Below are 72,089 nucleotides of genomic sequence, written 5' to 3' on the forward strand. Positions count from 1 at the left end.
CTTCACTGGTCTCCGCCGAAGTCTATGGCGTCGATGAGTCCATTTATTTCACTGTCTATGGGATTGGCTCGCTTTTGGAGCCATTCAAGGAACTGCAGTTTTTGGCACTTTGTGTTGCCTTCATTTTTCAGCACCGGAGGTTGTTGCTTGGATTCGATAAGCCATTCCGATTTGGCTCCTTTATCTGTGTTGCATACAGGCTCATTAGAATACACCACCGCCATCTCAGTGTCTCCACCCACAGCTTGAGAACTACCTTTACAAAGGTGTACCATATTTTTTCTCGCAATTTTATCAGAGCAGACTGGGCTTTTTGGGGAGGGGGGCTTAAAGAGACAGGTGCTAAAATAAAGCGTTTCAGACAGAAGGTGAATACAGATATATTCAGACAGACAGTAGGACAAAAATAATGTTTTTTTTTTAACATTAAATCATGTAAACATGTTCGAGTAAAAATGTGCATAATATGTCTCCTTTAAATTAATAATAATCAAATGGAAATGTTCTAGGTGTTCCATCATTTTATAGCCTACACATTTCCCTGTAATTCAGCTCAACATGTTTACACTCTTTTGGAAACTTTGGGATGTTCACTAGGATTTAAAAATAAGTTTTGCTGCTTGTTAGGCGTTAGGGGGCTGTGGGCTTGTGGTTGTCAACAATGAACATAAATGTTGGGGTGTTGGGCATGTATAGGCTAAACCTCAAATGAGAGAAAATGTCTGTTCTTTGTAAACTGTGAGGCAGACTTTCCTACAACTATGTTTAAAGGGGAAAAGCAAATGTGGGTTATACTGCTTTTGAGCTCAATGTTCCACTAAGATTGAAGAGAAAGATAATACGGATAAGAAAAATATTCTGAGATCACAGAAGTCTGTCTGTATCTATATATATATATATATATATATATATATATATATATATATATATATATATATATATATATATATATATATATATGAGAGAGAGAGAGAGAGAGAGAGAGAGAGAGTATATATTATCATCATCAAGGATTATGTATAGAGGAGGAGGCTTGTTTTCAGCATTAATGCCATGTACCACCCCCATCTTCCCCTTCGCCCCATGCCCCGCCGCCCTCTCCTGCCTTTGTTCTCATCACAACAAGCCCCGAGCAGATGGTGCTCTGCTTTGCTTGGCCGCCAGTGACAGGCAGGCGCTCTCAGCCAATAGCCTGCTAGGGAATCAGCTGACTGGTCTGGACAGCGCCAGGTGTTTGTTTTTTAGTTTTTTTTTTAAATAATTTTCCTTCTCCATCCGTAGGAGGAGCAGGCGGCGGCAGCAGCAGCAGCAGCGGCACAGCGGAGGAATATCAGGGCGACGAACCGGACGGTAGGCAGCAGGTTGGAGATCTCTGTGCAGACCGCACCATGGCTCTTTCCGAGGCGCCCTGTGACTGATCGGATACACAAGCGACACATCGTTGTAAACATCCGCCTGCTGAACCCCTTAGGATACAGGAATATGTGTTCTTAACGCTATTTGATAAGACCGTTCACTTGGCATTATAACATTGATCTTATAGCCTATTCATTGTTGCGTATTGACGCGTGTTCTGGATAAAGGACCTGTGCGCTTGGAAACATCGGACTGGAATGCCAACAAGGTGAGACCCCTCAGGAAAGGAAAGACAGGGTTTCCACTGCTGTAGTCCGTTTCTTTATAAGCTGCATTTTGGGAGGAAACAATATGTGTTTAGTGATGCGGTTGGCAGCCACATAATCTAAACCCTCAATCAAACGTTATAGTCGTAGACTATTGTTGTTTTTGTGTGTGAAACTATGCATACTTTGTGAATATGTTTTAATTCGCAACATGTTTCCCTGCAAGGGCGATGCAGTGAGTTTATTTAGGATGCAGACACACTCAAGGGCATGATCTTTTTTTTTCTTTTTCTTTTTTTCTTTTTTAAATATAAATGCAGTCCGGTTTTACTTCAGGCTTGAAATCAGTTTAGAATACACATTAGAACATTGTACCTTACAGCGTATTTGATCAAATGTATCAACCCGTTACAATGCGTCAAATGATAGCACAGAAAACAAACTTTGATCTCGTTGCGGTACTTGCCGTGCCAGCAGGAGCTGCTTTCGGCGTGCCTAACGTTGTGTAGCCTACGTGTGATTTGCATATTAATGTTAAAGTATGTCGGCAGATGTCTCGATTCCTCGTTCTAAGCGGTGAGTCCGCTGAGTCTTGAGACAGACAAGGCCTTCTGTAAAAGATGCCGTGGTGAGAATGGGGTTGCATTGGCAGGGGGTCTATTGTGGTTCACCAACGCTGCAGCTGTTGCGCTTTTGTGATGGAGACGGCTGACTATCATCATTTAACTTTAGGCAGAGGGACAAACTGTAGGAAGGTTATGGCTGATAAAGGGATTTATTTTTTGCTTGTCCTACTCAGTTTCTGCCCCATATGACTCTATTAATGACCTCTTTTAACAACAAACTGCTGTTACAGCCCTCTTTTCTCTGTGGACCTCTGGGGCAAATAAAAGACTTTGCAGTACAATAAACAACTAAAGTAAACAGCTCAGTCTCCTTGTGAGCAGTTGTGCTCATTATATTTGAGTATAGAGGTTTTGAGCCAAAGTGCTGTTGTCTATCCTGTACATGTCACATTGAACAAAAGCTGTTTCATTTTTGCTAACTTTGTCTTGGTTGGTGCTGCACTATATATATTAAAAAAATATATATATATATATATATATATATATATATTATTCCTTAAAATTAAATGAACAGGATCACCTGATTGATTTGTTTTTTTCTCTCCCCTGAATGGGGCATCCTGCCACACACACACACACACACACACACACACACACACACACACACACACACACACACACACACACCATGCTGCATAAGCACACACGTAAGATGTTCTTTTAAACTTGATCATGACGATATAGTGTGACAATAGGGCGTTTGTGTTCCAGGCAGGGGTGTGTGTGTGTGTGTGTGTGTGTGTGTGTGTGTGTGTGAGTGTGTGGCAGCAGGGGGGGGGTTGTTTGGAGACAGCAGGGCTCATGGGAAGGGGTAGAGGGCTTCTCCCCCTTACCAACATTTAGGTCCCAGGGGTATAAGGCATGGTGAGGATGGGGGTGGTTGGGTTATTGAGCTCAGGCCTCCACCATTATTCCTATAAGAAGGGCTGAGGAATTAACCCTTTGTTCTCTGTGGACTACAGGTCTCAGAGGCAACAGACACAGCTCAGCTCACCCTGCTCTCCCTGACATCAATGTGTGTTCTGCAGCAAGTACAGCAGTTATGACATTTTTCATGGCACGGATGTGTTGAAGTTTCAGAGACAGACATTCGGAGACACACCTGTGCTGCCCCCTTGGCTCTGGGGAACAGAGGTGTGTGTGGTTGGACAACAGGAGCCCATTGTGGGTGGCCCTTTGTGGTCCTTTTCACCCATTCAGGTCACGTGCCTGGCAGAAAAGACTGGATCAGGCCCAGCTGCCTGCCTCTAACCCTTAAGGACTTTAGCCTCACAAACACATTACTATGCAATAAAAGCAATTGTGACCATCACATTAATAATACTATAAGATCAGCAGGTTAGTTTACGAGCTTAGGCTACAGGTTTGTTAGTTTGAACCTGAAAGGCTAACAAGGCAGACTGGCAAAAATATAGGTTGGATGGAGGCTGCATTTATGGAAAGCAAAATCTGGTCTGACTTCACTGTAAGAGGAGGTGGCTTTAGATCAGATGGTAGGTAGTTGTTGGTGGTTCAATCCCTATATATTATAATTATTTTAATGTAAAATCACAATGCTTAAAAAAAATATCTGCCCTACCCTTTTCCGTTAATCTTGCTCAGTTAACCTTTTTTCGGGTAGAGAAACTCATTTTATGGCTCTCTCTATTCAAACTTAATAGGCTAATGATGAACATTATGACGAATAAATTAAATTTTGTTGTTACTTTGTGCTTTAAAAGACCTGTTTTTAGGATTTTTGGAGCGATAGCAGGTTCCACTCCTGTTCAGATACATTTACACTGCAGTTTGCTCTTCTTCCCATAATACCTTACTAGCAGCTGTTCCACTAAAAGACATTGTTGTATGACTCAGAGAGAGGCTGAGGATTTCCACCCAAGTGTCCCTTGACACTTACGCTTCCTGGTTGAAGGTAAACCAGTTTGAAAGGTGCAGCAATCAAGCAGCTCTAAAATCAATACCACGAGCGTTGCTGATGACGAAGATGTCTCCAACCAGGGGAGACCTAACATGAATCGTCTAATGTGAAGCCAGCCAGCATGTACGCAGGCACACTCACACTTACTCTTACCTCTTTACACGGTCATAATATTTGTCATAATGTGTGTTGCTTAACACATTTTTGTGTATGTCAGGGGAAGCAATCCACACAGTTATACTGTACACACAAATGCGCCATTGTTTCCTCTCTATTGTGCTCTGGATGGGCGAACACAGTTCTACAGGAAACCGCCTGCTACAAGCATTGTTAAAAAAAAAAAACACTCCTGCTTATTTGAGACTCCTGCTAGGAAGCGGAGGGTCTTATTAGGGCTGCACGATATGAGGAAAATATGCGATAACGTTGTTGAATATCGCGATAACAATGTTAATTCCAATGTACTCAGTTCTGCATTTGTGCTGCTGTCAATATTCTACTGAAATACAACAAATTGCTTGTTGAATTTAAAACAAATTAAAGGAAATAGTTTCCAACATTCTTCCATTGAACAAATTGAATATAAAAAGCACCACTTAAAAAAAAATTGACAGTTACGATTAATGTGCAGTTTTCTGCTGATATTTTCTTTCAACTAACACACAAAAAAATCTCCTGAGTGTCTATTGCGTTATGTTGCAGCCTTTTGCAATGCGTATATTGCAATGACGATAGAATAAACCATTTATTGCGCAGTCCTAGGTATTATATTAAATTCTTAGAGTGTTAGAGGCAGGTGTAAGCACGAGCGAAAGGATCACGACAACCCATTTTGAGCACATTGAAGTCCTGAATCCCTCATCATCCTAGGAAAAAGATGTGGTTCACATGACTACATAATCTCCAAGGGAGGTGTAACTGTTGATGTGTCTGCTGCTTGGACACGTGTTTCCCAATAGGCTGGAAAATGTGTTTATCTCTATTTATGCTGGTGTTGAAGATGAGACGGGTAATACAAAAAAGAGACATTTGAGCTTTCACTTCATATATTAGGTGTTTTTTCTCTTCATTTGTCTTCTTGTGACAGCACCAGTCTGTTCTATATAATACCCCCCCTTGTTGAGTCTCCTTGTCACTCAGGTTCTGTCATCTAATTCAGGAGTGTTTTTATTCAGTTACCGACAAGCTGTGTTTATAGGCTCCCTGGGGTTTGTTCATCTCACTTGCACCACCTCTAATTTGTTTTCCCTCATTTCTGTTTTTATCTTTCTCTATGTGTGTGCGGTTGATTTTAGTCAACTAAAGCTCAAAAGCAAACCTGGGCCAGTGGGGTTATATGTGTGTTTCTCCCAAGAGAGCCCTAATGCAAGACTCTTGTTATCCAGTTGAAATCACATTTTCATTTTCTCATGTCACTCTCAATTCTCATCACATTCAAGGAAGGATTTTCTTGATTTCTAGATGAGCTTGAGGGTCCCCAGACTGACTTGGACAGATATTTGAAAACTGAGCCTTGGGCTTAATCAGTCACCTTATCTAAGAAAGGGCTTTCACATCTTCCGTCACTCATCGTCAGCAACCTGAATTCTTTAAAGTTTGATACATAGATGAAAATGATTACTTTCCTCTCATCCGTACACGTCACGGACATCTTTTCTACAGTTCAGAAGACAAATGTTAAAAAATGTTCAATCCCTCTCATTCTGTTTAAAAACTGAAATTCTGAGAACTTGGCTGACCTGGATGAGTGTAGTGACTGTCATCATACATACATTTGGCATGTCAGTTCATTACAACCTTATAGGCAAAATGGGGCTCAACTACAGTAGTGCTGGCAGATTTTTACAGAGCTGTTTGGATATTTTTAGGTCTTTCAGAAGTGACATCTTTGAACTTACACCAGGATGCCAATTAACAAGTTAGATCACTGTGACAGTTTCTCTACTGACATGACAAGGATCTACTTTCATGGCATGCAGTTAATGATCTTCTTTTTATGATCATATTAAATTTAAGGTTGATACTTTACTGTTGAAAGATCCAGCAATGTGAAAAATGGCCAGGGCTAACACCTGCAAGGCCTCACTGAACAGATACAGAACATGGATAATTATCAAACAACAAAGAAAGGATCTTACCTAAGAACTCTGTCTCAACTTTGGCAGCCTGCACCTGCAGCAGACCACAGCCTCCGGCCTAATCCGATGCAGAGGCCTTCAACGTGAACTCTGTTTCCATTGAACTTTGCTTGTAACTTCAGCAGTTTGGACCTGGGACACTGTTATCGGCCGTTGCTAGGGCTGAAACGATTCCTTGAGTAACTTGTGTAGTTTGTTAACTAAAAATCATCAACAAATTCTTTGCATCGACGATCAGCTTCGTTACACAGCCCACTGTGTTTTGCATGGATGATTACTACAGTCACACAACGCGCTCACGGGCTATGTACAAGTGACATGATGAAGGTGGCGCGGATAGCAAAATGAAGAAAGAGAGAGAAAATAAGCGAGGGGCAAAGAGATGAGACAGGCCACAAAAAAGTAGTAGGACACGGTGGTCTGAAATAAGAGGTATAACCAAGCTGGTTATCTCCAGTCATACTTAGGTTCCTTAAGCAGGCCTTAACCTAATGTTTGTAATGTAGATTAGAGGAATCTGTCTGATACCTAGGTCATAGGGCATTAAGGTTAGGATTAGGGTTAGGTGCCTTGAAGTCGACGGTCGCAGTGCTGTCTTGAAGTCGACGGTGGGGGCTTAAAACTCGCCTCGTGAGACCGTCCTGATCTCGCAAGCTCCAGTTATCCTCTCGCAGATCAGTCTGGCATCTTGAGATAGAGAAAATTTGGAGCCGTTCACCAAACGACCGACCAATCAGCGTTGGTTTTGAGGTGGGTTTAGGTGTGACGCAACAAGAAGCGACTGTTCAGTCTAAACAACATGGCAGCTTCCCCGGATGAGATGAGCGTAGCTATCGCGCAAGTTTTATTCAAATTAGAAAGTATTCCTTCATTGAAAGAAGAGCAAAAAACGGCACTGGAGGCTTTTCTCGGAGGAAAAGATGTTTTTGCTCTTCTCCCGACTGGTTTCGGCAAGACTTTGATCTGACTGGTTGATTCGGCCCGTCTATCACCAACATAGGTGGTGATAGACAGATGGTTCATCCAATCAGCTAACCAGTATTTTCGCCCCTTCCCAAAAGTTCTCCAACGGAAAGTTCCCAGATGGATATGCCGAGCAAATGCGAAGCAATCCATCTGGCGGAGTGAGGTTAGCTTAAAACACCATTGAGCCACCAAATGGCCTATTAGTCTGACACCACCCCCATTTAAATTTTATATTTCACAAATATTGTTTTCCATCAGATCTTTTATAGATCTCGACATTTCCATCAGCCTTCATTTCTGTTAGAAACCCGCCCTTTGACACCATGAAAAGTACTGCTTTACCATGAGATGAACTTAATACACTTTATCCAACCACAGGTGATACAACATTAAAGGGGTACTGCCAAGATCAGCAGTAATACATTTGTCTGTCATTTCTGTGAGGACTACTGCGACTAACATAAGACCACCTTTGGTAATCTGTGCTCCTTCTGCTCCATTAACGTTGTACTGGTAACCTGCATCAATGCACTAACCCACTGATGACGATCACCAGCAGAACCTAGCACGCTTAACGCATTTGATACATTTGAAACTTGTGATATATAGGACATTCTCATGTGAATATGTATCAATATTACCGGTAGATTAGGGTAGATAGAGGATGTAGGTACGCGTGAGGGAATAAAATAAATAATAATAAAAATGAAAAAAAAAAATGGGATCAACTCAAAGACTAAGTGGCTGAAAAGTATACAAAATAGAAAATAGCTGGGTTTGTTTGTTTGTTTGTTTGTTTATTTAGGATCCTCATTAGCTCCTGCATTGCAGCTGCTATTCTTCCTGAGGTCCTTACAACTCACTTGTAACTGTGACAATGCAATAATACATACACATAACATCATAAACAAATTAAAAATAAAAAAGTTTTAAAACGAAAACTAAACATACACTATAATTTCTTGACAAAATACACTCACATAAGACTAGACAGACACATAGCTCCACCAGTGCAGTTATCGAACATTCCTTACTTTTAGGTTGAACAACTTTTTTAATTTTTTTTTATTATAAACAGGTACATCCACATACTATTGTACTATAACATGGCTTTCATCCTCTCACCTTGTCACCTTGTCTAAAGAATGATACATTTACATAATCAGATTACTGATCCATTTCTGTGGGGTTAGTGTTAAAACACCTGTCCCACTTGTGAGTTCTGGGTCTTTGATCAATAAAAGCTGTACTACAGTAACACCCCACGTAACAAAGCAGTTTATGTCTGAAGTTGTTGGTATTTATTACACAGGTTCAAAGGTGGCCGTGGTTACAACCTCTGGGTTTTTCCGTTTCCTGCCTTCCTGCCTTTGGTGTTGTGTTGAGTGTTCTTCCCCCTGCTGTGTGTTTTATGCTTTCCTGTGGCTTTGGGACTCTGATCACAATGGACCTGTGAAGCCTGTGTCAGGATGTCATAGACAGCTTTTAGTTGTTGTTGAAAACCAACAGGATGTTGACAGATTTTTTTTCAGTCTTTTAAGTGCTCATAGTTACATCACAACAGCATTTTTTTTTTCAGCTAACCTACTTTTCACTTTGACAAGTGTGTCATATTTTTTGTGTTCAGAAACTTTTTAATCTTACATTGCATAAAGGGGAACACAGACAAAGCTGTTAGCATTTATTGAATGGGGAGAATCTAAGATTAACCCCATTTGTGGAGAATACTGTGGATGAGGAAGAATGTGTGAGCAGAAAATTATGCATTTATATACCTGGGCCCAGTAATCTTGATAGCTTGCTTTTTGCTTTTGCCTCTCCAACACTAATTTTATGTCATAGAGATGCAAGATTCAGATGCTAACAATTTAACAATGGGTCAAAGGTGCACCATTGCATTTATTCACAGTTGTAATCCTTTGCAATTAAAACATGTTGCAGTATATTGATGTAAATCTGTCAAGTATTTACTTTCCGAATCTGCCTTTTTGTTTGATTTTAGTCAGCTAAGCAAATGGTAAATTATTATCAATGAAAAAGTGTATGTTTTGTGCATGGTGTTTTGAAAGATTTCCCCATTTTTCTGGGGGTTTTTGTGCTGTTTGTTGACCAATGTCAATACTGTAACAAAATGAAATTATTTTTATATTATATTTTTATGGGACAGAATATTTAGTCATTGACAAAATTACAAACAATAATTATTTTCATAATGAGATTACCGATGAATTAACACACCTCTTTGCTGTATGTGTCTCAGATTCCACTGATACATTGCTTTTAATTTAAGTGCTAAGTGACTTGTTTCTCTCCTCTGGGTTTGAATATATTACACTGCCTCAATCCCCTCTTCAGTATTTCCATCCATTAATCCTGACTGGTGCAGCAATCATCACAATATACATTGCTTCATTTTAAAGACATGATACTCCCTCTTCTGATCCCTCTTTCACCCATGCTCCGCCCTGTCCCAAAGGGAAGAGAAGTGTTCTTGTTTCCCTGGTGCTGTTGCCAGGCAGTTTGCATTCAGATGAATTAGTCAGCTCTCTTGTTTGAAAGCCTCTTAAGTGCTGTCTTCTTAAGCTGGTGTTGACCATAAAGCTGTGGGGTGGAGAAGGCCGTGGTACTGTGGTGGTGCCCGAATGGCTGTGCACTGGATGGTGTGCCACCTTTGGTAAATAGATCTAACTAAGTATTGGGATCTCTGTTGCTGTTGGCTTGTTAAAGACGTGCTGGCAACCTAATCCTGTTAATAAACAATGGTGAGGGATGAAACTGTTGCATAGAAAATATACAGTATTTGCATGTGAACAGAATTTTTGAGTGAGTGAGACACATATTTCATGTAAATGAGATAAAAGGTATATAAAATGGCTATATAAAAGGTTTAATCCATCATTAACCAGACTAAGAGTGAAGCCCCAAATATCAATGTGTTTGTCACAGTGGTGCTTTAAGATAAATGCTAATCTCACCGACAATGCTAACATGTTCAGCAGGTATGGTTACCATGTTCACCATCCTAGTTTAGCATATTAGCATGCCAGCATTTTTATTAGCGATTTAGCACTAAACACTAAAAAGTTAAATAATTTTCAAAGCTTTTACAATTGAGGTAAATATGAATATCTGTAGCAAATTGAATGACATCCATCAAGTGGTTGTTCAGACATTTTACTCAAAACCACAAAATGTAGCATTAGTCAGTCATAAGTCAGGAGGCTTCATCGTCGTAGAGAGTAAAAGCTGTAAACTTACGCCAAACCTAACAATGTAAATTTAAATCCAAGTCAGAATTTCATCAGATCAAAATGTTTAAAAATGATCACTACATGCACATGCATACCATAGGCACTATGATGGCAGGTGTGGTTAGCTATCCAACCCACCCAGGGTGATAAACCTCTCAAAACAATTAACAATTTTAAGTACACAATTTAAACCCTCTCAAAAACACATCAATCCCAAAGCGTGGGAGTGCATAGACAACAATAGTATACCAAAACTTATCCCAAATATATCAAAACAGTTGTAAGTTAAATGACAGGAAACAGCCATGGATGTCTTGACAATATGTCATGGCAATCCATTCAATAGTTGTTGAGATATTTCAGTCTGGACCAAAGTGGTGGACTGACTGACTGACCTACATTGCCATCCCTACATAAAACATTATATGCCGTAATGCCCATGTATTTAGACAGCACGAGCTTTAAAATGTAGCACTGGCATCGAGTAGAGGCTGTCTATTGATTGCCAGAATTTATGCTTTATCTTCCAAGTCATTGGCGTAAGTGTTACTGCCATATGGGCAAGCAGATGCCCATTGTACCTCACTGGAGCTCACATTCGCTGGACCAAGCGATGAAGCTAGATCAGAGTCTCACACACAACCCTCTCATGTAGTCTTAGAGTTAAAGAATACTCCTCAAAGTTTACAATTTTCCTTCTGTACCTAATCATCCCAGAAAAAAATCTTAGGTCTGCTGAAAACTTTTTTTTCTTCATGTTTGCCCTAAATTCAGAATGCTGAAGATGTTGCATTAAAAATTAAGAAGCAAATCTTTTTTTGCTTTCTTTGAGGCATGGCACATACTAATATCTCATAGTGTTTAATGATGTTCGGAGAAACTAATGATCGAGTCCTTATGGGCCTGTTGGATAGATGAAAGCCCTCAATGGAATTTGATCTGTTTTCAAAGTACTTCAGAGCAGTGTTTTGTGCAGGCATTGTAATGAGCTGAACTTGCATTTTCTCAAAACTGTTGATGTTGCACATAACTCGGTTTCACAAGGATAGTGGGGGAGCAGTTGTTGTTCTAAGTCAGTCTGTTGTCTTAAGTAATTGCTTCATTTTCAAGAAAATGAGAGATTATGTGATAATCCAGTAATTGTTACAAAAAGACTAGTCTGCAGTCATGCTAGTTGCTCTGTGCCTGAGATATTTCACTCAAAACCACAAATGTCAACCTCAAGCTCACAAGAGAAAAAGTAGTGGGATCCCCAAAGTCATGAGGATTTATCCTCTCATGAATGTCTGTACAAAATGTAATGTCAATCCATCCAATACTTGGTAATTATGCAATATATACCCTTTAAACATGGGGTTGAAACTGTTGTCTGTATAATGACACATATGTTTTATTTTTATTTTCCAGATTACTCTGGGGCTCCAAGATCTTGATGTAAAATTCTACCCTCTGCTTCAACTCTTGACCATTTCACTGGACTGGAAGACCTACAGTAATCAGCGGAAAGTCTGGTTGATGACTGTAACACACTCTCTCCCCAAATCATCTGCCCCTCCTCCTGTCCTACACCAGCATGGCTAGACGGAGGTTAAACGGCTTACCTCTAGGCCAGGTATATGCTGGCCTGATGCTTGTATCGATAGGACTATCCTTCGTCCAGAGCAATGAGTGCCCTCAGCTGTGTGTATGTGAGATCCGGCCATGGTTTACCCCTCAGTCCACCTACAGAGAAGCCATCACTGTGGACTGCAATGACCTTCGCTTAACACGCATCCCGGGAAACCTCTCCAGTGACACTCAGGTTCTCCTCCTACAGAGCAACTACATTGCCAAGACCGATGATGAGCTGGAGCAGCTCTTCAACCTGACTGAGCTGGACTTGTCCCAGAACAACTTCAGTAGCATTCGAGATGTTGGCCTTACCAATATGTCCCAGCTCACCACACTTCATCTGGAGGAGAATCAGATCATGGAAATGCCAGATTACTGTCTGCAGGACCTCAGCAACCTGCAGGAGCTCTACATCAACCACAATCAGCTCAACACCATCTCTGCCAATGCCTTCTTTGGTCTCCACGACCTGCTCAGGCTTCACCTAAACTCCAACAAGCTCAAGACCATCAACAGCCATTGGTTTGAATCTACGCCCAACCTAGAGATCCTCATGATTGGGGAGAACCCCGTTGTTGGAATAATGGACTTTAATTTCAAGCCACTGGGCAACCTTAGAAGCCTGGTTTTGGCTGGGATGGATTTGACAGACATCCCTGGAAATGCCTTTGTGGGACTTGACAATCTTGAGAGCCTCTCTTTCTATGACAATAAGCTGGTCCGAGTTCCTCAGAGAGCCTTTCAGAAACTGCCTAACCTGAAGTTCTTGGATTTGAACAAAAACCCGGTGCACAAGATTCAAACAGGAGATTTTAAGAACATGCTGAGACTGAAGGAGCTGGGTATAAACAACATGGGAGAGCTGGTTTCTATTGACCAGTACGCTCTGGACAATCTTCCTGAGCTCACAAAGCTGGAGGCTACAAACAACCCCAAGTTCTCTTACATCAACCGTCAGGCCTTTCGTGATGTCCCAGCCTTGGAGAGTCTAATGCTGAACAACAACGCCCTGAATGCCCTGTATCAGTCCACGGTGGACTCTCTGCCCAACTTGCGTGAGATCAGCATCCACAGCAATCCTCTGCGTTGTGACTGTGTCATACAGTGGATGACCTCCAACAAAACCAGTGTCCGTTTCATGGAACCTCCATCCATGTTTTGTGCCATGCCAACAGAAGTAAGGGGTTTGCATGTGCGGGAGGTGCTGCAGAATAATTTAGCAAACCAGTGCCTGCCCCTGATTTCCCATGATACTTTCCCAAGCCACCTCAACCTTGACATTGGCATGACCTTGGACTTGGACTGCAGAGCCATGTCCCAGCCTGAGCCTGAAATCTACTGGGTGACTCCAATGGGGAACAAGGTAATGATGGACACCCTATCTGACAAGTACAGCCTTAGCAGTGAAGGGACATTGAGAATTTCTCATATCCAAGTAGAAGACTCTGGCAGATACACCTGTGTGGCTCAAAATTCAGAGGGAGCTGACACAAGAGTGACAGCTATACGGGTGAATGGCACTCTGTTAGACAGCACTCAGCTAATGAAGATCTACGTCAAACAAACAGAATCTCACTCTATCCTGGTCTCCTGGAAAATAAACTCCAATGTAATGACCTCTAACCTCAAGTGGTCATCTGCCACCATGAAAATAGACAACCCACATATAACTTACACAGCCAGGGTACCTGTTGATGTCCATGAGTACAACCTTACGCATTTACAACCAGCAACTGAGTACGAGGTGTGCCTCAGCGTCTCCAACATCCACCAACAAACACAGAAGTCGTGCGTGAATGTGACGACGAAGCAAGCAACCTTCGCTGTGGAAATATCTGACCAAGGGACTAACACTGCTCTTGCAGCAGTCATGGGAACAATGTTTGCAATTATCAGTCTGGCCTCTTTAGGAGTGTATATTGCCAAGAGATGGAAGAGGAAAAACTATCACCATTCTCTGAAAAAGTACATGCAGAAAACCTCGTCAATACCGCTAAACGAGTTGTACCCTCCTCTTATCAACTTGTGGGAAGCAGACAGTGAAAAGGAGAAAGAGGGCTCATCCGAGACCAAACCCAGTCAGGTGGACACCACACGCAGCTATTACATGTGGTGAGAACTCTCCAGTGGGAGATAGAGAGACATGTTTCTTTCAGGAGCACAAATATACATACTTGCTTCTTTGTGTAAGGAGACTAAGTCATTTTTGCTTTCATGTTTTCTGTTTGTTTTCTTAGTTCTCTCAGACTTGCTCTTTAAAGCAAATGACGAACCAAGATTTTCAGATCTTTAGTGTAGCATATTGCCTTTTTACCTTTTCGCCCATTTTGACACACAATATGGCAGCTTTGTTTAGCTTCCTGGACTTAGTAGTCACTGTGCTTTATTTTTAGTACTTGTTTTAATGAACACAGCATGAGCATTGTCACAGATTCAGTACACAAGCAAAGGAAAAGCTAAAAATCCAACCTGTTTTTGACATGTTACTATGGCAGAACTGTTAGAGACTGCCATCTTTCTTTCTGTTGTAAAACAGTTTCACTGTTGACTGTTGTGCACTGAAATATATATACTAATTTGTCTATCAACACAAATATAAGCTGACAAAGTATGTTTAGACTTGATATACTGTCTATTAAATATTGTTAGCAATTCCTCTGTAATGTTGTATCAGCTATGACTTAAATTACTTTTTGTACATTAACTAATTATAATAACATAATAAGTATGTTTAATTTAGACTTTCAGTTTGCAGAGCAGTTACTGTAAACCAGCAATAGAAATATGAATGTTATGAACTAGGTAAATAGATGTAAGCCTTTTTAAATTTCTTAAATATTTCTTTTCTTATTTTGCTAGAATATGTCTACAATCACTGGTTTTGTTGTGGTTAACACACACAAACATGTTGTTTATTGAGGAGCAAGTTAAATAAAATCTTCTTTCCTCATATTTTTTAAACCATGATTTTAACACCAAGTGTCATTTTTAGAAAACCGTACATATATTGAAGGTCTAATGGCATGAAAATTTCACTTTGTGAGGTTTTTTTTAACATTAATATGCGTTCCCCCAGCCTGCCTATGGTCCCCCAGTGGCTAGAAATGGTGATAGGTGTAAACCGAGCCCTGGGTATCCTGCTCTGCCTTTGAGAAAATGAAAGCTCAGATGGGCCAATCTGGAATCTTCCCTTTATGATGTCATAAGGGGAAAGGTTACCTCTGCTTTTTCTGCTTTGCCCGCCCATGAGAAAGAGAGAGACATTGAGCGTTTCTCAATACCAAGAATGCAAAGTACGGACTTGTGTTCTTGGGGAGAACGTTCTTGCTGGTTGTTCTTGGAAGAATAAACTCGCAAGTTCACAAGCACAGAAAACGCTGTTAACAGTTTGAGACGATGCCTTCTTCCTGTTATTGCTCAACACTCCCAGCACAGAGGCTACCTGCAAGGCTCCAAAATACCGGCTAGATATAAAAACCACAACAATATAACCACTTTGTATTAAAACAATCTCCGGACAAGAAAACCTCATAATGCTACAACTATTGCAATAATATTGAAAAATAAAACTAATTGAGCTTTAATTTTATTGTTTATGGTTTAGCTCAGTGTTTAACGGGTACCCCAGGGGTTCAGAAGATGATGGGGCGTGGGCAAATATTTGGAAGTGAGTGCCGGGGGGCGTTGTTTGAAAGCCATAATTAGTACCAATAAAATAAACAGTGCAACGGGTATTCTTGTGTTCTGTCAGGTTGGGCGTGTAGGATGCGAGATATGTGGAAAGAGGTTTTTTTGCAATTTCCAAACACCCCTTACTTATTCAAAAGAGTGGAACGCGATCCCTACTATTATTAGTGTATAAGTTTAAGTCAGTTTAAATTAAACAAATAAATAGGCATATGCACTGGTGTGTCCTATGTGTTCCTATTAGTATTATGTGGAATTACCATTTCTATATTATTGTAGTGCACTGTATATGCCCAGGGAGATGGAAATTAGAAATTCAAATTATAAAGGTTGTTGTCTCCCCTTTAGTCCACATAACATGTCATATCATGATCCCACTTTATGTACAACTGTTCATTTATCATAAAGACTGAAACTCAACTTCTAATAAATCAGAAAACAAATACACCAAAAATATGAACTAAATACAAAATATAATGTAGGCTATTTTAGCCTATGGCATAATTTAAACAAGTCTCCCGAAAAGAGACGGGTATATCTCATAGACTAATAATATACAGTCTATCTATGGTATATCTCTCCTCTGCCTGCTGTGTGTGTGTGTGTGTGTGTGTAATTAGTGGCTGTAATTCTGCACCAAGGCTGAATTTCAGGAAAGAGACTTCAGATACAGAATTAGGGGACCACTAAGGTCTATATAAAAGAGACTTCAGATACAGTATTAGGGGACCACTAAGGTCTATATAAAAGAGACTTCAGATACAGTATTAGCGGACCACTAAGGTCTATATAAAAGAGACTTCAGATACAGTATTAGGGGACCACTAAGGTCTATATAAAAGAGACTTCAGATACAGTATTAGGGGACCACTAAGGTCTATATAAAAGAGACTTCAGATACAGTATTAGGGGACCACTAAGGTCTATATAAAAGAGACTTCAGATACAGTATTAGGGGACCACTAAGGTCTATATAAAAGAGACTTCAGATACAGTATTAGGGGACCACTAAGGTCTATATAAAAGAGACTTCAGATACAGTATTAGGGGACCACTAAGGTCTATATAAAATAGACTTCAGATACAGTATTAGGGGACCACTGAGGCCTATATAAAAGCATCCAAAAAGCAGCATGTCATAGGACCTTTAAATAAATATGCTTTGGAGAAACAGACATTTACAGGTTGAAAGTAAAGGTTGAAAAGCTTAAATGGTTGTTGCAGGGGGAAAAAAATCAGCATCTCATATTAATTTTATTAATTTCAGTTTGATGAGCATAGCTCTAGGTGTTTGGTTACGACATCAGTGTTGAGAGAGAGAGAATGGAAGGTGCAGATTTCAGTGTGTTTGCCTCAAACCCACACTGCAAAGCAATTATTAGAGAATAATAATGAGATTTTAGTCCCGGTACAATATAATTACTGCACAATATGCCTCGGAGTACATACGGTAACTTCAAAAACAACAAAATTTGTTACTCAAAATCAAGACACTGGATGTGGTTCCTGCATGTTTTGTTCACTGTTTCTTTTTTTATACCTGACTGCCTCTGTATCTCCAAAGCTTTAGAGAGCAACATAGGGAGTATCATTCAGCTGAGACAAGATCGAAGGAGATGTTGATTATGGATCATGGACATTTGCAGCAAGTACAGAGTGCAGCATTAATTAGCACCAAGCAACTGTGCTATTATCAGCCAAATGTTTAATTTTTTCCACATTTTGTAATGTTTGTGGAATGGAGTTTAGTCTGCGAATGCAAATTATTCATTGTGTCATGTTGGATTTTCATTTGATATAACATTATAGGTAGCTTTTCTTCATCTCGTTTAGTAAAATGACATGAAACAACCATCTGTTTTCCCTGCAATATCTATACGTAAGTAATATGTAGAGTCCACTACAATGCAAATCCAAATCTCCGTGGCTCACTGCCTAGGAAAGTGGATCTCCAGTGGGAGCCCAGATGTTGACTGACAGGTCTGGGCTTTGTGGTGCAATCAAACAATCTCCGGTTAGTCTCCCCTGACAAAATGCTCATTCTCATCCATGCTCTTTCCTGTGAAGCATCCATAACTAGTGTATAAACAGTTAACTAGCAATATAATTTCACACATATAATATGGCACCTTTTTTATCATATCTTTATTTCTGTTAATACAGTATGTATTTATTTAAACACTTCTTCACTCTCATGATAACTGAATAAACACCAAATGCTGATGAAGACCATGAGAGGAAGATAATAGCTCTGGAAGAAATCGAGAAGGCGGACCTTGAGTGAAGTTTTTTTTGTCAAATAGGCTTACACATTAATAAACACCAAATCTATGACCCAAACCCAAAAATTGACAAATTATAAACATTTAAACATTCTTAATATCTGAACTACATTGAAGTGTGTTATAAAATGTATTAATTCTTTGTAAATGCTTATACATTGCTTATAAATGCTAATTAGGGCATTCAAATAAAGTGTTATTAATACACATATTATATACCCCAGAAAAAGTCCCTTGACTCTTAATGTCACACTATTGTCAGTAACGGACTTGGCTTTGTGTGCATCAAGAAATGCAGATGAAGAAATGGTTTAAACACTGTCTCATACTATTGGTTTTCTTTGTGTATAGAGATGTCAGGAGATGCTGCAAGAAAAATGTCAGTGAATGTCATGGACCCTTTAGGGAGACCTGTGTCCTGTGCTGAGAATGATGGACAGAGGAGGGTGTAGTAGTCTGGCATTTGTTAAACCTGCACATACAAACTGCTACTCTGAAACATCCACTGCCGTCCTTTTATCTGCACAGAACGGACGAGCCTTTATAACGTTGCAGCGGGTAGCCTAGTAAAAGACCGGAAATCAGCTCAATGGGACAGCTATCAATGAAAGCTTTTCAAAGCGAGTCCTAGAGCCTGCACTGTGTCCCATCCCAGTGGCCTGTTTCCATGACAACCCCTCCTTCCATCAACCTGCGGGTGCTGGCAGCCAAGTGAGAGAAGTCCCCAGAGCCTGAAATACCACTGACAAGGTCGACACCCCAGCAGGTGGGAAACCACTAAAACATCATGTCCGCTTTCAAAGGTGTGGAGCAAGAAAAGCTGAAGGTGAAGTAGAATGGCACAGAGTGCGCCTCAGCTGGGCTTCATGCCTCTCTTTCATCTGTCATAAAGGTCTTGTTTGTAGGATTTAGGGTGATCAATAGGCAAAAATGGAATATAATATTCATAAATAACTATGTTTTCGTGTAGGTATAATCACCTAGAAATAACAATTTTGGTGTTTTCACTGCCTTGGAATGAGTCGTTTATATCTACATTTTGAAGCAGGTTCTCTTCCACGGAGTCGCCCATGTTGCACCATCATGTTTCTACACTAGCCCAGAACACTTGTCTTTTTGTGGATAGATATGAAGGCAAATATGATGCAAAATGTGAGAGCTACTAGGCTTTATGTGAGCACTTGTAGAATACGATGTGCGAACTTGTAGAACAAAAATCTGAACTTTTATGTTGAAATTTTCACTTGTACAAAATATTCACACACATGTAAGCTGAATTTTAAGTCACAGAAATAATAAAAAACACATGAGAGCTTGTAGAAAATAGTCACACACCCGTGTTCTGAATTTGAAGTCCAAAAAATATATGTCACAAATGTGTAGATTGATATTTACATAAATACAATTTCCCTGACTTTTGCAACATTTCTTGTGGTACAAAGAAAACCGTACATATATTGAAAGTCCCATGGCATGAAAATTTCACTTTATGAGTTTTTTTAACATTAATATGCATTTCCCACAGCCTGCCTATGGTCCCCCAGTGGCTATGGTGATAGGTCTGGAATCTTCTCCTTATGAGGTCATAAGGAGCAAGGTTACCTCCCCTTTCTCTGCTTTGCCCGCCCAGAGAATTTGGGCCACCCATGAGAGAGAGACATCATGGCTTGCAAAAGAGCAAAGTGGCAGTTGCACCAAGGCTGAATTTCGGGAAAGAGACTTCAGATACAGTATTAGGGGACCACTAAGGTCTATATAAAAGAGACTTCAGATACAGTATTAGGGGACCACTAAGGTCTATATAAAAGAGACTTCAGATACAGTATTAGGGGACCCCTAAGGTCTATATAAAAGAGACTTCAGATACAGTATTAGGGGACCACTGAGGCCTATATAAAAGAGACTTCAGATACAGTATTAGGGGACCCCTAAGGTCTATATAAAAGAGACTTCAGATACAGTATTAGGGGACCACTAAGGTCTATATAAAAGAGACTTCAGATACAGTATTAGGGGACCACTAAGGTCTATATAAAAGAGACTTCAGATACAGTATTAGGGGACCACTAAGGTCTATATAAAAGAGACTTCAGATACAGTATTAGGGGACCACTAAGGCCTATATAAAAGAGACTTCAGATACAGTATTAGGGGACCACTAAGGCCTATATAAAAGAGACTTCAGATACAGTATTAGGGGACCACTAAGGTCTATATAAAAGAGACTTCAGATACAGTATTAGGGGACCACTAAGGTCTATATAAAAGAGACTTCAGATACAGTATTAGGGGACCACTAAGGTCTATATAAAAGCATCCAAAGAGCACCATGTGGTGGGACCTTTAACCAGTTGTTCCTGCGGAGGTTCACAGTTACTGTGCAGAAAACATTGTTGTATATGTATTTCTTTAGCACAGTGCACCCTTGCACGAATAGTTCCAGTTTACCCTGTGAGATTGAAATTGTAATTCTATTTTAAGTCAAATACAAGAGCCTCCCCCAAAGCTGAGTGCAGTCATAGGCAGCTAAGTACATGAAACTGAAGTGAGAAAAGCCGACAGCATTTCACTGCCTTTGGTAATCCACACAGCACTCAGCTTGTGATGGCTCAGAGTGCCCTGGCTCCTTGCTACCTGTATTTGGACAATGTGATGATAAGTGATGATCATCAACAGGGTTCAACAGAAGGTCATCTCACATAGATTGATTATCCAAGACCGAATGAGGAGACATGCATAACCAAAGTCATCATGGCTTCTTGTTGGGTGTAGGCTCGCGAACACACTAGCCCTGCCTCGGTTATTTTGTTGCTGAGAGAGTGTGGGTGTGACTTCACACCTCTTACTGAGAGCAAACTGGCTGCCCTGCAGAGACGGCACCTGTGAGGCTATTCTCTTATTATTCCCAAAATCTCACACTTACAAAGGTAAATCTAATTACTCGCAAAGCATGTTACCCAGCAATCATTTCATGAATGATGCTGTGCAGATGGTAAAGTTGAAGCTTTTGGTTTTGCCTGAACTCCAGCAATTCTTATGGTACTTTTATTTTAATTTGTATGTGGAAAAATGTCAGCTTTGGAAAAAATGTGTATAATTATCAAAGACCATTTATCAAACCTAGAATCAAACCTCAACAGCTATTGGATGTATTGCCATTACACATTCAAAGTCCCCAGATTATGTATCCTAAAGATTTTGGGGGATCCGCTGACTTTTTGTCTAGAGTCACCAGAAGTTCAAAGTTTTCACTTATCCAGTAAAATATCTCAACATCAATTAGATAGGTTGGCAAAAAATGATGTACAGATATTCACAGTCACTTTTTTTTATTTATCTTGCTTTACATTACAGTAAGTGCAGGTCAAATTTTAATTTGTTCAATACTTTGGTTACCAAATACTTACAAAACTATACAAAACTAATGACATGCATCAGTCTCAATTGTAGCCTACTTTAAAGCTACATTGTGTAAGAATTTCTCCCATCTCGCGGTGAAATTGTATATGACAACCAACTGAATATTACTTTCTAGCCCTTCCTCCTACGGTGGCCGGACCCGAAATTAGCTCTTAGTATTTCCATCGTTTACACGCAGCTGTTCTAGCCACTCCAATATTAACTTTGGTCTCGTTGCATTGCCTGTCGCGTTGTCGTTTTAATTCTCTTTTTCGCTTCCCTGGCTACAATGTAGGTTTAAGTCTAGTGCTAAATAATTAACCTTTTTTCCATTTAAAGCTATAGTGCGTAGTTTCTGTCGCCCCCATGAGGAATTCTAAGTTATGACAACAAAACTGTCGATGCGTCCACATGATACAAGCCTTCCGTGATCGCGCACCGCCCCCACCCCTCCCCCACGCAGTTGCTTGTAGCCAAGGAGGACACGGAGGATTAGAAAAACATGACGGACTCTTCAGAAGATGTACATTTCTTCACTTGAGTTTCTGCGTGCGAAAGTCGCTGGACGACACAATCTTCTGAACATAGTCATACTGAGAAATCCAGAGAGAGTTGTGTGGAGCTAATAGTCTTAATTAGCTTTGTAGCAACTCATTTGGCAACGGCTTGAATGTAACGGACGTTCATTATTATCAAAACGTTACGCAGTAAAGCTTTAAGCCAAAGCTCTACTGTGCCATAGTACAGCCTCAAAATACTGGTACAGAGGCTGTAGACTCTTGGTCTTGATGAATTATGTTTACATGGGTTTTCACCATGTTTCTGGGAGTTGTTTTTTCCTGGCACAGTTTGAAGGCATGGAAACCATTTCCTGTAAACACCAATCTACAGTATACAAAGATATGTGCAGAGTGTGCCTTACATTAGTTTTTCTATCGCAATGCAAACAGCCTGTTTCAGGAATGGTCACTGAACAGCCAAAACAATTATGAAAATGGTGGTAAAACAAATGCAGTCTCTGCAGTATAGGGGCAATGAGGTGAGTTCCACCAGTGTCAACAAAACAGGAAATCTCTCATTTATGAGTGTTGGGCCATCTCTCTACAGCATGGAGAATCTGATCCAGGTTTGAAGATGACATTGTTTATTTTGTTATTTTTTGGGGTAGTGTGGAATACAATCACAAGGAGAGAAATTTTGTTTCACTTGTCTTTGTTGTGTAAATGATTGTATTGTGATGAGATTATTGCTTCTATGCTATTTTACAGTAATCATGGAGGTGTACTGTGGGAAAAATCACAATAGAAGTGTGGAAACATAAAGCATTTTGGTAATGTTAATCATCTGTTAAATGCATAATGAATTGTTGGACGGATTGTTCTGGTGTATTCTCCCAGGGCCCAATTAAACAGCTTCGCTTTTTGCCTGCAGCAAACTGTATGTATGAATGTGTGGTAAGTCTTAGTGCGACATAGAGGCTTGGTTGCTCATTTCCATTATCTTAGACATAGCTCTTTCTGTCACGGCTGTCTTTATTCTATTCAAACAGGCATGTACAATGCTCTGTAGTAATGAAAGTCACAATCCATGGGTAAAAATAGTCTAATTTCAGAAACAGAATAAGCCTACAGAATAAACAAAAGACTGTTTTAAAAGCACACACATTCTTGTTTCACTGGGAAAACAATTTAACAGCCAACGCTCTGCTTTGACTGTTATGGAGGTGAAACAATAATGGGACAATACAATCAGAGGTGGCCTCACTTAATTACTCTATTGATTGCCTGGTTATCAAAATAGTACAAAATGTTCTCCTATATGTGCATGTATGTGTGTGTGTGTGTGTGTGTGTGTGTGTGTGTGTGTGTGTGTGTGTGTGTGTGTGTGTGTGTGTGTGTGTGTGTGTGTGTGTGTGTGTGTGTGTGTGTGTGTGTACAAACAGTAAGTGGCCACACACATGCATGTGCTCTTTGTTACAACAAATGAAAGCCAGCAGATTTGAATTCAATTCAATTCAGTTTTATTTATAGTATCAAATCATAACAAGAGTTATCTCGAGACACTTTACAGATAGAGTAGGTCTAGACCACACTCTATAATTTACAAAGCCCCAACAATTCCAGTAATTCCCCAAGAGCAAGCATTAGCAGTGGCTGCTGCGACAGTGGCGAGGAAAACTCCCTTTAGGAAGAAACATCGGCAGACCCAGACTCTTGATAGGCGGAGTCTGACGGTTGGGGTGTGATGAACGGCAATAATAGTCATAATAAAGATAATGGAACAGTGACTACAACGGTAGTTGTAGTAGTTCATGTCATAACAGGGTACAGCAGGGCGTTACAGGATGTAGCGTGGCACAGCAGAGCATGGGTGGACGCAGTGGATGCGGCACGACACAGCAGGACGCTGCAGGACGCTGCAGGACGCAGCCGGACACAGCAGGGCATCGCAGCGCGTAGCAGGGTGTAGTAGGACCACAGCGACAGCTGCACCCAGGACCCAGTTCTTGGTGCCACGGAAATATTCTGGGCGAAAAAGAAACAAAAGGACTCCAGGGAGTAAACTCCCCAGAGCTAGGTTAGTAACAAGCATTTCTGGGACAAGGATGCACAATAAAGGAAATAATGAAAAGAGAGAGGAGAGAGACGCTTAGTGTGTCATAGGAAGGAAGGAACTTACCCCGGCAGTCTAGAATTATAGAATTATAACAGCATAACTAAGAGAGGCAGAAGAGGCTTGTATAGCAATATTTCCAAACATATTTTGGCCTGACCTTATGCTGCTTCTGACTTTCTCTTCAGCACAATGGTGACATTAGAAGGCAGGTCAGAAAAGGTCAACCATCTGTTGACTAACAAAATCCAAATTGGTCTTGCCTTTATTAAGCTCCTTATTAACATTAGAACATAAGAGACAGTGAGCGTTCTCACTGCTTTATTTTATTAGGTAGACAGTGTGTAACTTTTATGATATGACAAAGTATCATGTTCTTAGGAGCTGAGACAAAAGGCCATGATTTTACTCATCAGGCATTTCCGAGCTCAGAGTTATAAATGGATTGGTCAGGTTTAGAACATTTTTTTATTAGCCATGTTAGCAGTTAGGCCCTAGGGGTGACATTGTTGACCAATAGTTGGTTAGTCCATCATTTTGGTCTGAAGTATCTCAACAACTATTGGACTGATTGAACTTACATTTGGTACGGACACACATGTTGCCTTGGTGAATCCTCATGACTTTGGTGATCCAACGAGTTTTTCCTCTAGTGCTAGCAACTGGTCAAGGTTTTCACTTACCCAGTAAAATGTATCAACGTCTAATGGAAGGAATGGCGTAAACAACTGTACAAACATTAATCGTGCCCAGATGATGAATCCTAATGACTTTGGTGATGCCCAGACCTTTCCTGTGGCACTACCATGAGGTTGACATTTGTGGCTTTGAGTGAGATGTCTTAACAACTGTTAATGGATTACTAGTGACATTTGGTTCAGACATTTATGTCCCCCTTAGGATGAATTGTGATAACGTTAATGGAGATCCTCTACATGTAGCACCATCATTAACTCAACATTTCATTTCGATATAAGCATTTAGTTCAAAGCACCACTGTAAGTACAGCCTCAGACCCAGTATGGCTTTAGACTCTTGTTTAGTTTACTTGAAGGGGAGCATACAACCATTCAGTTTAACTTGAAAGACAAATATCTTAAATGTGGATTTAAGAAGTATAGAGAACAGTGAAACTACTTAACCAAAATAGAGACTGTGGCTGTCTTCATTTGAACAGTTTCTTTTTTCTGACAACCAACTCTTTCTTGCCCCAGACGACAGCAAATATTTGCACAAAGGATCATATTATCTAGGTTACATTTCTAGGCGAGGAACACAAACAAGTTGTCTTCCATTATTCAAAACCTTTTTCCATTTTCCATGATAATGACGCCACATTAAATGGTGTCCATTGCTGTGTGTTGTAATCATTCTCCGCTGTGATTGGCGCAAATTGACTTCTTATAGACAGCCCATTTCATGCCTGTGTGCGTGCTGGAGGCAGAACGTAGTGACAGCTCGGAGAAATATGGATCCAGTTTAGTTGCATGATCATTTCTGATGATTGGCTTAAAACGAGCAGTGAACAGTGAGTGCACACACCGTTTCCTGTTACCACTGCCGACGGTTACAGATAATGTGAAACCTGTGCCATTGTACCTCCGGTATCATGTGCTGCTCATAACCAATGGCTGACAGGTTGTCCTACTGCCACACTAGACCTGAACTTACCAGCAAGATTTAAATGAGAATGGTGTTTAACACTGATTTAGGTTCCAGCTTGAGTTGAACACAGCAAACATGTATTTTAAACAAAGCTAAATGCAAGATTATGATTAAGACAACAAAGATTAAGATTACAGATTGTCTGAGGTGAGAGACTCTTTTGTCTTTCCACAGGACAACGGGTCCTGCCGAGAAAGTCTTCACTGATTATTACACCTCATTTCAAACACAGATACTGACCCATGGCTGGCTAAGTGGAAACAGACAAAGGGTATTGATTGGATTGGAAGAACAGAACCTCAAGACATGCCTGGCTGACTTCATTTGTGAAAGCTGTGCATTGATTGCTGGAAATGATGCACTGCTGTGCTGGACCTTAACATTTGTAATCTTGTGCTAGTCATTTGATTTGATCATGCTGTATACTCTAATAACTTTATAACTAACTTTTTATAAATAATAATGTACTGGGGCACCCTGCTAGATCACCTGGTTGAGCATGCGCCCCATGTAGTAAGGCTCAGCCCTCACTGCAATGTCCCGGGTTTGAGTCCGACAAGTCACCCTTTGCTGCATGTCATCCCCCTCCTTTCCTGTTTTCCTATGAAATAAAGGCCAAAATATTATCTTAAAAATGAGTACGTTTACCATTTTACACATTCCATGTTGCTTTCTTTGGATGCTTATGTTAACCTGAGAAATTACTGGATACATTTGTAAGGTTTAATTTACAGATTTCACAGAATATGCTGGGCTGCCACATTCTAATAACGTCAAATTAACATTTCCTGTAGAAAGTTACTGCTACTTTGACATTGGTATAATGTAATAATAATGTTTGCCACATTCTGATAAAGGTTTGAGGATGTTGTCAATTTAATGTTCCTTGCAGAACTCTTTTCCACTGTACACATAATCACATAGATTCTTGTTGGCATATGATTTTACAGTTTTTTTCGATTGCTAAACGACAGCGGGCACCACTGGAGTCACATGTGCATAACTCTAACTCCAGTCTGCACAGCAGCAGTTCATGTGGACCAAACTCTAGTTCGTTTTTCATTGCTTGAACACAGTTTTCAAAACTCTACACACTTATCCCATGACTTTAACCACAACGTGTACATTCAACCCAAAACAAAATTGTCTGGTGCCTCTCAAACACTGCTGATTGGAATTTTAGCTGAAGGCCTAAGCAGGTGTCTAGTTTTAGACTAGTTAGTGAACATATATACGGTATTTATACAGAGAAAGCTCAGCAAGTCTTTTTTGTATACAAACACCAAATAAGAATGAAACAATTATACACTGTACCGTTTGAGAGAAACAGGTAAAAGAGCAAAGACACCAACATGTCCAGGTAAGATGTCTGAGGTTATGTACACAGCTATAAAAGAAAGGTGAAAAACACTATATCTTTACCATAGTAAAACTGCGTTCTTAATGTTTTTCAGAAAGTAATGGAAGTGAAAGCAATGGAAACACCACATTCATTTGTATTTAGAGATGATGCAGACATCCAGTGTGATGAAGAAAACTTGCCACATGATGCTGGAGAGAGGCAGGATTAGTCACACTCTTCTTTGTTACTGTTACGTATGTACCTTTAGTTTTTTTTCCCCAGTAATTCCATAAATTACTAGAGACAAAATACTATATTGAAGAAAACTGCTGATTTTCATTCCTTCTTTTTTACCTTACGTAAAAATTGGTATATTATACAATCTATATCTTTTCCTTAAAGAAACTATTGAGTAGTGTCAAGTCGCTCAAATTGTTCAAACTGTAAAGATGGGAGAAGTTTGTGATTTCTGTATTGGTGTTTGATGCTAGTGTTTTTACCCTCAGTGTGTTCTGAGTGACAGTGTGTGTTATCTCAGTGAGGATTGTGCACAGTGTTTGGCTGCACTGAGCAAAGCAAAGCAAAAAGTTTGAATGAAGGAATACAGATGTTGTTTAGCGGCAACAGTCTTGACAAACACTTGTCTCTTTGTAAATGTATATCAAACTTCATTCATTCTTTAAACTCGGAGTGAAGAGCTAAATATGTTGCTTGCCTCAGGAAGCTGATGAACCCCCTTGAGTCCTCACTTAATTGCTTTGCAAAATCTTGTCATGTGAGTAAATCACACTGTCACTGCAGTTGCCTGGCAGCAGAGGAAGCCAACCAGGAGTCTCGTAGAATGACTTCTGCAGGGGGTGCAAATACGGGCTGAAGTCATCTTCCTGTGAATCCTGTTTTCAGTCAAAAGTTTGAATGCAGTGATGTTTAGTTAGTTGGTTTGTGTATTTGAATCTTTCTTGTAGTTTTTCACCTCGATTTTAAAATACAATCCGTTAGTTGTCCAATCCTCTCTGTGGCTAATCAATGCATGTCTGCCTTCCTGTTTGTTTCACTGCCTTTGATGAACTTAGTGGAGTAGCCAGATGAAGCTTCATTGAAACCTCTGGGGTAAACTCATTATAACCATGCATACTCAGGCTGACAAAGGCAGATGAGGGAAACCTTTGAAAATCCTTTTGTTCTCCACTGTCAGATCAGACAAGAGCGGATCCACTAGGCCACGGCGCAGCTCTCCTCACAAGCTGGGAGAAACATCGGAGCCAATTTGAGGCCAAGTCAATCAGCACAGTAGCAGAGGGAGTGCTGGACTGTTGTTGATAATCTCCCCAGAGAGCATGCTCTTTCATGCCTTTGGTTCATTAACTCCTCAACCAATTGTAGTCCAGCCAATCCAAGTTCTGCTCCTGTGTTGATCTCTGTGTGTGTGTGTGTGTGTGTGTGTGTGTGTGTGTGTGTGTGTGTGTGTGTGTGTGTGTGTGTGTGTGTGTGTGTGTGTGTGTGTGTGTGTGTGTGTGTGTGTGTGTGTGTGTGTGTGTGTGTGTGTGTGTGTGTGTGTGTGTGTGTGTGTGTGTGTGTGTGTGGCCCATTAACAATCTGCCTCATCCTGAGCAAGGGAAGCTGTTTCAGCCACAGAATGAGAACCACAATGTCAAGACATACTCCAGAAAAGGCCACCATAAAGAGGACAAGAGAACAAATGATGTGTACAAATGTGTTAAATTATTCAATCAATGGACACACCACAAATGAACCTGAAATCTTCAAAATGCTGTTAAAAATCACACCATAAATGTTTAGCTTGAACAATGGAAAATGCACTATATTGCTGCTCTAAGATATGTGGTACATGAGGCAAATTACACAACTTTTTCACCAAATCCTTAAAAATGCAGTCATCAGAATTAGTATTCAGGCCTTAATTAAGGCCCAAAGACATGAAAGAACACAAGAATATGTGGGAGGAATGGTATCATGCCCCTAGCCCAATTTCAAATAAATTGTTTTTATATTAACATTTCGCTTTCACAAAATAAGTTGGAAATTAGATGAATTATCATATCAATTGTTGATGTATTTCTACAGTTTTGAACTACAGTCTGACACCTTTTTATTTCCATCTTGACAGGCGCCCTCCTTTTTTAGCCATTGCAGCATTGGCTCTTTGGGTGGCAATTTTGGCATCAGTCAGTCAGTCCACCACTTTGGTCTCAGCAACCACTGTATGGATTGCCATGAAATGTTGTACACACATTCATGGTCCCCAGTGGATAAATCCTAGTTGTTCATATGCTGACTTTTCCTGTAGCACCACCAGCTGGTCAAGGGTTAGGGTTTTTACTTCCTGTGAAAAATCTCAGCATCTATGATGGATTGGGAAATTATTTTGTTCATACATTCATGGTTCCCAGAGGATGAATCCCAAAGAATTTGGCGATTCTCTGACTTTTCCTCTAGTACCAACATAAGGTTGACATCTGTGGGTTTGAATGAAATATCTTGTATTGGATGGATTGCCATGAAATTACACAAATGTTCATTTCCTCTTCAGGATGAATTAGAATAATTCTGTGTTCCTGACTTTCCATCTAGCGCAAACTTAGGTCAAAATTGTTTTTTGTCCAATACTTAGCACATTCCCAGGAGCTGTACTTTGTGTTAGTGCTATTTATCAAATAGGATGCTAACACACTACACATGTGTAGATGTACAAATGCATGTTACGTATTAGCTATTTCATCTTCTGAGAGCTGAGAACATAACAGTTGAGTTCTGAAGGCCACAACAGTTCAGCTTGTGATTGAGTATGCAATCTGTGAAACCTAGATGCAGGACTAACAACTGACAGCACTAATTTTGCCTAAGGACAAAGATGAAGGCTGATTTCTCTATGGAAAATCCTCGGTCACTTGTGTGCAGCGTGGAAATACCAGCTGACAATGTGACCTCCCCCCCTCCCCATCTGCCTCAGATAGCCACCAGAGAATAAACCACTGCATATGAAATACACATGGCAGCATTGCAACACCATAGAAAGGTTAGGCATGGACACTCTACGTAACTTTGTCTGTGTCTACTGAAAAAAAGAACAACATTCAAACAAAATGACTATTCATTCTCCACTCTGGAGTCATGGGCAAAATATTAATCGTGCAATAGTCTGGAATCATCTGACAGTAGACACCAGAGCGAACAAACACAGCCGAATTGTGTAACTGAACTTCAGTGATAAAAGTCTGTGAATTATTAGATCCTTAACCACCTATGTGGTCTGTTTGTCTGGACTGCTATGAACCCACAGGGTCCCACAGGCATACTCACATGGCCATGGTTTTGTTTGTTCATGTGGGTAGTAAGAATATGCTCTTTGGCATTAAATTTACTTTATCTTGAGAAAGGGAGCAGATGATGAAGAGTGTAAAAGAGTGTCTAATCATTAAAGAAGACTTGGGTATAGCCTTTGAAGAGGATAACCTTCTTTTTTTAACCATTTTGAATTTGAATTTTGAGTGTTGGCACATGTTTTAATCTATTCCTTCTAATGTTCAATCATCTAATTCTCTTCATTTCACTTGCTCGCTATGCAGATTATGCATATGGTTTCATATGATGAAATACTAGTACTTTGCCTATCTAGTCCTGCCATCTGCAGGCCATATGGTATTACTACAGCTGTCTGAATAATACACTACCGCCATCGAGCAAAGTAAGAAGAGCATTGCTGAACAAATGGGATAGACTTTGAATAAAACAGAATAAATAGGTGTGGCACTGTGAGAACCGATTTATCGTTTCTAATGCTCTCTAGTTCCACCCTCACAGTAGCCTAGTTTAGATCAAACAATTATCTCATGCAGTGCCTGTGCTGTATGTGCCCTCAATAAGCTGCTGCTGCTGCTGCTGCTGCTGCTGCCCACTGTGTCTTGATTATGGCCTACATATGGCCAGATGGTCAAGCCACACACGGTTTATTATTACAGACAGTGATGTAATAATACAAATACGCCACTGGAGGGAGCTGGCCTGCAATTAAACTACCGGAAGTCACACATTTTAGGTTTGAGTTGTTGTCTACTGTCTATGGTTGTTGTGCATCCAGCTGATCTGCCTGTATATCGTTTATAACTTCGGATATGAGTATTGACAGACGCGTGGATTTGAGCAATGGCCTCGAGGATGTTCCTGTTCTAATTGAGTGGAGTATAGCCGTAAGGAAGTTTCCTGAATTTCAGGTAACGTTACGTAGCATTTCTTTCTCCGTAGTTAAACACATTCAGCCCTTCCACCTTTTTTAGTAGTTTCTTCCCCCGTTATTTTGCGAGAGGAGTGTTGTAACGTTGTTTAGCGTTAAATACAATGTAATGTAATGTATTTTAGCTACATCTATTCAGCTAACTAATACGTCAGTTAGATAAGAACCTAAAAACCGCAACAATACAGTAACGGTTCTTTTCTCTGCAACAATTGGCCTTTTTGCCCAGCAGACTTTTCATGGTAGGAAAAACACAGGTGTTACTAATAACATGAACGAGGGCTCTGTTGTATTCAAGTGTCCAGAAGACTGACCGTGAGACAGCATGTACAACACCAGGACCCTGAAACTTTAGCAGATAAAGGGAATTCAGCCGTCATTCACTGTATTATTTACCTGCGTTTTTCCCTACTGTGACATGTCAAAATGTCTGCTATAAATATAAGGCCTAGTCTTGGTCACTTGGTGACGTTTTACTGTGCACTACACAGTATTGATATGCCAGCTGACAGTGCCATCTCATCCCATCTGTATCTGCTATAAGCCAGAGACTAAACACACATTACAACACAACACTGGGTCAGCCAATCAAAACTAACTAATATATATATATATATATAATCTCTTTATCAGGCTATACATGTTTTTACTGAAGTAAACATGTTGTAAAAAGGAATGAAAAATAAAACCGTGCTCTCTGATGGACAGACTTTGTAAAGGCGACAATGTTTCTACCTCAAACATATCTTTGTTATTTATCAGACAGCACATCCACCAATACTATTATATATGTAGTAAGTTAGTAGCGGCTGATATATCTGGCTTTAATATATATGTATATGTGTGTGTGCATTCCAAATCTATTTTCACTAAAATAGCAAGAAACTGTATACCAAAGATTTAGGGATGCCAGAAAAACACTGCAATAAAAGACCATGTTCACATGTATTTGGGAAAACATTAGATAATTGTAATAAACACCATAGTAAATGTAATGCATTTTATTTACGGTGCCGAACCTAAACCAAAAACCTGATGGTGATCAACTCTACCAAATGAAATACATTGTTTTACCAGCAGATGACAGCAAATTACTAAAGGCTGCATACATAGCCTCTGACTACAACACATGGAATCAAAAATAACTGCCAATATAGAACCAAAGGCGTTGTCCTAGTTAACACTCCTTGCTCACAATGCTCCAATTGTGATGTAACCAATTTACAAAAAAAAAAAAACATTGTATGGTCACTGAATGTGGTATGTGGTTATGTGGTTGTTTAAGTAGGTTGATGGGTTTCACGTTGGCAGTTGCAAAGCATTCAGACCTGTGCTTTACTGCTACTGTTATTTTTATTAATGAATTATCTGCAGATTCTTTTCTTTATCTTCTTCTTTTGTTTTGTTAATTTGTTAAAGTGCTCATATTATGCTTTTTGACTTTTCCCCTTTCGTTTATTGTGATATATATCTTTTTTTGTGCACGTTATAGGTTTACAAAGTAAAAAAGCCCAAAGTCCCCCCCAAAGGAACTTACCATCTCCAACAGAAAACACTGTTCACAAACTGCTCCAAACACCTCTATTGTAGTCCAGCCTTTACTTCAGAGACAAACGTGCGTCACTTTGTAACACACGTTATAATGCTCGCCTAGCTGCTAGCATGGCACGCCCTCATACTTTGCTTCCTAATGGCTAGTAGTCCTTATTTAGCTACCGCGCATGTGCGACTCCCAACAAAGATGGAACAGAAGTAAGATGTCTCACTCTGTAGCTAAAACGGAGAGCTCAACACACCGGGTGAAAAGAGGAGCAAATATATGCTGTTTTTTGAACATTAAACCACATAAACCTATTCTGATATAACCGCTAAATACAATTATGAACCTGAAAATAAGCATAATATGAGCACACATCCAAATAGTTGCCCACTACTCTTATGTCGATCGACCTAAAATAAATTATTTGATTTAGCTATAAATTGAATATTTGCAGGAATTATGGGCATTTTGGCCTCATGTCTTTTCAACTGTTTTTGTTTATTTGTTTTGTGTTTCTGTTATTTACAGTTTTAAACTTTAACTAAAACTGCTCTTTGCTGTCATTTTTCAGTATTCCCCAGATAATATTCAGGGACCAGGATGCACTATTGACCCCAGGGAAGTCACCTTTCCTGGATGCTCCTGCCTTTCCCGCTCCTGCTTCCCTGAGAACTGCTCCTGCCTGCAGACACATGGGCAGGCGTACGACACCACCGGCACGCGGCTGAACCTTAGCAGAACGAACTCTGGTTACTGCTCACCTCTGTTTGAGTGTAATGCCCTTTGCACCTGCAGTGATGCCTGCTCTAACCGGGTGGTGCAGAGAGGGCTAAGACTCAGGTTGGAGGTTTACAGCACCGAGAAGAGGGGCTGGGGAGTGAGGACGCTAGAGGCAATTCCACATGGGACGTTTGTGTGCGAGTATGCAGGAGAGGTGATCAGTTTTGAGGAGGCCAGACGCAGACAGCTTGCCCAGAGAGCTGAGGAAAATAACTACATCATCGGCGTAAGGGAGCATGCAGGTACAGGCTCCGTCACTGAGACATTTGTGGACCCTGCCATGGTGGGAAACGTAGGCCGCTTTCTCAACCACGCCTGCCAGCCCAATCTGTTCATGCAGCCAGTCCGTGTGCACTCTGTGGTTCCTAGGCTGGCGCTGTTTGCTGGACGGAACATCGATGCACAAGAGGAGCTGACGTTTGACTACTCAGGAGGATACAGTAACCAACCTCCTGTAGAGCTGCTGTCCACACAAAGTGACGCTGTCGCACAGGCCAGTAGGGCAGATGGACTCCAGAGGAAAGAGTGCCACTGTGGTGCCAACCACTGTGTTCAGTTCCTTCCATTGGATTTATCTATTATCAACTGAAATTGTTTAAATTAATGTTTCTATCACATTTGTTTTCGTCTGAATGTCAAGAGATGGATTTGTTTTTTTCCAAATGATGGAGAAAAGATTTTTGTCCTTTTTCTCCTGATTAAAAAAAGAAAAAAACTACTTAGTTGTGTCTTGGTCTATTTTTAGTTTCACTGAAATCTTGGTGATTTCAACCACTCATTATAACAAGACAATGCAACTTGTTGACGGCTCCATGAATGCAATCAGCTGGATGAGTCATATCGGTGCCCGTCACTGTTTCCTGTTCAATCTTTGTCTCCTTCCTGATGTGCCGCTGTCTCCCACTTAATGTAAGATGATGCAATGAAAACAATCTCAAGGCTAGAAAAAAAAAAACATTTTTTTTTTTCTGAGAGAGTAAACTTGTTGACATTCCTGTCCTTTGACATGTACACTCCCTTTCATCTGTCATGGTATGCTTGTTCTGTATAGGACATTTCCTACCAGATTTACAGGCTTGCAGCTGTCATCTTGTCCTGGCACATTTAAGTCATCATTTGCACTGACAGTGATGGGAGGAATGCTGTTCAATAGTTTTCTTTTAATAGCCACATAGGCTACAGAATTGAAGCGAGTATTGAAAGCGTTGTGTTGAATATAGAAAGCTTTTTGCAGCAGGAAGTTGTCATGTCAGTCAAAAACAAAACGCCAAAATGCTCAGTTAAAGTAAAAGCTGTCGTATGTTTCCATCAACTTGACATTTCTATTCTGTCTTCATACAATGAAGCCTTCCCTTGTAGATATTCTCAGCTTCTCATTGCTCTCAAACCTCAAGAGAGGTGGGACCAATTAAAAAAAGGCCAGGGGGTGTTTTTTATATAGAAACAGACTATTCCCCTGTCAAAGGAGGGGCGAAGGTGTCCCACTTCAGTGTGACCATTCTGAAATCAGGACCTTCTCTGTTCAATCTGCCCCGTTTCTAGTCTAGACCTGCTTTCATCTTATTAATATCCACATCTGGGTTAATTAGGATGGAGACCGGGTTTCATCCAGAAATGGGACCAGTGCTCCAGCCACACTAGGCCTGAGAGAGACTTAATGGTGGGGGGAGATGGAAGCCCTCTGCTGATCGGAGACTTCTGTCAAGTTGATTAGTTTCTGTGTCACCCAGTGGAGAGGCGAATGGCACAGGATGTTGTTATTTCAACCTATATTTTCTCCTCTGTGAGGGTTACCTTAGATTTTTTTTTTTGTCAAAAAGGGCTGTTGCTTGCATTGCACCTGATCTGATCTAAACACTCACGAATTAAAAACGCAAAAGAAAGGAATAGATTAACGTTTTAGGAAATACGCTTATTTACTGTCTTGCCAAGAGTCACTGATACCAATCTGATGTTTGTACGGTAAGTATTAAGCTACGACCAGCAGCAGGTTAGCTTAGCACTAAGACTGAAAACGGCTCTGTTCGTAAAAACATATTTACCAAAATGTCAAACTATCATGACCCCATACTGCAGTTGAATGTGATTGGATGCATACAGCAGTAGTATAATACAGCAACAAATAAACCAAATCAAAGTTTGACATCTGCAAGGTGTGTGATACACGCCCTCTGTCTGAGAGAAAGAACAGTCAGTGTGGCTGTCCTTCAGGGATAGATCTGGCAACGCGAGACTACTGTCCTTACAACAAATCTACGAATATAAGAAAAAAAACAATCTCTCTTCAAATGCACAACTCGTGTCATTTTTGAGTCAGATGTCTGCAGTGGCTGGTTCGGAGGTGTACCAAGGCTGCTCTCACAGCCTGACTGTTGAAGAGCTGGGCTGCAAATGAATGGCTCATTTTCAGGATGGTCACCTAGCAACCACCATTAATCACATGAGGTGAACTTCCCCACTGAACCTGCTCCACACCCACTCCGTACAAAAACAAACGTGTCAGGCATGCCTTTCGATGCAGGAGCACTGTATTTAGAGATATTTTTTTATTTTATTTTTTTTATTGTACTTGTATGTGTCCTTATTGCACTGTGGGTCGGAGAGAAACGTATTTTCAATTGCTCTGTATGTCTGGCACATATTGCAGAATTCACAATAAGGTTGACTTGACTTGATCTTCCACCTCAGAAAATAATTCTCCTAAAGGAAAATAACTGTTTTTAGAAGACTATTGTCTGAATGGTATTGGAAGGTATACTTGGCTTGCAAACGCAGCAAGTTGAAGCACCCAGAAATATTGCAACATGGTATTTCATACCAAAGTGACCTGACAAGCAAAATGTAACTGTTATGATTCTGTCCTTTAAATGGAGGTTATTGAGTTTTAGCCATTTCAATGAGAGATCTGATTTAAATATGTATTTCACCTTTATGTTTAAGTTTCGTCACTTCTAGTTGGTACGAGCATTTTCAAGCAATTCCTGCGTAACTGTAATTAGTTAATCCGTTCCGGGACTTAATGACTTAGTGTACTGCTTGTGGTCTCATGTATATATTTTAAATTATTTGTTCTTATATTCTATCATATTATTATTTCATGTATATTGTATCCTATTATTTCATGTATATTCTGTATGTGTGCTGTGTGTCTGATATTTTGCTGCTGTAACACTGGAATTTCCCATTTTTTTGGGATCAATAAAATCTATCTATCTGTCTATCTATCTATCTATCTATCTATCTATCTATCTATCTATCTATCTGTCTATCTAGCTGTTCCACTTGCTCTCAGTTAGGTTGCCTAATGATGACATGATTAAAGCAACAGTTCAACATTTTGGGGAATATGCTTATCCGCTTTCTTGTGGAGAGTTAGATGATTAACTCAAATTTAAGGCTACAGCCAGCATTTGTTTAGCTTATCGCATAACAGCTAGCCAGACTGTGACAGAGGTGACACATTATGAGTATCAGCACCTTTAAAGCTCACACATTGACTTATGGATATTGATTGTTTAATCCTTACAAAAACCGGAGTGTTGCAGCACCATTTTGATCTAGGCTAATAAGACTTTTACCTAATGTCTTGCCAAGTGTAGCTTCAAAGAACAAAACATACAAAGATACACTTTATACTTATGAGAGCCATGCATCACATCGATAAAGGAGCCAGACACTATTTCAGGATGAGTGACCAGTGGAGAAATTACAACTGACAGTCCATTTGGTTCAAAAATAGAGCAGCGTTCAGATGAGGGAGCAGATGTCCTTGCCTTGAATCCTGCAGCCAAGTCAAGATTTTGAATGGCAGCTGGGCCTCAGCTGCTAAAGGCATTCCAAAGTCCAATTTCAAACATTTTCTCTCAACTTGACTTTGTTGTGAATGTAAATCACTTGTTTCTTTGAAACACATGGTGCTGCACATTTTCAATTATCTGTTTGTGTTATTTTTGTATTGACTAGATATCAACAGATCAAACAGCATGTAATGAATTTGTCTTTGAACCTGGGTCACAAAATTAATCAGTAGCCAGAAAATACTCAAACTGCTTCACCATCAAAGTTAACTCAGTTAAGACAAGTGCTTAATAATGTTCTTCAAAATAGAATTTGAAGAAGCTTTTTAGAAATGTGTGTGGCTCTTCACTTACCAGCACACTAGCAATGATTCTTTATTATACCCTGTCCTGTTCCGACTAATGGAGTAGGTTGTATTTTGCAGCTTTACTTCAGTGTTAGCGGAAAGAGATATCATTGGGGTTTATCAAATTGGCTCCTCCCATCACAGATGTTACGTTATATTTGGCCTAGCCTAGGACACCTGCAGCATGCACAGCAGGAAGTTCTGGAGCCCAAGAAGCACCCGCCTCCCCAGCTGCTTTCTCCACTGATCATCAGACCTACATACATATCTTAACTACACCTACTCAGTGCACAAATTCTTGACTAAGCACTTTTGGAGTGCACATCTGCAGTCTTCAGTGTGCTTAAAGGACAAATCCAGCGCAAAATGAACCTAGGGGTTAATAACACAGAGTCGACCGTTCTCTGGGATATGTTTTCATGCTAATCGAATGTGACCAGTTTTAGCGCAAACTGCTAATTAGCTCATAACACTAGTCGTCGGGGCACAGGTAAAGTAAAAAGAAATCGCTATTACAGGCAGTTTATTAAAAAGATAGTGTAGTGGAAGTTTCCTTTGCAGCAGGGGAGAAGTTTTCAGAGTTTAGTAAATTGAAACAAATAAGACAGTCTGAGACTAAAACCAAGTTGGGTTTTGTATTTTATTAAAGATGTATTTGCAAATAGGAGCAACATGATTTCACAAAAGGCACAGCGGCCCAGTGTGGAGTCAGTTCCTCAAATGAGTGAACAAGAACACTAGGCTTATATGCATCTTCAGAGTGACAGCACACACACACTTGGCTTGTTATGACGCTACAATTTTACATGCAATCTGATACACATGAAGACAATCAAGAAATACAAGAGACATCTTGGAGCCATCTCCTCCCTGTACGACTTTCACCCCCCCCAGTTACATCTTAACTGGCATGGGAAAACTAGAGATAGTTTTCGGGTGACCTTGTAGCCCCTATCTGTTCAGACAAACAGTGCTCACATTATGTTCCAGACTTGATGTCTCACAAAGTTAGAATCAAAATCTACATGTGGGAAATGAGATAAAAAAAGATCAAAAACATAAAAATATAAGGAATTATGCAGAAATGTAATTTTTCCCATTACAATAGTTTAGGAAGACAGTAACGTTCGCATATACAGGCGGGTGCCATCTTGGGAAAAAAGTCATGACGATGAATGTGGTCATGGTCATGACTGTTTTCCCAAGATGGCGCCCGCATGTATACGTGCATGTCTTTCTAAACTATCTTTTTAATAAGCTGTCTGTACACTTACAAAGTTCTCAATGCTTCGGTTTGCATGTAGGGACCCTCATTATGCTACCGTTGAAGTGTGGTGCTATTTTGAACCTTGTTAGTGGTATAGAAATAGTGATTTATTTTTATTTTACCCTTGCAACGATGATTAGCGTTAATAGCTAATTAGCGGTTTGTGCTAAAACTGGTCACATTCGATTAGCATGAAACATATCCCAGAGTCAACTCGGTAATCATGTGTTATTAACCTCTAGGTTCATTTTGCCTTTCATTATATTAGATTTGTTTAATAATTAAAGGTGCAATGGATGCATGTATGTAAGTCAGAACACTTTTTTGCATTTATGGATTATTTCATATATTCTATGAACTTCTATAATTTAATTCAATTTAAAACAGACTGATTTAGAAAACCAAGTAGGTTATGAAATGCAGTGAAAGTGAGGGTAGGAATCCTCTAACCCTGCTGATCCTGATGGATTACCTGCAGTTAAAGCAGCTTACAGAACATGTTCTGCAGGTCAAATAGGTGAAATCAGACCATCACCTCCTTGGAAATTGCTCTCCTCCAGCAGGATTAGCTCAAACAGGAAAGTGTCTAAGTAACAACATTTGGCAAAATTTTACTGGTATCTGTCTCCACAAATCAAACAGCTGGCAGATAATTTCCCCAGGCATATGTGTATGATCTGCCATATTGATTATGCCGTAACCAAGGGGATGTGTTGAAGTGATCCTCCTCTCTGTGAAGGGGGCACTAGCCGAATGTAGCTGGGAAGCTTGTTGTAAGAGCCTGACATAAAATGAGTATCTGAAAAGATGCACACAAAATGTTATCATTATTACATTATCACCAATACACTACTTCATGCAGATTGACATACAAGGTCCAAATGAATGGTCATAGCACAGAATGTAAAATAAATTCTTCCTACATCGGGAACAAGGTATACCACAAAATCACGAGGCCTAATTAGAATATCTCTGCAGCTGGTCTAATCAGACTATTTCCATTGGGAATATGCAGGCCATTATGCCAGCATAATTGTCTTTTATTTTTAGTGAGGTAGATTTCTACCTAATACTAGGGTGCCGTACCAATACCTGTTGTCTTACAGGCAAGTTAGGAGGAGGGACCTCTCTTTTATAAACAAACATCAGAATGAATATCAACTAAAAGGCTGACTGCAAGTTTATAAAAAATGAGGAACACAAAAAAGCTTCAGTGTATTCTTATATTGTGCCTGATGGTTCACTACTATGTTCTCCTATTCCACTTGCTATCCCACTTCTTGCTCAATGGTTGCCTGTGCTCTGCATTAAAAGAAGGATACTCTTCTTTGACCAACATGGTTTCTTGGCAATACCTGTGCCATGATCAGAGTAAACTGAGGTATGGTAACCCTCTTAAGCTTTGACTATGCAACTGAATTGACTCTCCAGCGACAGGATGCCATTCACAGTTGGCATACGTCACATACTCAACAGGTTTGGCAGACAAAGAGAGGATAATAGAAAGCTTTTTGTATAACCTGTCTTTCACATTACATAGGAAGGTTGAGTGCTCAGTGTGTAATGTCAAAGTTTGTTTTTATGCCACGCTTGTTCACACGACCTCCAGTTGTGCATGTTACATACTGATCCTGAGAAAAGCCTTGACTCATTGTTCCAGTTGTCAGAGCTCCAATAATAGAGTTTAAATTGTCAGATGGAACAATCTGTACGGAATATAAAACTGTGGATGTCAGTGCTGAAGTTAAAATAAGTTCTATTAGTATTCTATATTTAGCTTGAAATCACTAATAAGCCATTATCTATGGGTTTTGCTCCCAGCGGCATCATGTCTTCAGTGGTTCACTGTCCCAGATCCAGAACAGCAGTTAGGGGCCGCTGTATTGTTTATAGAGTTAAAGAGTTACAGAGCCCTCCATCTCTCCTTTGAGCCAGACTAGAGTTGATATGGACTTTATCTCTGATATGAAATCAAGACTGAATATGCCTTTCAAGAGGAATAATGAAAACACAAGAGACTCTTTGTTCCTAATATATTTAGCTCTACTCTGACATTTCTGATGAAGGCCAGGATTAGTTTGCAGGCGTTGCCCACACAAAGGACTATCGGAGCCTCAGACAAGAAAACTACCAACCATTGTGCCCACACATCGCTGCTTAGGGAAGGCCTGAATCTGCACATGAGAATACTCACTCGAACGCATGCACAATGATGAATGATGTGCTGCCGCCACACAGATGGTCGCTGTATGTTGTCATCCCTCCCATCCCTGATGCATTCCAAGCATGCAGATGCTGCATTCACTAATTTGCAGTCATGTGTTTATCATTACCATGTCTCTAGTCAGCTACAAGTCAGACCACCAGTCGGGATGAATCATTGCACCAAATGTGCGCTTTTTCACGACTCTTACAGTTGTTTTGAAAAACAATTTGTTGCAGGCATGCATTGTGCGGGGAACCCTTCTAGCAGCAGACAAGTTCTTTAGGTTCAGGAAGGGTACTATAATAACCAAAATATCCAGAGAATAAAGAAAGCATTGGGTTCATCAAGCTACAAATCAAACCATGGCATGCTGCAATTCAAAGCACACACCCGCAGTTGTGTCCAGATTTATATATATATACAAACCATTTTTTTTGCTCTGTGGTAGAATGGAAGCCAGTCGTCTGTACACTGTATCCATGACAACTGACTACTCAGTGATCTGTATTCAACTTCACTTGATGTCAAATTTAACCAAAGCCTGGAAATACTTTCAGTAGAATAAAGGTTAGTCTCTTAGATATTGTGATGTCATGATTTTGACATCAATGCATTTAGACTAAGACAATAATGCTCTGAGACAAAACACTTATCCTTCATCCTTCCTTTTACATTGATTATGATCCAGCAAGGAGAGTAGCATAGTCGGGGTTTTTTACACAAATGGATTTTAATTAACTTTTGATATACTTTGTGATATAATTTGACAATGATAAATGGTTGCATAACCAGTAAGGAGGGGAGAGTATCTGGCAGCACAGAAAGTGGAGAGAAGTATTTTTTTCCCCCCACTGCATCATACCAGAGCTGTGTTTTATGTCGACACCAGGAATGCAGTGCATTAACACATGAATCACAGTGTAGATGTTTCTTTTGGCCTCTTAGTACTGTACAACATAGCAATCTGCAGTCATTTACATCTCAAAGACCTCACTGTGCCCAGTGATAAGCGGATATGGAATGTAGAAAAAGAATAAAAGCACTTTTATGGTAAAGGAGACTCCACTCTTATCATCCCTCTAGAGTCTGTGGCTGAGAAACCAAATTAGCAGCTCATCAATGGAGTTGGTTAATACCACTCCAGTCCATTCTAGGGATGAAAGTGCTCTTTTCCTGTGCCTCACTTTCTATCATTCATGTTGCAATTAGGAATAATTAGGAACAATCAAGCTTTTACACATTTTCAAATGTAACCATCTGCCGTACGCAGGCTGGAGAAATTGAAAGGTGAGCCTCTTCCCTGTTTTGGAAGAATTACAAGGATCGCTGTGAGGACAGTCTGCCTACACTTGATTTTATTCATATGGAACGTTATTTGTGAGTTCAGTATCGCACAATGCTTCTGTTCCAATTCCAGTAGCTAAAAATGTCACAGTGTGATTTTAATGGGCCAACTGCAAATGAACCAGATCACTCAAAGTTGTGAGACTTAGGTTTCCAAAGCTTACATTACAAACTTGGAATCCTGGTGGTCCATGTCATGAGCAAAACCAAAAGATGCTATCTATCTGTATACGAGTATGGCACATATAGACCCTGCAATATTTAACATTTGTGGAAAAAAAAAACATAAAAACATACAAACATGGACTCAACTAAACAGACCTGCAGGGAATCTGACTGCCAGTGGCCAAATCAATGTTTCTGACAGGTGACTTCACACACAACTGATGTCTTTTGTTGTTGTTGCTGATGTCCTTTCACACTTCGACAATCACAGCATGACCGCCTCTTTGTAAGGCAGTACATGTGCTTCTGTTTTTGACATTATATACATGAAATAATGTAGTCACTTGACAAAAGCCTCTAGTCACATGGATTTGAGCCGTCAGAGACATCTTCACTACAGTCCACAACATGTGAAGGAGTTTGTACTTTGTAATAGACATTGTGCTCATGATCATGGTGTTCATGATGATGAACAGAGCTGGGACTCAGAGCTGGGTGTGTTAGCTACTGGACAAACAAGACCAAGAGCTGACCGCCACATGTGCTGTGAGGCTGTAATTAGGCACAGTGGTGCTTTGTGCTAAATGCTAACGTCAGCATGCTAACATGGTCCCATTGACAATGCTGACATAGCCTACTCATGTGTAGCGGGTATGTTTACCATACACCATCTCAGTTTGTGCGCTCACCACACCATCTTATAACATGCTAATGTTTGCTAATTAGCACTAAACACAAAGTGCAGTTGAGTTTAATGGGAATGCCATTAATTTTGCAAGTGTTTGTTCATAGACCAAAGTATTGAACAAATGGAAACTTGAACTGATATTGGCGCTAATGGAAAAGTTAGGGATCATATGATGATGAATTTTGTGCCAGTCAATCTAGGAGATGTATATTTCACAGTGAAACTTGTGTCCTGCTGGCGGTGTTAAGAGGAAAGGTTAGTGTATCTAAGTCATTAGATAGATAGACATTAGTAATCAATTTCATGACAATCCATCCAATAGTTGTAGAAATATATTTGTATATCAGTGCAGCAGTCAACAATGGCTAATAAAAACTCCAGGTTTCACAAATACTATTTGCTCTTTTGCAAAAAACAAAAAACAAAAGACATCATTTGTATTGCAGGCTATAATGTTGTTCTACAGTATGTTTTCTATTGAGATGTATGCTCTGCTGGGGATGAATACATAATTGAATTAAACTGAATTCAATAAGGCCGCCAGTTTATCCTCCTCCAAGATGAAAACCTTATATCTAAAAAAAAACAACAATGAGTATTAGTTAAGAGCAAAAAAAACTATATTACCCAGAAAGCTCTGCTGCAGTATAAATAGTAACGAAAGGGGCGTTTCCTCAGTGACATGTGGAGGAGGTTAGAAGCGGATTGTTGCCGAGGACGCAGTCTGCTGTCAGAGATAACCGCCGCTCAGCCTGCTCTTACCTGGACTTTCACTACCATGGACTTAACCGAGGATAGCGCTGTGGAAATGATCCTGTGCTGACCCACTTCTTCACACGTTTCTTTCTCTCGCTGTCTTTGACGCCTTCTTTCATTTGTGCCAGGTAAAGTCCTCATCTGTCTGTAGTTTTTTTTTTTTTCCCAGCTAGGGCATTGTTCATATTGTCAATAAGCTGTGAGCATCCTTGTCAAGGAAGTAGCCCACGCGTTCATTTGTTGCTGTTTTTGCTACAGCTCGTGCGCCAGAAAATGAGGCGACTTGACAATTAATTTGGCTAGCAGAAATGTTTGTTTGGCATTTGGCATCTCAGAAAACAAATATGTCACAAAAAGCTCTACTAAAGAAAACTCTGTGTAGTCACAGTTGGTGGTAAATGGGTAAATATGACCTTTAGCTTAATACGGCCCATCGGTATTATAGAAATAATCGTAAATTTAATAATGCAAATGGTCATATTTTGTGCCCTCCTCGATTGAGACCTTTTTGTTTGATGCTAGTGCTGCAAACTGTGAGTTGATGTCAAATTTCAACAGAAAAAGCTAACCACTTTTTTCTCAACCTGACACAGACTAAAGAATGGTGACCTAAATGTAAGATGTAGGCTACATGTATTGGTTTCCCACAGCTAACAATAGAACAGTGCACAATACAACTTTAGTTTTCTTGGCAAGTATTTTTCATTGCATTTCATTGCATAATAATTAAACGCATGTGTTTTGCACAAATGTATCCATCTTGAATAAACTAATTAGGCAGTTTATCAACTCCTATCTTTGCTATTTGCCTTTAAATGCATGCTTTAAATTGAAGGCCAAACCCATATTAACAAAATACACAGAGCATATTTAAAGAAGGGCAAATATATTCTTCTTCTTCTTCTTCTTCTTCTTATTGTTATTCTTCTTCTTCTTCTTAATATTATTATTATTATTATTAATGCTTAATTTAAATGATATTGCTTTTAGACTATTGCTGTTCTTGCAATTCTTACTCATGATCTTACAGTAGGTGGTGCTCTGAGGATGGGCTAAACACATTTCAGATGGTCTGTACCCTACTGTCCACAAACCCCAGCAGAAGAAAAGGCAATGTCATAAAAGTAATGCTGGATCCCCACAATTATCATAACTGTTGTCATTTACAAGTTCTTCTCAACTTTATCCGTTATGGATAACCTAATATGTGTGGAACATGGAGCTTTAACAAGCAAATGTTGGGAATGGGAATTTGACTTTGGTTTTCAGTATCTTGTTATTACATATATCACTCAAAAACAGAAAAAAATGAGTACTACATATATCACTCAAAAACAGAAAAAAATTAGTACTACATAAATCACTCAAAAACAGAAAAAGAGGGCATTTAAACCAACATTGTGTACTATTTTTTTTTTTTTTTGTGATTTAGCGCCCCTACAGTTTTAGTGTAACTCACTTAAACGGTGTTGTCGTAAATATGGACAGCTGTACACGTGCATTTGTTATGACTACATTACTTATGATCTAAAACTAGTTGACAACTTTGCTAACACAGCCAAACATCAAGCAAGTGCAATAACACACAACATTAGCAGCATTAGCATAGAAATCGTACTCGCTCCCCAAAGTTACATAGTGCAAGAACAGGCGTTTGGGGCCCAGAGGGGGATGGAGAGGGACCGATAGAGACCCCATTCTCCGTTTTACGTACAAGTCAAAGTAGCATCAAAATGATTTATAAACTGTCATTTTAAGGCAAAAAATTTATGCAATTTTGCTTTGAATTAGAATAATAAATAGAATATTGGAGGTAAGTATGTATGCACAACAAGGTACCTTGCAACTATACAGAGTTGTTATTATGGCTGAAGAAATTATGACCAATATACAGCAATTGAATATGTATTACAATAATTGTCAAGTAGGTGAGAGAAGACGGTCTGTCTCCGGTACTGGGTTTGTCTGTCTTTTAACAAAGTGTACTTTATAATCTTCACTGACAGTCCCTGGACTGGGACACAGGACTGAATTAGTATAAGTAAATGTAGTATTTGTAGCTACTAAAGGACAACTAATTGATTATTTAAATTGTCATTGGTTAATTTTCAGTTGATTGAGTGAGTGAAATATTTTTTATAGTGGCTCCAAGCGTGTGATTTGATTGAGCTCTACTATATGTAGTGATGGCTTTAAAAACCTTTGGTGTTAATCTTTTGCAGGTGTAGTCAACCCTGAGGAACCATGTCGGACAAGATGTCCAGTTTCCTCCATATTGGGGACGTTTGTTCCCTGTATGCAGAGGGCTCCACCAGTGGATTTATCAGCACTTTAGGGTAAGTCTGCTTGTTTTTATGTGTGTTGTCATGACCCTTTCCTCTAGCTCCACTTCCCTGCTGCAGGATTCCAGGTGTGCTTGATGGAGGGACGCAGTTTCAGACAACATTGTCCCACTGTGCAGAATACACAACTATAAAATAGAACGGGTTACAAAACAAATGAAAGTTACAAATGCAACTGCGGTTCTGTGACTCCTGGATGACCGGCAGAGGCGGCGTTAAGTAGGGGTAGGTCAAAATATCAATACGGCAATATATCGTTGTCCTTCTTCGTGCGATACGATAATCGATACGCTGGCGCAAAAATTAAAAATGTTTAACGTGTTAAGAATAAGGTTATCTTATTTGAGAAGTGGTAGAGATGGCCCGATACCATTTTTTGCTTCCCGATACTGATTCTGATACCTGAACTTGCGTATCAGCCGATACCGAGTACCGATCCGATACCAGTGTGTCATATATTTTATTATGTTTTAACAGCTGTATACTACTATCCCTGTATGGATGTGATATGATTTCTATCTTTGTTGTCTGTCTGGCTCAGGTTAAACTCTTTGTGAAACATGAACAAATACAAACAATGAATGCCGTAGAACTCAAATAAACTACTTCAACGTAGATTTTCTTTAGGGCTTTATTACGTGGTATCGGATCAGTGCATAAACTCCAGTACTTCCAGATGCCTTATACCAGTGTTTTGGGCAGTATTGGAGCCGATACCGATGCTGGTATCGGTATCGGAACATCTCTAACAAGTGGTAGATGCTGCTGTAGTCATTGCTCTCCTTTTATTTCCTTGATATTCTGTGCTCAGTTGGTACTCTGGCCTCAAATTACCCTGCCTCTTCCTGCTACATGCTGAGCACCATTTATTTAAGTACTTGATGTCTTTCCTCCTTCCTAATTCTAGGAAACAAGTTAAACTTGTATCTCATTATGTGCTTGACAGTCACAGAATTAACAAAAGACTATAAGAAGATAATAGAAGAGAGAGGGCGATCATTGATGTGAATGTTCCTATCCAGCATATCTGACAGCATGTCCGACATGTCAGGCTTCATTTTCCAGACTTCATTTTTCTTGCATCAAGCCTGTCTCTTTCCTTCTTTTTTTTTTTTTTTTTACTCCTTGCTATTTTCTGCCCCTGGGTGTTTGTTTTTCTTGTCCCTAGGTGAAAATGAGCACAGCATTGGTGTTGTCATCTCCTCCCTCTCATTTTAAGTGCTGCAATCTTCCTCTTGCCATGTCACAATTCTATTTCCCAATCACCACAGGCAGTGCAGAGCACTCCTCCTTGCCAGCTCTCAGAAACAGTGCTCTTTCACAGTTCAGTGTCATGCGTCACCCACCATGGCAACAAATGTGTGCACAGCTTTTAAGACTGCCGCCATGACCGAGCTTGTTTTGTCAAATTTCCCATCTAGTGTTGTTACTGTATGCATAGTAATCATTTCTCCCTGCCGCTGCTGTGAGGGCTCACTGTTAAAGAGAAGAGCTTAGAGGACGTAACTATAAATAGCATTCTTGTATAAGGTGTTTCATTTGCTGTCAGCATACTTAATGTGACCCCTGAGAGATGGCTGCAGCCACCTGGACCACTGCTGCTTGCTCAGAGAGGATAGCACCCAATGTCCTGATGCTAGAAAGATGAGATACGGCCATGATGCTGTATTCCACAATGCAATGAGGTTTCTTCTTGACCTTAGATACAGATGACCCTTGAAATCCCCGTTCTTTTTTGGACCTTGGCCCATCGGTGCGTCAGTGTGATCAAGGCTATGGCTTTTCATTCCTGTAGAGGAGATTCTCACACCATGTGCTTTTCTTCCTCCATCATCACAGTGCTCCTGCAGTGCAGAGTATACTGCATGAGCTATAAAAAGATGTAACGGACTAGACTGGCTAGAGTATCCTACTGAATTGTATTATTTGTGCTGCTCTGCTACCTGATGTTTTCAAAGGTGTTTCCCCAGAATTCCTTAGTATGATGGAGCTATTCATTAAAAAAAACAACTGTGTTTTACCAAATATTTAGTTAATTATTTGGAAAGACAAGGTGGAATAATGGTGCTAAAGTAGAGTCTTTTAACCAGACCTACATGAGGCCAATGCGGTGAGACAAAGGGAGAACTTGCTTGGACGCGTGTTCTGGGCCGCCAATAAATCAATGTCCATACATTAAATATCTTTCAGTGCGGTGACCCATTTATTTCATGACGGTGCATGCTCACCGTAGCACAGGTATATTTCAGTTTGTCCATTTCATTTCAGGTACGTTTCGTTCTGCTTTCAATTCAGTTCAATTCCATTTAAACACGAATAAAAAAATACCACTGACAAGCCACGCTGGCACGGTGAAAAGCTGTTTGCTTTCCCCTTACACACACATTCACAGACACACACACACACACACACACACACACACACACACCACACACACCACACACACACACACACACACACACACACACACACACACACACACACACACACACACACACACACACACACACACACACACACACACACACACACACACACACACACACCTCTGTACCTCTGGCTGGTGATTAGCTATATGCTTTCCGGTAGGGCTGCTCGATATGAGAAAATATCTAATTGTGATTATTTCGATTCACGATATTGGAGGGAATGATCGCTTTTGTATCATTATTCTCATTGAAAGTGATTAACATTGAAAGAAATTAAAATGATCATAGTGTGATGTTTGCGAGGCTCTGTACCAAACAAAGATTTTTTTCTTTAGTCTGTAGGATACGATTTGTAGGCCGGGATGTCTGCAGCACCACAATACTTTATTTTAGAATGGTTAGACACATATTTTGCCTTTAAGAAATATTGCCACCCCCCCTGCGATTTGGTGACAAAGTGATCAAAAACAAAACTGCATATATTAAACGTGATAATAAACCAAACTATAAACAAAGGCTCCAACAGTAGATTATGGCATTCTTTAAGAAAGAAGCCCAGGCTCTTCTCTTGGTACAGATATTACAAACTATCTACTTGTGCCCCATGTTTAGAAATCTTTATCCTCATCCTCTCAGTCCTTGGTTGACAGCTTCTCCCATGATGCATATTTCCTTTCATAATACTCAGTTTATTAATTTCCGGGCAGAAATGCAAAGGAAACCTGTTACCCTTGCTCTGTTCATTTTAAGCTTCAGAAAGCCTTTTTTCGTGTGGTGGTTTGCACTCTTTCAGTGGGTTGCAGAGATAGTTCAACATACTGAAACCACGTCAAACATTATTATTGAACATGAGAGCTTCCCTGTGTCTCCAACCTGATTTTATTGGTTTATTGTCGATACAATGAAATGTTTTAATGCTGCGTTTCACGTGTTACGAATGAGCTGACTGATTAAATCGAGCAGATTCTATGTCCAGTTGGGACTTTTTCACAGCAGACATTTTGACTTGACATAGCAGAAAAAGCGCAGTTGTTAGTAATACTGTTAACAATGGCTCTGTTCCATTTCATTGTCCCATTAAGCCAGGACCAATACCAGGACCCTGGAGCTGACCCATTTAATTGGAATGCAGCCATTCATTCTTTTCTCTATTTTTATTAAAATGCTCATATTTACAGGGGCAAATGCCCTGCAACATAAGAAAACACATGCAAATAGACAAGACAAATAGACTTTTTACTATGCAGCCATACCCGACTCTAATAAAAAGGCAGAGTGCTCTCTCCCCGTGGGGTTGAAAATCCAGCTGTTCCACTTAGCTGCTCCCTCTAGAGGCCTGGAGAACTTCCGTTGTGTAACCTGGATGCATCTTTTTTTTTTTTTTGTTGCATTTGTTTTCGGGGTTTGTGTGCTTTTCTTTTTGCATCGTTTTTTATTTGCAGCGGGTTTGTGTATTTGGTTGTGTTGTGTGTATTTGCAGCGTTTGAATGCGGCGCATGTGTTGTCAAATTAATGTAGTTGTTTTTCTTTTGCATCGCTTCTTTTTTCGGGGTTTGTGTGCTTTTCTTTTTGCATCGTTTTTTTTTTTTTGCATCGCGTTTATGTATTTGGTTGTGTTGTGTGTATTTGCAGCACGTTTGCTGAATGCTGCACATGTTGTCAAATTAATGAAGTTGTTTTCTTAATTTGCTTGTGTTTTGTCTATTTGCATGTGTTTTCTGAAGTTGCAGGGCGTTTGACCCTTCGGCCGCCGTACATATTATCCTTTTTGGCTTTTTCCCTTTCCTTTATTGTGTTGTATATCTTTTTTGTGCATGTAATAGGTTTATTAAGTGAAAAATCCCAAAGTCCACCCCAAAGGGACTTACCATCTCCAACAGAAAACACTGTTCACAAACTGCTCCAAACAGCTCTATTGTAGTCCAGGCTTTACCACTAAGGACCATGCATGGTACCTGGGGTGACAGAGCTTTCACCACTGCAGCCCCCTCCCTCTGGAACTCCCTACCCATACACATCCGTGACTGTACTGACCTGGACACATTCAAAACACTCATCAAAACACACCTCTTCAGATTAGCTTTCCACATCCAATAGTCTTACATCTCTCACCTGATAGTTACTGGTTTTATTGTTTTTAATTGCTTTTAATATGCTTGTTTTATGTGTTGGTTTTATTGCTTATGTGTTTTTAATGTGCTATATGTGCTGGTTTTTACTGCAAAGTGTCTTTGAGTACCATGAAAAGCAATATATAAATAAATGTATTATTTACTTTCGTGATGAACGCGCGTCACTTTGTAACGCACGTTATAATGCTCGCCTAGCTGCTAGCGTGGCGCGCCCTCATACTCTGCTTCTGACTGGCTAGTAGTCCTTACCTAGATATTGCGCATTTGCGACTCCTAACAAAGATGGAACAGAAGTGAGATGTCTCACTCTGTAGCTAAAACAGAGAGCTCAACACACAGGGTGAAAAGAGGAGCTGCAGCAATGTGCAGTACAACAAAAATATGGTGTTTTCTGAAAATTAAACCATGTAAGCCTATTCTGGTATAACCTCTAAATACAATTATGAACCTGAAAATGAGCATAATATGAGCACAGGTTATACAGTAACTCTTCATTTAGTTCTTTTCTCTGTTTAGTTTTTCTAATTGTTTGCTGGTTGGTTGTTGTTGTTTGTTTTGTCCTGTTTGTTTGGGACCCCTTGAAAACAAGATGATGAAAAAAAATTTCTGAGAATGTTGAATGATTTTTGAGGGTGTATTGAGTTTTAGTCTATTTAAGTTGCATGTGTCTTGTGTAATTGAAACATTGACTCATCATCATGATGGCTGTGCCCCCAGGCTTGTGGATGACCGCTGTGTGGTACAACCAGACACAGGCGACCTCAACAACCCACCCAAGAAATTCAGAGGTAAGGCCTTAAAATCACTTGCTTCTCACTTAATGCTATCTTCAAGTCTACTGCATGGTATAAGTCAGGATGTTCAGCAATTTAAGTGTAATATATGGCTCGTGCCAGTCTTTTAAGTATTCAGTCGTGTGTCTTGGAATTTGTTTTGCTTACTTTTTAATCTGGCTGCACATGTTGTAGATGATTGCATTACTTTCGGGTTATTTGGATGATTCTGTGGTAAGTTGTTTGGGACATTTCTTGTTGCAGTTTGTGTAATTTAAATGTATTCATAATTGTCTCCTAATACTTATAATAAGTTTCTCGGGCTGTTAGATCTTTACTAAAAAAGTAATAGTAGAGTAAGTGGCTGTGGTTCTGGGTAAGAACCACAGCCTTTTTTCTCCTTCAGAACTGCTTGAATTCTTTGAGACATGTTTTGTTCACAGAATGTTTTGAAATTCTATAGCGATTTTAGACCATACATTAATGCTGTGAGTTAATGCATTCATGCACCAATTCACCAAAAGTTGCTTCACTGTGTAAACATTTGGAGGCAGGCCACTAGATTGAAATAAAGTCTCTTTTGTGTTCCTGAAACCATGTGGAGATGTTAATGGTTATATTTGCATATTATCTGGTTGGCCACATGAACTTGGAAAAAAGGGGTTGACTGTATGATCACTTGGTTAGCAACAATGCCACTGATCGCTGTTGCCTTCGGATATGCTCACTTAGAAAGAAAGGGCCTAAGAAAACATCTGGCACACTGTTACGCGACCAACAGCCGTCTGTTTGACACAAGACAGGGTAGATTAATAACCGTGCAGTTTTTATGCCACATTCTGACCCTGTCATCAGGCACTACAGAAATGAATGATCATCTGACCATGTGACAACAGGTGTAGCTAAGTGTATCAAATTGGCTGCCGCTTCAGAGCAAATACATTTCTATACGTTTTGGCAGGTTTCCGGAGGATGTCTTTAGTAAATTAGATAAGAGTGAAATGACACAACTGCCAATGTCATTTTCATTTACTTGGAACAGTGCACAATTTGATTAAATTAAATGTACCTTTTCTATACATAGAAACCCTTGCAGATTCTTATCTAACATGTCCCCTTCATAACTGATGGTCCCTTGAATGTCGTCCATGAGTGATAATGATAACCAAGAAGAGGATAATGCACTCACTGACTGGGGAGGACTGGATTCTCTAAGATCATTGTACCACAACATAGGGCTGCTCGATTATGGAAAAAATAATAATGACGATTATTTTGGTCAATATTGAAATCACGATTATTTAACACGATTACTCATTAACATTTGGATATAATGGATAGTGTCCAGGGTATAATCTGTTAGTGTCCTTTATCTCACAGAACGAGTCTTTGGATCAGAATAAAATCAGTTTTACTACTGTGAGTCGGTTCAGCTTTACAGATATCACACATAACGTTACACAGCTAATGAACAGTTCCACAGACATAACACAATGTGCATCTCACATCACATGTTCACTCACTATGACCACTAGTACTGTCATTACGAACCACTATGCCAAAATATCAACAATAATGTCGCCGTCAGTGGGCTTATTTGCTAGCTAACCTTAGGAAAAATCCAGCACATAGACGGTACCTTAGAGTAACGTTACGTGAAACAGGTGATTTAATGTCCCTGCTCATTTACATACAGTTTAACAACAAAACTAAATGCTGAGGGAACATTACTATGTTTTTTCATGTTGTTTTTGAGCAGTATGCCTATGCACCCCCACTAAGCTGAAAAAGTTTTAAACAGTAAGTGAATACAGTCGGGGGAATACAGTATACTGTCTATAGACGTTGTATTCCCCTATGCCTATTCCCTATGCCTTTGCCCCCCCGCTGTTGTATATATACTACAGCGGGGGGGCAAAGGCATAGGGACCGCAGGGTTAGCTAACGTTAGCTCTTCCCAGACAACTGAGTTGGTTTTGGCTTTTTTTTGCTCACCAAACGTTGCTGCCATCTTTACAGTTTTTAAATTCCAGCGGATGATATGCACACGACTTGCCTCCCTGATGTGCGCGTGCGGATGTGTGCGTGTCATTCAGAACACAAGACAAAATAAGAGTGTTCTTGCAAAACAGAACATGGCAAAATAATTGTTTTTTCTCGATTATACTATTTTGGTGATCGTTGGGAGCCGAAATTGAAATCGAAATTCAATTAATTGCGCAGCCCTACCACAACATAGGTTCATAGATACATTTGTATATAGTTTGATATGATGTAACATTTCTTTACAGTTTATTATTTCTTTGGTTTATTCTTTTAAAATGTGATAAAGACTGTTGACTCATTTTGGTCACAACTTAAATTAAATCTGTGAATCAGAATTCTGCTGAATTCTATGCAACTGAAAGTGAATGTCTTAGAACAGGGGTGTCAAACTCAACTTCCCAGAGGGCCACACTGGAAAAAGAGAAAAACATCAAGGGCCAGACATGTAGTTTATTGACATGCTTTTAGTTCATCGAAAAAGTAAAATATCTTTGACTCAATTATTGCAGGTCTCATATAGTCTTTTCTCTTACAGTTTGGTCCACATAAAGCTCTGAAAAAGTGAGAAAAAAAGTTCCAAAGCCATCCTCGAATTTAGCAAATCGAGCAAAACCGTGATTACATTTTCTAAGTAGGCTACCACCCAGCCGACTCACAACAAGCTCTTTCACAGCCTGAATATGCAAACTCTCTGCTTCTGTTGGAATTTCTGAGTCTCAAAGTTGGCAAATTTGCCAAATTCTGCTTTGAGTGTCGCGTAATTGCAAGTTGAAGAACAGTTTGCCATGTTTTTGGTTTGGTGCAGAACTAGGTGGGCCAAAATATATTGTGAACCTAAATTGATATGCGGGCCAGATCAGAATGAGCGAGCGGCCGGATTTGGCCCGCGGGCCTCGAGTTTGACACGTGTCTTAGAAGAAAAGTCCTTTTTGACAGGTAAGGTACTTTCGGTATTTTTCAACCTGGGCCCTGTTTTGCCATCCATTTGTGTCTAAATGATTAATGTGAACAAAAGTCTTGGAAATTATTCTGATATTGAGCGAGAACCCTGTAAACTGCAGCCGCAAACTGGGTTGCAATGTAGTCCTATAGGTCAAAGGCGCACCGTCCAGGCACATCCACTAAAAGTGCTTTTTTTTTTGCTACTGAAAGACTAAATAAGAAATGTATAAATGTCACTCGTCCGTTCTGTTGTTGGGATATACTCTAAATGGTTTCCGCCCCCAAATTGTCAAAAATCAGGTCCATTCCCGCAAGCAGAAATCAACTACCAGAGCAGAGTTACTGTGAGAGCGTGTATGCCCTCAAGCCTTGCAGCCTTGCTGCTTAGTTTTGGCACGCAGGTGTCATTCTTTGCCACTCTCTATGTTGAATGTCAAATGTTCCATGTACAGTGGACACTGCCTGACCATAGCTGAAGGGGAGGATAGCAACAGACAACTGTTGTTGAGACTGTAGCAGAAAAGTGCTGAACTGAATGGTAATTGTTGAGGCTGTATTTAGTATTTTTGTAGGGTTTTAATTGGATCGTAGCATATTTTAAGGTGTTTAAAATACACTTTTTTTTTAATATAACACTTCAAAGTACATACTCAACACATATCACAGAACTGGCTGTACTGCACTCCATGTATATCTGGAATTGGTGATTCGTCTGAGGCAGCTGTTGTATGAATTGGTCTATTGTGACAGTTTGTCAGCGTGTGCCCTGTCCATATGATTTTGCGGTTCCAGTCAGTATGCACTGCTCCTTGGTTCACAGCAGGTGCAGAGTATGGCTGTTTTTTGGACACTACCATGGCTGCCAGACCAAAAGTCAACCTTTGCCTTTGAACAGCACAGTGTGCCCTGCTGGAGCATGATCAATGCACGGTCAATAGAGTTGTAAACAACATTAAATTATCATTAAGGGAGAAGCATTTCTTTGTTCAGTGAAATTGATGATCTATCATAATACGTTAAGTTAACTATAAAGTAGCTTCTTTTTTATTTTTTTTACTAAACCAACAGATTAAATCAGGAAAAATGAAGGTAGTCCACTGTGGAGCAGTGCGGGGTAGATGACACACAAACAAAATCTCTCTTTACCTTTTGAAGTAACTGAGTCACCACTGCACACTCCACTGTAAAGGTGGGTCACATAAGGTTTCATGCAAGAGTGTATTTCCAAATCCACTGTTTTTAGGGAGTCCCAGCCAAGACAGCAGCATAAAGACTTTCTCATAAAAGAACAAACCCACTTAAAAAACACAAAACAAGGAATTACATCAAACAATGAATCCCATTAGCTGTGTTCAGTAACAGGATATGTACATTGAGTGGTCTTTTAAAATCTTCCATCCACTTAGTGGAAGGCATCCACTAGAAATGGCTCATGCCACTCAAATTATAGTCTTGACCGAAAAGAGTGGATTGTACTTTTCGTGTGTTTTAATAAACACACAATAAACATGACATCCTGGTCTGAACTTTTGAGAAAGGGGAATGCTGGCTGTTATTCAAATCGTAATTTATATGAGTGAGTTTATGAGTTTATGCAGAAATTGAGATATGGATTAAATATTAATACATTTTAAGAGCCCTTTCCCCTTAAATCAAAAACTATTTGACTCAGGTTTCAGATGTGTTGCTAACCCATTTCCAGCACGTCCATATCATATATTCTTTACCAGGATTGATGCACTAAAGGTTCAAAGGCAAGCTGTTACTCACGGTTATCTGCTGCTAGTTGTACTTAGGGCTGCTAGATTATGGGGAAAAAACATTATCACGATTATTTCGGTCAATACTGAAATCACGATAATTTAACACGATTAATCGTTGACTTCTGGAAAGATGTTGCAATTATTGTACTTAAACAGTGGAAAAAGTCAAATAAATCAACAGTAGAAAAAACACATACAACTGTGAACTTTGCCTTAATACTTTTCCTATTGAAACTTTATTTTTTCATTCAGAACAAAAAAGACAAAATAAGAGTTTACTTTCAAAACGTAATGAGCTAAATAATTGTTTTTTCTTGATTATTCAGTTTTTGTGATCATTGGGAGCCGAAATCATAATCGCGATTAAATTTCGATTAATTGCACAGCCCTAGCTGTACTGGCTCTGTGCATTGAGAGACATAGCCTATGTACCAGAGTTCTTTAGTTCGGACGAATGGCAGATAGGTAATACTGTCGTATGGATTTAAACACAACATTGCCTTTTAATTTGGGGATGCAAATAAACAACTTGACTTGTCGGTTTCTAACTGAGCTATTCAAATCATATTTAAAGTTGTGGGTTCACACCATAAAACGGCAGTAACGGCAGAGTAACCTGTGATAAACTCATCAAGTGTGCTATTGCCGCCTTAAGTCAACCCACGCAAATGCAAATGGAAAAAGTAGAACTTGTTAGATACTGTATATGCAACACCAAATAATAATAATATCGACCCAACACTAATGCAGGGCACTTAAAACAAAGTGCATCCCATTCTTGTATCAACAAAGAGGATTTCTACTTATCAAGTGAAACCAAAATGAGCTGTCCAACAGACTAAATACTTTTTTCTTTCAGAATATTTTTTGATCAGTTTTGCAAGAGATAACCATTTGTGCAAGAAACGCTTAAAACAAAAGCAGCCGTGAACTTCACTCGCTACAGCTTTATGCATCACCTCGGACTGCAGCTGACCAGTTCCAAGGCTAGATCTATTAGCAGATCAGTCACGCATCTAGTTTTGTACACATTGCTGCTAATAAATGTAATGTGATATTTGCTTCTTAGGAACAAAACAGATCAGGGCTGATGGAAAGTTTACCATAGCAAATGTAAAACAAATAAAGTACTGTAAATGAAAAGTAGATCACGTGGGGAAAAACTAGCTACCATGAAATTCATGTTTTATCTTATTACAGTGAGATGCCCGGGAGCCAGTCACTAAACTACAACAGTCAACTACAAGACTGAGATAGCAAACTATAAAAGACTTTCAAGACTACTGTCGGTGGTCAAAGTCAAACTACAATCAACTACACATTTGATTGTAGAATCAAATGTGTAAATTGATTGTAAATTGGAATTTCCCCTTGCGGGATTAATAAAGTATAAATTAAATTATTATTAACTACAGTCCTTATCTCTGAGATGGAGAAGAGTTGTATTTGTTGTTAGTGTGCCTCTATTCTGACAGAATAAAAAAATCTCATACTGTGCCAGACCTTTTTCATAGTGGACTTGTCAAACACAGGTGTCATTCGTACCATTAAATGATAAGAGTTTATTGTCATCCATCTATATACAGTGTAGTACAGTACATAGAGGAACAAAATTGGGTTTCCCTGGTCCCCGGGTGCAAAACAAAAGAATGAACATAATGTGCAAACAACAAGCTACAAAGAGTTAGAAACAGCGTCTGAAATCACTCCAGTGTTTACTCATCCACTACTCCAAATATAATACACCTGTCATTAATGACACACAGCTGTATTTTTCACATCCATACAGCGCGACACAATATATTGTGGATTGTAAGCAGAAAGTAGTGTACATACCACGCACACTACTTGTTTCACTCCATGGTGGAAAAAGTCACTATATAGAGGATGCATTTCATACTCTCAATAGAATGAAGGATGGTAAATACCTAACACCTTACCAAGGAAATGATAGTTTAAGACACACTGAATTCTTATCCTTTAATGTGCCTCGCATTTTCAAAGAAAGTGGCGGGTGTTCATTTAAATTTAAAGCTCCCTTCGACTGGAATAGCTTGCCTGGGTCACTAAGATTAGTCACAGCTTTGAGATCCTTCAAGACATCTTGCAAACAAGCAATTGTTATAAATGCTTTCCATAAAGCTTGATTGCTTTCTGGTGTAATTGTTTTTTGGATATCTGATTTATTTATTTTTTTTCTCCAGTTTTCTGGTATTTTTCTATCTTTTGTTCTTAATTACTATTCATAAATTTTTTGTAATGATCATTCTGGTGATGTCTGGGCAGGGGGTGTGGGGGTGGGGGAAGTTGGTATGTGAGTACTGTAATGTCTTGTCCTTTGTACTGTCCAGTCCTACCGAGGACCCTCTTGAAAATGACCCATCTCAAGAGGTATTCCTCGTAAAATAAATAAATAAAATAAAATAAATATAGTGTGCTATATGTTCAATGGGGAGTGATTTTAGTCACAGCCTTTAACTACCTGCTAGATGGTCTGCTCAGTAAGATGTGTACCAGGTATGTTGCAATGACTAAAGGATTTGGCGTCAGAAGAAAATGGGCTTGTATGTCCTTGTAAATTTTGTTTAGCAGTTTAAACTAATACAAAGTAATACTTTAGACTACTGCGGCAAAAATTGATTGAAAAAAGAATTGCATTTGTCACTTTTGAGTGTAACAGAAACAGTTGTACATTCATTAAGTGACGAGAGAATAACGCCATTTTAGAGCTTTAGGCTGTAAACTTACCCTCTGCCAAATACCTCCCTGCCCATTACATTCACATACGTCCCAGTTTTCTTTTCTATTTTTCTCCATTATTCCAATTGCTCATTTCTGACAGGCAGATGTTCTCCCAGTGCCCCATTTTCTCCATTGGTCCTTGGCCTCCTCTCTTCTTGTCCTCCACCCCATGCCCATGATTGCCAGCCCCCGGAGATTGTGTTGGCCGCATTTCAGATGGAGGCAGCCACAGTGGCTATTTTTACCGTGGTTTTAGCTCATCGGGTCCCCTGTTTGGTACCAATTAGCGTGTAGTTACACTATATGTGTATGAAAACATTGACTACTATTAATGAAACATTTTCAACATATTCATATCCAATGTCCACTGTCACTCTCTAATAAAGGGAAAAGCCTCAAAAAATAATCTTAGATAAAATGATTTGGGAAAATATTTACACATTAATGAATACATTTATGAAATTCATTATTTAACCCATGTGAAAATTGATTAGTTACAGAAATCATTTTCAGCTTTAATTGCCCCCCCCATTGCCCTTCATGGCCAGAAGCTGCTAGCTGCCTCTTTGAGCTCCTTGGCCCCCAAAGAGCAGACCCCTGCTCTGCCCGGTGGGTAATCTATACCCTTTGATGGCCACACCACCAGATCTGCACCATTTCGTGCCCTATTTTCACATCAAAGGGATGAGTAGAATTATGTCTTTCAAAATGTTTTGGCCAGAAGAAAGCACAAGAGGAGAGATCACAGAGGGTTCAAAATTACAAAGGTTTATGCTGTGGAGTAGAGGTCTTGAAATTAATCAAATAATCGATGTGGACATGGACGATGCTGCATCGATAATCGCAGGCTCATAATCGATTATTTCTGTTTACAATTTAATGTATGCCTAACAACATTTCTGTTTACATATTCTGTTATGTTTTGCACATTCAGGAAGTGCCATGTGCTCATTGCTGTAGTTTGATGTGTCCAATTTATTTAGTATTAGAGCACTGCAGAATGTTTTGTTTTTGAAGCTTGAAAAACTATGAATTAAATATCCTACATGGCTCTAATAGAAAAATGTATTTGACGCAGCGTGATGCATCAAGATATCGAATTGAATCGCTGACATGATAATCGTAATCGACTCGGGAGATCAGTGAAGATTCACACCTCTACTGTGGATAGCATGAATATGCTCAGCAAGTTTCAATGCAATAACTCCATTATATTGTGACATTTTGTGTGTACAAGTGGACAGTGGTTTGCCTAGTAGTGAAGCTAGAGGAAGACATGGAAACATGGGTTTACTCTGCATATCTATCCACAGCCAAATTCATAGCAACGTGGCTTGACGCAACATAGTTGTAGTAGTTGTCAAAACTGGCTGATGATTTTGATGTCCATTTTCCCGTTACTTAAATTACCAGTGGAACAATCTCGCAAAATGTTGCTGTTGTCTTTTGAGTTGTGCCTCTTTAAGATGAGGTCAGGCAGTCTAGTATTTGTTGAGGAAAAACTAATAGTAAATGATAACGTTTGGCTCTTTACCTTACTCTTCTTGTCTTCTTTCCCCAGACTGCCTTTTCAAACTGTGTCCAATGAACAGATACTCAGCACAGAAACAGTTCTGGAAGGCAGCAAAACCTGGAGGCAACAGCACCACTGACACAGTCCTCCTCACCAAACTCCATGTAAGTTAAAGCTTCGATCGGGCCCAAAAAATCGAACCCGACCCTACCCGAGCCCGTGCACGTTGTGTCCGAGCCCGGCCCTGCCCGAAATATTAACTGTAATTATGAGCCCGAGTATTTTTTAATACGTGGGCTGTTTATAACTGACGTTCTCAACTACAATTCTGAGTTTTTTGAACTACAGAAATCTGTTCAGAAGGGTTATGCTCGGAGAAGTAACAAAAGAGGACATTGAAGGCTGACTATCATCTTTTCTGCCATGGCGAGCCTGCTTCATGTGTCTGTTCATCATCCTCGTTTTTTTTGCTGTCATAGGCGAGAAGTGTGCCGCACTTAATGCACGCGACAAAGCCAACACATATGCTGTCACTGCCCACGACTTGTTTAAAATGGTTCCATACCTCCGACTTTCCTCCAAACTTGCTCAAAGTTAATTCTCCTGTTTATATTTTTTTCTTTAACATCTTCAAGCTCCATATGTTGCACTTAAGCTACACAATACAGCACAGCAGGCCCGGTGTGATGCGTGCGAGTGGAGGAAACGCTGTGCATGATTATGGCATAGCTTTCTCCCCACCCAATTAGGCTAATAAAGCAATGATTAAAAAACACAAATCCTTGATCAAGGACCCGGCCCGGCCAGAGGATAGTGGCGGGAAATGCCGGGTCGGGCTCGGGCAGAGAATCCAAACTCTAATGTAAGTGTCATTTTCACCTCAACTTATCTGCTCTTTGACTTCAGGTAAAAATAATAGATTAGTGTATTAGTGACAAAAAATACAGCCCTGTATTTATGTGAAATGTGTATGTAGGATGATTCTTTCCGGAAATAGTATTGAAATGCCCTTTGTGTTTGTTTCCTTGAGCATTTGTGTTCCCTTCTCTGTGTTTTAGCATGCTGCTGACCTGGAGAAGAAACAGAATGAGTCCGAAAACCGCAAGCTGCTGGGATCTGTCATCCAGTATGGAAATGTCATTCAGGTGTGTTCAGGAACAAGATATGGTGTTTTGGTTAACTCATCTGCAGCAGCATTTAGCTCTTTATACAACACTGTGTGCTTGATAATATTGACTATAATTCTGTTTTAATCAGAGAATAGTTTTAAATATTTGCTACAGCACAAAGGTGTGCTATAAAGTTGTCAGTTGTAATGTCATATCTTGCTTTGCTCATTGCCCCGGAATGGTTTGCATGCAGGTATGAGATCACCTGAAACTACGACTGGTCATGCATTCCTGCCCTATGACATACACGCATGAGAAAGTACAGGATGTTCTAGTGCAGAATGTCCTCGTTGCAACGAAATGCTATTTTAGTAATCGTGAGCACTAACTGTTTCCTGGTTTGCCATAGAAAGTTATTTTTAACAATACTAACTAATACAGAGAGGTGCACTTTTGCATCTTGCACGCTTTGAGACCACTCTGCAGTGCAAACGTACTGGTTCTAACATCCTATGTCGTGTATGATTGTGTTAAGTTGGTTGTGGGCCCCAAAAATATGCAGAGCTTATATGATTCTTACTTACTTCTTAATTATGTAACGCTGATGATTCTGGTTTTTGCCAACAGTTGCTGCACTTGAAAAGCAATAAATACCTGACAGTGAACAAGCGCCTCCCTGCACTGTTGGAGAAGAATGCCATGAGAGTGACTCTGGACTCAGCGGGAAATGAGGGATCCTGGTTCTACATCCAGCCCTTCTACAAGCTGCGATCCCTGGGAGACAGTGTGGGTAGAGCGGGGTGTGGGATTTAAGTTAATTATGATTAGTGGGAGAAATTAAGGATGTATTTTCAGACTTTTCACAGGGTTTGAAAACAAGGCACATTAACATTTTTTTATAAAACAATGAATTAAAGATTAGAAGACAATTAACCCAATCTGAGTACCAGGTCTGGCTGCAATGTGCCCTTCCTTTTGTTTATCTGGAATAAAAAAGACTATATCTGTGTTTCTGCTGCATTGATTTGAACCCTTGAAAAACTAAAATATTGATTGTGAATCTGACAATGCTGTAGGAGTACAATGTTGAATCGGTGGGATTTTTTAGGGTCTTTTAAGGATGTGAGATATGGTACTATAGATATAACATGGACTAAACCTTTGCTGATTTTGCTGCATTTCCTGCTAGTGGCTGATGGAAGTTGATCAAGTTATTAAAGTGTAATTGGTTACACTTTATTAATCTCTTTGGGGAAATGTGTCGCCTGTAATTGAGGCATTCAATGTACAGGAGCCGGGGAACGACTCCAGTTTTGAGGCCATTTTCTTGGTTAAGGTTCAATGGAGAGGGAGGCTACATACTATGTATTAATTTTGTAAATACATAAAAGTTTCCATTAGAGGTCCAAATGTGCACTTCTTAGATGGAATAATTTCACAGAATGCCTATTGGTTATTATTGCCTCACATGCACATTAATTGATCCGGTCACTGGACTAAAATAAGTGTTTAGTTTAAAACCTTTTCTCACATCAGTATAAAGTAGTACAGTAAATATTTTCAGTTGGTTGCCAGCACTCACTGAATCACTTTACAGAGTTGATCTTAAAGTGTGTGCACTCTGGTGTGAGCAAACACAAATGCTGTAAGTTTCTGATGATTAGACCAAAACTTGTTTATTGATGCTTGCTGCTGACAAATTACTTTGTAGTTAGTGAGTGATGCTTAGGGTCAGGGCTACACCGGATTCTCTATCTGATCATGTCCTTTCACACACAAGATGGTCCACGACTCCCCCTAGTGCTTATCTGGAGGCTAGTATGAATTAGTCTATATCCACCACTTCCGAGACTGTTCCGTTGCCGTCGGAAATTCCACCGGATTTCGCTCTTTTCAGCCGGATGTCCGTTACCTTCCATGTTGGAATTTTAAACTCCGGTGGATTTCTGAGGACTATGGTTAACTGCTCCTCAGATCTCTGCCGGGTAAATCCAGACAGCTAGCTAGACTCTCTGTCCAATTTGAGTTTTCTGTTGCACGACTAAAACAACTTGAACGTTCACATGTTCCACCAAAACAAGTTCCTTCCCGAGGCTATTTTGCAGCGGCTTTTCCCAGTGCTTAGCGCCGCCCGTGACGATTGTGATTTGGTTTAAAGAAATGCCCATAAACCAGGGCATGTTTTTCTCCCATCCCGGAATGCTGTGTGGACTAGCCAGACCATCTGGCAATGCAAGACTAAGAATCAATGTGATAGAATAGCTGCGTGTTATGTTTACCTTGTGAAAAAAGGGAATTGAAGAATGATAGCTAATATCTTGGGACCTGACATACTTTGGGTTTGGATTTAAATGGAGTGCTCAAGCCCACACAGTGGCCCTCAGAGCAGCAGTGTTTCATCTTGTTTCAAGAATTTCTATTGCCCTTCACTGAATTTTGTAATGTAACGTGTTGAATTAAAAGGACACATATGTATATTCTAGTCCATATTGCGTTATGGTATCGCATCTAGTTATTGAGTAGCAGTAACAGATTCCTTTTTGATTTTATTGAATGTAGCTAAACTAAAAACTCATTTGAATGCAGTACAGTATGTTCTGTGTATTTATATTGCTTCTGAAGGTGGTGATTGGAGACAAAGTGGTCCTTAACCCTGTAAATGCGGGTCAGCCTCTGCATGCTAGCAGCCACCAGCTAGTTGACAACCCAGGATGCAATGAGGTACTGTACATGAATGCATGCAATACAGGGGTGTACAGCAAATGGGAAACAAGATAGATTGCACATTTGCTTCATCAAAGTGGAATATAAAAAGCCTGCATTATACTGTATAATAAGATATACATTTCTCTGGTTTCTTCACACACTTCTCCCCTCTGCCTGTCAGGTCAATTCTGTAAATTGCAACACGAGTTGGAAAGTTGTTCTGTTCATGAAATGGAGTGACAACAAGGAAACAATACTCAAAGGGGTAAGTACCCTCACGTTTTTGTATTACATCAACTTATAGTATTTTCCAAAAAATAGCTTTGTGAAACACACCTTTATTAATTGGCTGCAAAGCAGACATTAGAAAATATTTAAACATTTAAAATGCAGTATTTAAGATACAGTACATTGAATCAAAATCTACAAGATAATAGAAACAATATAAAATGTGTGTGAAATTTTTTTCTTTGTGTGCGTGTGTTTGTTTGTGTGTGTGTATGTAATGGCAGGGTGATGTAGTCCGGTTGTTCCATGCAGAGCAGGAGAAGTTCCTGACTTGTGACGACCACAGAAAGAAGCAGTATGTTTTTCTTAGAACAACCGGCCGACAGTCTGCCACTTCTGCCACCAGCAGCAAAGCACTGTGGGAAGTAGAGGTTAGTGTAACACGTTCTCCAGATAAAAGCTTTGGTGTATTTCTGTCATTGTTCTTTTATCAACTAGATGACTAAATGTCTCGTTTTAAAAGAACGTTTTAACCATAGTAGACAGATAGCACACAGTTCTTTATGTTGCTTTAGTGCAATAGTAATCAGTCCTTCCAGAAAAATGCGGAGTTTTTTTGTGATTGTTGCGAGCAAAAATCCTTGATTATGCGGCACGTTTTCTTAAAAAATGCGATGGAATATGCGGGATATTTATGCAAAAACTGCGGTTTGACGAAAAAGAGAAAAAAAAAGTGATTTCCCCAACACCCTGCTTTTCGATGATGTTCACATCGCGTAATTACGTCACTTCATAACGTTCCCATGGCAACAGGGGAAAATGGCTGCTCTTGTGTGAAGTAAACGCAACATTTTTCAACTTTCTGCTAATATATTATGTGACTTTTTTGCAACAAAAATGCGGGGATTATGAAATCATGCAAGCCCCGCATATTTTGCCCAGAAATCGGCAATTTATGTGGCGAAAGTGCGGCGTATTTGAAAAAATGCGGCCCCCGCATAAATATGCGGACTTTGGCTGATTATGCATTGAATTATGCGATCGCATAATCACGTTTTTCTGGAGGGACTCAGTAATAATCAATACTAAGATAACCCAAATTGTGCAGCCTTGTATCAGTTTGACATGAGGCTTATTTATGCATTCTTTACCATGTCATTTGCCCCAGGTGGTCCACCATGACCCATGTAGGGGAGGTGCAGGCTACTGGAACAGCCTGTTCAGGTTTAAACACTTGGCCACAGGGTGGTATTTGGCTGCTGAGATGGGTGAGGTGTGTGTCAACTTCTTTACCTTTTTATCTCACACTGTTTAAAATGCTGTACCTATGCGTACTTTTAACTGCCTTTAATTGCAAAGTGTCAGAATCAGAATCCATCTGAGTTTACAACACGACATGGCGGAGAGATTTGTTTCACACAGGGGGTCGGTGGCGTGACGTGACTTTTCCCCTCGGCGGGGCTACGATCTTAGATCTGTGTATTTTTAACATCCGTACTTTTAAAGCATTTCTCATGTTACAGAGACCACTAAGAGTGAATCTTGTGTTTTAGAGGTTATTGTCATACTGTCGGTGTTATTGTCCCGGTGCTCTGCACAGACTTGACACCACCCCCCCTCTCATCCTCGGCTCCATGGAGCTCTGTGCGCCCGCTGTTTCCTGGAGAAGGCAGCGGTGTCGGCGTCCCAGGGACCACCGATCTGACTTCTTTTGGTTCATAAAATGTACCCAAATTCACGAATATGTACGAGAGAACTACAGACATTCCTGTAGTCTTACGTTGCAACGTCTGCTGTATCCGTGTATGATGAATTATTATCAGCTGCAGCGTGCAGTGCGTGCTTAACGTCGCTGTTTTGCAGAACATTATTGTTCAGCAGTGTGTATGCTCACATCGTTATAGTTATATTTATGGTTATAGTTATCGTTCTTGGTGTGGGCAGGCCTTTAGTCAGCAGAACTATGTGTAATCTGACATGGTTGGCCTAGAGAGCCATGTGGTGACCGTGTAGACATACAGATTAATTGGATGCCCCGGTGCAGTGACCACACTTTAAAATAGATATTTGACATGTGAGTGTTTTTCCCAGGTGAATCCAGACTTTGAGGAGGAGAGTGCTGAGCAGCGGTCCTCGGTAAGACATGATCTCTTCTCCTCTGAGTGCTTAGCAACGTCACGCATGTTGCCCCTACCTCTTTTGGTCTAATCTGTTCAATTATGTGCTGGATCTTTGCTCTCTACTTTAGGTGGTGGACTTTACACCCTTTAATTTCCAGGTACTGTCATATAATCTTTATTTGGCTGCAGCAACCTAGCACAAAAATCATTGTCATTGTCTGCACATACCGTCTTTGCTGCTTTGTTGTCCAATTTCTCTCTCGGTGCCCTCAATTATAAACAACTCTTTTCTTCTGATCAAATTTGTCACCTTGCATCTGGGTTGTGTGTGCCTTCATTTTAGTAGCAGTAGATCACCACAGGGTGTCACCATGGCATCATCTCAGCTGATATACAGTATGTCTCAATGAAAACCACAACTAGGCGGCAGAGTTGTACAAACCATTCTGACTAACAGAGAGGTTAGTGCCAACTACGTGCCAACAGCGGCCCAACAGTCTGTAGTGATGGCTGAAGTATATTTCACTGGTTTGCGCTACTTCAGTCAAGAGTGAGAGCTAATGTTTGAAATCAGCTTCAGAGGTGACAAATAGGTTAAAGTGGAAAAGAAATGCATACACCTTGGCCTCATCATGGTCGAGGATTGATAACGTGGCTTTATATATTGTTGTGAACTTCACACTGAGGTTTGTAGCCAGTGCTTTGCTCTCTCTCTTGCTGCATGTTTTCTTTCTGTAGCTGGATGCAGATAATGAAGCTTTACGAGGTCGTCTGCGAGCTCCACAAGAGAAGATCATGTATACGTTGGTGCCAGTTCCGGACGGCATGGACATCTCCTCCATCTTTGAGCTGGACCCTACCACTCTAAGAGGCGGAGACTCCATGGTGCCCAGGTACAATATACAGTATACCCACACAGCAAACATACCGTATTTCTTCTGGAGGGTGTAGATTAATTTAAAATTGGCATAACATTCAGATATCGCCGAGGTTGAGCATGACATCTAAGGATACGAACATGATAATCTTATCCCCTCTACCTTTTAACTACGGAGGGGAAAACTTGTCGGTTTGTTTATGTACCACATATGATGTCAGGACTACAGCAAAATCAAAGTGGCATCAGTATAAGATTTGACTGTAGAGTTGATGGGGAATTTCCAGCAGGAAAGGAAGGCAGTTTCTGAGGTGATTTTGTTTGTTTGGTTTTGCAACTACAGACAAGGACACTGATGATGTGATCTTACATGGAAACGTTAGTCACTGTTATGCACCTTAAGAAATAAAACCATCAAGTAAGAAGACATCTGTGTTGCACCGGCAAATTTTTTGCTGTTTTGAACTGTCGTGTCCTGCCTTTTTTTTTGCACCGGATTGTTGTGGTCTGCAGAAGCGCGGAGAACTTCCCTTTTTTCCTACAGACAAGGACACTTTGTTATGTATGGTCTGCAATGCCTGGGTTACCAGCTGTTTGTTTTGGTCACTTATTGACTTGACATTCAAATAAGAGATTCTTCTGTGGGGTTTCATTGGGCAGATTGTGTGTGTGTGTGTGTGTGTGTGTGTGTGTGTGTGTGTGTGTGTGTGTGTGTGTGTGTGCGTGAATGTACGGTACAGAAAACCATTGCAATCAGGCTGAGAGTAGGGTTGGATAGTGGGCACAAGAGGGGAAAAATTCAAAATCCCATGTAAGACCCTTGTTACATTATCTGAGCTAAAACCACAAACGCAATATCTGGCAAAATGTTTGAATCAGAAATCTGCTCTTTACTCTCAGGTTAGTTCAAAAATAGTGTCATCCTAAATTATATATTTGATGTAGCAAAATATTTGATGATGAAAATTCTGTGATATTTCATGTACTTGTGGATAAAAGCAGGTTCTTTGTCATGATGTGTTGGCTGACCTGTGTACCTGTATTTATAGGGTGACTGACTGTACATTTGTAATATGACTCTGTTTTGTTCCTTTATTCTTGTTGACAGTATTGTGTTTGAGGGAATGTATAGGTCGAAAATTACAATGGTGCACTTGCCTGTGTCACCACACATCAGATAAAAACAGAGGCTCTCCACCTCGTGTCAAAGCCTTCATTGTGTCCCATAGGCACATGCCTGCATGCTGCACGCTACTACTTTTAGCTCCTCCCTCTCCTACCTGAAATAACCCTGTCCCTCAAACTTTAGCCAGAGGACTAATTAATCTCTCGCAGAACCGGTACACAAAGGTAAGCCTGTTAGCTTCAGTAGGCGTTTACGTAATGCCTGCCAAGAATATGGCTATTGCTGCTGTATTTCCTGAATGCCTAACAAGTTACACACACACACACACACACACACACACACACACACACACACACACACACACACACACACACACACACACACACACACACACACACACCTTCTCTTATACATGTGCAGCGGGTATGAAAGACGTAGTTGGCTCAGACTTTACAGTGTGTGAAGGTTAAGTGCTTAATGGAGTTGAGATACTGTAAATGTCACTGCTGGCTAATCCGTAATGCCACACACTGTGCTGAGCTAGCCATTGTAAGCCGTCTCTTGCCTACTATGGAAGTTTGTTTACATACCATGCTCCTGTGTTCTGAGTAGCAAGGATAGAAACTGATATACCAATATACACTTACCATGTTATTAGGTGCACATATCTAATGCAATGTGCAATAAATCCTATCTTTGTGATCATAATCTTGGTGGAGTTTTGGACTGTGTTAAAATGTTGTGTCTCCTTCATGAATGTAAATGGGATATATCATGTTCTAGTTACTGTATTGGTGCAGAAAATACAGCAAATCAAAATTGGCTGTTTAAACCACTAGGTGAAGACAAATGGACATTAAGTTAACTACTAGCTACAACTAGCCTATTACTGCATGTCTTTGCAGTACTCTATACAATCAATCCGGTCAATTCTTGTAGCTGCTGACCTTTGAGACACACACACACACACACACACACACACACACACACACACACACACACACACACACACACACACACACACACACACACACACACACACACACACACACACACACACACACACACACACACAGTACAGATACACAGACATTGGTGTTACATTAATGTTTGAAAACCAGCATCTGGTTTAATGGACCTGAACTCTAAACAATACTATTGTCTCACTGGAGATTTTAAGAAAGCAGCATAGGTATTGATATGATGTTTTGCAACAGAGGGTTTTGGGGGCATTTTGGTTTTATTAGATAGGTCACAGTAGACACAAGATGGTGAGGGACAGAAAGGGGGGGGGGGGTATGGCATGCAACACATCAGTCTCATCAAAACACACACTACTACAACAATTTCTTCTAGTAGTAGTTCAAGTTTTCTTCCGCTCTACTTTTATACTGTACACATTCATTTGTTCCAAGTATGGTGCTGGAGAAAAGCCCATTGGATCAAAACAATAACATTTTTAATTGCCTGTTAGATTGTGAGATATCTTGTGTGCTCGCTCTATATGGGTGGCATTAGAGTGTCTCTAGAGGAAAGCTCAAGGTCTTTCTAAAATGAAAAGGGTTCTGCGGCCGGGTTGGCTCAGTGGGTAGAGCAGGCGCACATATACTGAGAGGTTTGTGCCTCGATCTCACCTAGCTGTCCTGTCAAAAATTAAAGGCGGAAAAGCCCCAAAAATAATCTTTAAAATGAAAAGGGTTCATCTGGAGCATGAATGTGCTCTGTAAATGTATTGAGTATCTTATGCAGAGTGCCCTTTAGAAAATCCAATACCAACCCTACAATGGAGCAACCCTGCTTAATGAGCCTGCCAAACCTCCTAACATTTGTCTTCTGATTAGTCTCGCACAAACACAGGTGTAAATGGTGCTAAAACAATGCTCCGATAAGAACATCTAAGAAATCAGTCACTCACTTAAGGACAATATAGATTCTTGGCCATCATAGTCAACGCAAGTCAAAAGGACACTTTGATAGGACTAGTGGCTGTTAATGGCCAATCAGGTTCTTTCAGGGATCAAACATGTAACTTCTCAGTCAGACTTTCCAAGCAGTATGACACCGTGTTCTTTTGCCCTGCAGCTTAATTGATTTTTTTTTTTATCATCTCAGAAAATGTCCTCTTTCACTTTTAGGAGCTCCTATGTGAGGCTAAGACACTTGTGCACCAACACGTGGGTTCACAGCACCAACAACCCCATTGACAAAGAGGAGGAGAAACCTGTTATGTTGAGGGTGAGTAGCTGACGCCTAGGTCAAGATGTACTGCACGGCTGAGGTTTTCTAAACCGATACACTAAAAGCAATACTTTTTTTTCCAGATTGGAACATCAGCAGTAAAAGAGGACAAGGAAGCTTTTGCCATTGTGCCAGTGCCACCAGCAGAAGTGCGTGATTTAGACTTTGCCAATGACGCGAGTAAAGTGCTGGCGTCTATTGCTGGCAAGCTTGAAAAGGGCACCATTACACAAAATGAAAGAAGGTAAGTGGGGGAAAATATAGTGTTACTATGTAGTATACATTTGGAAATATCTGATAAAAGGACTGCCAGATATCACTAAAGTAGCTGCTACGTTTCTAAAAGAAATTCAGTTTTTATAAAAAGGTCTGTAATGTTTTAGTGTTTTGTGTTCGACTTGTACGCTTGCATGTGCACCCCCTTCAGGTTTGTCACCAAGCTGCTGGAGGATCTAGTTTTCTTTGTGGTGGACATCCCCAACAGTGGGCAGGATGTTTTGGAGATCATGGTTAACAAACCCAACAGAGAAAGGCAGAAACTCATGAGAGAGCAAAATATCCTGAAGCAGGTTCGTCTTTTGCTGCACTGATTTCAAGTTTATGATTAACTACATTTCCAGGTGTTACAATTCTCCATTTCCATTTCAGATTTTCAAACTCCTCCAAGCCCCCTTCACAGACAGTGGCGATGGTCCCATGCTGCGACTGGAGGAGCTTGGAGACCAGCGCCACGCTCCGTTT

The 72,089-nt window shown here is 40.0% G+C and overlaps 3 protein-coding genes across 21 annotated transcripts in view; all 3 read left to right on the top strand.

The window, feature by feature from the left end:
- Window positions 1-1,253: 1,253 nt before the first annotated feature.
- Window positions 1,254-15,099, top strand: lrrn1 (leucine rich repeat neuronal 1). The gene is made up of 2 exons (XM_039799097.1): window positions 1,254-1,624; window positions 11,929-15,099. Exon 2 carries the CDS (start codon window positions 12,095-12,097, stop codon window positions 14,246-14,248), a length of 2,154 nt encoding a protein of 717 aa, XP_039655031.1. The 5' UTR covers window positions 1,254-1,624; window positions 11,929-12,094; the 3' UTR covers window positions 14,249-15,099.
- A 16,064-nt stretch (window positions 15,100-31,163) lies between these two features.
- On the top strand, window positions 31,164-34,407 carry setmar (SET domain and mariner transposase fusion gene). The gene is made up of 2 exons (XM_039796368.1): window positions 31,164-31,352; window positions 33,484-34,407. The coding sequence occupies exons 1-2, from the start codon at window positions 31,254-31,256 to the stop codon at window positions 34,279-34,281; spliced, it is 897 nt and encodes a 298-aa protein (XP_039652302.1). The 5' UTR covers window positions 31,164-31,253; the 3' UTR covers window positions 34,282-34,407.
- A 9,791-nt stretch (window positions 34,408-44,198) lies between these two features.
- itpr1b (inositol 1,4,5-trisphosphate receptor, type 1b) overlaps window positions 44,199-72,089 on the top strand; it is a 105,316-nt gene continuing 77,425 nt past the window's right edge. For 11 of the 19 annotated variants that reach the window (XM_039796658.1, XM_039796664.1, XM_039796667.1 and 8 more), the window contains exons 1-17: window positions 44,199-44,390; window positions 46,485-46,598; window positions 51,883-51,953; window positions 60,993-61,108; window positions 62,003-62,089; window positions 62,681-62,839; window positions 64,676-64,774; window positions 64,941-65,024; window positions 65,272-65,418; window positions 66,156-66,260; window positions 67,079-67,123; window positions 67,236-67,265; window positions 67,846-68,000; window positions 71,246-71,345; window positions 71,432-71,592; window positions 71,776-71,917; window positions 71,997-72,089. The exon at window positions 71,997-72,089 is cut by the window's right edge and continues 66 nt beyond it. In XM_039796658.1, the coding sequence (XP_039652592.1) occupies window positions 46,507-46,598; window positions 51,883-51,953; window positions 60,993-61,108; window positions 62,003-62,089; window positions 62,681-62,839; window positions 64,676-64,774; window positions 64,941-65,024; window positions 65,272-65,418; window positions 66,156-66,260; window positions 67,079-67,123; window positions 67,236-67,265; window positions 67,846-68,000; window positions 71,246-71,345; window positions 71,432-71,592; window positions 71,776-71,917; window positions 71,997-72,089 (1,686 nt within the window). In that variant the 5' untranslated portion in view covers window positions 44,199-44,390; window positions 46,485-46,506. The remainder of the gene's footprint in view (window positions 44,391-46,484; window positions 46,599-51,882; window positions 51,954-60,992; window positions 61,109-62,002; window positions 62,090-62,680; window positions 62,840-64,675; window positions 64,775-64,940; window positions 65,025-65,271; window positions 65,419-66,155; window positions 66,261-67,078; window positions 67,124-67,235; window positions 67,266-67,845; window positions 68,001-71,245; window positions 71,346-71,431; window positions 71,593-71,775; window positions 71,918-71,996) is intronic. The other 8 variants (XM_039796662.1, XM_039796666.1, XM_039796676.1 and 5 more) reach the window with 1 other exon arrangement.

This window comes from Perca fluviatilis, chromosome 4 (genome assembly GCF_010015445.1).
Source record: "Perca fluviatilis chromosome 4, GENO_Pfluv_1.0, whole genome shotgun sequence".
NCBI lineage: Eukaryota > Metazoa > Chordata > Actinopteri > Perciformes > Percidae > Perca > Perca fluviatilis.

What these genes read in the sequence shown, in the direction of transcription:
- lrrn1 (XM_039799097.1), top strand. Translation starts at nt 12,095, where the DNA reads ATGGCTAGACGGAGGTTAAACGGCTTACCTCTAGGCCAGGTATATGCT.
- setmar (XM_039796368.1), top strand. Translation starts at nt 31,254, where the DNA reads ATGAGTATTGACAGACGCGTGGATTTGAGCAATGGCCTCGAGGATGTT. An exon ending in GGAAGTTTCCTGAATTTCAG is followed by an intron (nt 31,353 to 33,483) that starts GTAACGTTACGT and finishes GTCATTTTTCAG; the next exon opens with TATTCCCCAGATAATATTCA.